The sequence below is a fragment of the Eriocheir sinensis genome, chromosome 15, assembly GCF_024679095.1.
Source record: "Eriocheir sinensis breed Jianghai 21 chromosome 15, ASM2467909v1, whole genome shotgun sequence".
Classification (NCBI taxonomy): domain Eukaryota; kingdom Metazoa; phylum Arthropoda; class Malacostraca; order Decapoda; family Varunidae; genus Eriocheir; species Eriocheir sinensis.
In genome coordinates, this window is record NC_066523.1 from 15,787,183 (window position 1) to 15,859,271 (window position 72,089).

The 72,089-nt window shown below is 42.6% G+C and overlaps 2 protein-coding genes and 1 long non-coding RNA gene across 5 annotated transcripts in view; 1 reads left to right on the forward strand and 2 right to left on the reverse strand.

Moving 5' to 3' along the window:
• Positions 1-33,749: 33,749 nt before the first annotated feature.
• On the reverse strand, positions 33,750-35,304 carry LOC126999071 (trypsin II-P29-like). Its single transcript, XM_050861447.1, has one exon. It carries the CDS (start codon positions 35,045-35,047, stop codon positions 33,776-33,778), a length of 1,272 nt encoding a protein of 423 aa, XP_050717404.1. The 5' UTR covers positions 35,048-35,304; the 3' UTR covers positions 33,750-33,775.
• Positions 35,305-57,467: 22,163 nt separating this feature from the next.
• On the forward strand, positions 57,468-63,398 carry LOC126998953 (uncharacterized). Of its 3 annotated transcripts, none has more exons than XR_007753080.1 (2): positions 57,468-57,983; positions 63,147-63,398. It is a non-coding gene; the product is annotated as an uncharacterized LOC126998953 (long non-coding RNA). The 3 variants fall into 3 exon arrangements; XR_007753081.1 differs by lacking the exon at positions 57,468-57,983 and adding an exon at positions 60,780-62,655; XR_007753082.1 differs by lacking the exon at positions 57,468-57,983 and adding an exon at positions 60,780-62,651.
• Positions 62,855-72,089, reverse strand: part of LOC126998952 (39S ribosomal protein L19, mitochondrial-like) — a 13,198-nt gene continuing 3,963 nt past the window's right edge. Inside the window, exons 3-7 of the mRNA XM_050861244.1 lie at positions 70,408-70,532; positions 69,803-69,937; positions 66,436-66,623; positions 65,265-65,413; positions 62,855-63,333 (exon numbers count right to left, since the gene is read on the reverse strand). Coding sequence (XP_050717201.1) covers positions 63,213-63,333; positions 65,265-65,413; positions 66,436-66,623; positions 69,803-69,937; positions 70,408-70,532 — 718 coding nt within the window. The 3' untranslated portion in view covers positions 62,855-63,212. The remainder of the gene's footprint in view (positions 63,334-65,264; positions 65,414-66,435; positions 66,624-69,802; positions 69,938-70,407; positions 70,533-72,089) is intronic.

The following is a 72,089-nucleotide window of genomic DNA, read 5'->3' on the forward strand; positions in this document are numbered from 1 at the left end:
TAGCACTCGCGTCTCGGTTTAAAATCTCTCTCTCTCTCTCAAAATACAACTTTCACTGCCTGGCTTTTGTGCTGTCTCATTGCCGGATCCAGAAGTTACATAGTTAATCTTCTTGCTCTCTTGTTTTTTGTTGTGAAATAAATTACTGTTTTTATATATATATAGCTTTTGATATCAGTAAAATAGCATACCATCCTTTTGATTACGTTAAAGCGTGAACGAAATCTGTTAGAAGTAAAACTCGCCGTGAAATTGAAATCAGGCCTCAGAAAGCACGATTTTAGCTCAACTTATTTTTTATAGCAGTAACTTCACAATTATTCCCCGCTCATGGCACTAAATTGATGCGTAAATGGAGTCTCATAGAAATAACCTCCCCCCTTCCCCCCGTCCCCCCTCCCAGCCAGCGCGCGGCACCTCACTCAGACAAAAAGGTCGACTGTCTCTGAAGAACCAGTAAATTTTTCCCTCCCTAGATAAAGTGAACTCGCGCCCTCGCCCGCTACGCCGCGACAACACGTCCGTAAGTCAGAGACGCGACTCGAAATGAAGGACGCCGAAACGAGGCCAGCCAGACACGTGAAGAGAGAGAGAGAGAGAGAGAGAGAGAGAGAGAGAGAGAGAGAGAGAGAGAGAGAGAGAGAGAGAGAGAGAGAGAGAGAGAGAGAGACTATAAAAAAAGATCAGATAGACAGGTACACAGACAGACAGACAGAAAGAGAGAAAGGCAAGTAAACAGAGACAAACATACACAATAGACATTTACACAAACAAACTGAAAGGCACACGAACACACACACACACACACACACACACACACACACACACACACACACACACACACACACACACACACACAGAATAAGAGAGACCGAGAGTAGCGTCCAAACAAACATCAAAATAAGACAACACTCGTAAATAAGACAAGAATAAGTTGGTAAAATTTTAAAGAAGTTAGTCACGGGGAAAAAAAAAATATCATATCGACTACTATTGCCAAATCTCTGTGAACATCGGTGGGCAGAGAAGCCAAATGTTGGACGGGGAAAATAATGATGGCTATGAGAAGGGGAAAAGGGAAAGGCGAGGTTGTTGCTTTGTTTAGAAGGATTGGAACGAGCTCTCCCCGTCTCGTCTGAATGCCATCCAGTTTTAACGCCAGCGGATACTTCTCAATTTTTGGCCATCCTGCTCGTCGCCAACCTCTCGCTTCCAATGGGGCTTCACTATAGAGGGAACGTAAGAAGAAGGCTGCGAGGACGGTGAACGAAGGTACGCAGATGTATAACGAGACTGCGCAGACAAAAGGCAAAGTTACAGCGACCGAGAATCAATTTACGAGGATATAGGGAAGAAGAACGGGGTTGCAAAGACGAGAAAAGGAAACCGTAAAGATGAAGAATAAAGACGGGAAGAAGATGAAAAGGAATAAGAGCAAATCAGAAAAAAACAAGAAGAAGAAGAAGAAGAAGAGGAAGAAAAAGAAGAAGATGAAGAAGAAGAAAAATAATAATAACGAAGCTTGAGGAAAGAAACTCAAACACTGCCAAACCAAGCCGAGGAGCGAAGAGTCACGTCGAGGATCAGGAATGTCGCAGTGCCCCCTCCCAAGAACGTCCCCTGCAGTTTGTCTTCATTGCCTTACGCTCCCCATTAGTATCTCGTCGATCTTGTGCTTCCTCCGGTTTTATCCCCGCCCTAACTAACGCTTCTATTTCCATCCGCCTCGCCCTAGATCCCCCCTGCAAGACTATGAGTGAAGGGGAGGCTATGTGAATCGAGGGAAGGGGTGGAGGATGAGGAGGAAGATGTATTTAGAGACGTGAAAAAGGAAAGTTTGAAATATGAAAGAGTTAAGTCATGTGCCTCGTCTTAGACTCGCATTAATTAAAGACTAGAATGAGAGGGAGGTTATGAGGAGTAAGAAAAGGAGGAGAAACAGGGAGAAAAGGAAGAAGCAAAAATTTAGTGAGGTCTTAGAAGGAAAGGTAAAAAGGATCTGATGGCGAGGAGAAAAAGGAGAAAAGAAAGTAAGGAAAAGGAGAAAAAGAAAGATGAAAGTAAAAAAATAGAGAGAGAGGAAGAAAGCAAGGAAAAATAACAGGCATATAATGAGAAAGTGAGCGGGAGAAAAAATACAAAGTAAAATACAAAAACAAATAACGGATAGAAAGCTGAAGAAAAAATGCAGTAAAGGAAACAGAGAAAGGAAGGAAGGTGGTTAGGATACGAGGATAACGAGGAGGTTAAAGAGGAGGAGGAAGAGGGAGGAGAAAGGTAGAGTATGTCGAAGAACAACCAAGTCAGCACAAGATTACTTGACTTGAAACAAAGAAATTTGACCAGCAAGACGACATGAACCACAATCACGTGAAGGAGCTCGACGACAGCACGAACACGGGGGTATCCTCAGTTCCAACGCAGCATGTACGGCCACACTGCACGCGATTTGCTGGGAGGGTAGAAGGTAGTGGGACGCCTAGCGGGTAGAGGCAAGCGATGCCGTGTCCACATCGGAAGAGGGAAAATTGCGCAGGAGTCACAGGAGTCAGTCATTGTTTAGGTGCTGGTCACGTCCACTCGCTACAATGGCACTGTCAAAACTCGCCAGAAAATTCCTTCTAAGTGAGACTGTGTCTCTGAAACTAGATGATCTAGATGCCGGCAGATCTTGCTGGATTCACGAGTTCAACACGCAGCGAGAAAGACTTGGTGAATTCAACTATGTGTATTCTCAAGCTCGCACATACGACGATAAGTTTTTTGAGTATCTACGGATGACTCCTGGAACATTCGACTGTTTGCTGAATTAACTGGAAGTGCGGCTGACCAAAATTATGACCAACTTCAAAAAATCACTTAGTGCTGGAGTGACTGGTCATAACACTGAGGTAAGGAAATGTTTAAAGTAAATCAGAACCACGTATACATAGCGTACTGTACGTCAAATATATTAAAGAAAGTAAACAAACCTATTAGTGCAATGTAACAGTACTGCTGAATAACACCTCAAGGATAAGTAACAAAAAGAAAAATAGCACTTATTATTTCTTCACTACTCATGTCTGAGCTGGTGTAGATGCAGATCGCCTGGCGTCCCACAAGCCACTGAGCGATTTTAACTTAACCGACATGTGGGTTCACGTAGCTGGGAGGGTAGCGGGTAAACTTGGAGGGAACCCGCTACCCGCGTCCGGTATGACCACTCGTATTAGATAGCATGTGTTTGTTCTTGCCTCTAACCCGCTAGGCATCCCTCTACCCTCTACCCTCCCAGCAAATCGCGTGCAGTGTGATTAAAGAGAGGAGATTGGGGGAGAGTGACCTTGGAGATGTGTAAGCCTGACATACGAGAACGAAGAGAAGGGACAACGAGGAAAGTAGAAAGAGGACGGAGAGAGGAAGAGCAGCAGAGGAAACAAAGGAAGAGAGGAAAGGAAGGAAGAGAGGGAAAGAAGCAATAAGAGGGAATTAGGAGAGTGATGAAAGAAAGAAGGTTCGTGACAAGAGAGAGAGAGAGAGAGAGAGAGAGAGACCGATCGACCGACCGACCAACAGGCAGACAGATAAACAGACAGACAGACAGACACAGACAGAGAGAGAGAGAGAGAGAGAGAGAGAGAGAGAGAGAGAGAGAGAGAGAGAGAGAGAGAGAGAGAGAGAGAGAGAGAGAGAGAGAGAGAGAGAGAAGCGTCTGGGAGAGATGAAGGGAGAAGGGAGTAGAGAAGAGGAAAGAGGAAGATGGGGAGAAAGAAGGGAAGAATGAGAGGAGGAAGGAAAGGAGGAACACAGATGACCAGTTGAAAAAGGAGCAAGAACACGAGAACAGAACACCAGGAACAGGAACAGGAAGAAGAGAAGGAATATGATGATGGTGGTGGAAGAGAAGATATAAGAAAAGGGAAATATTACCAATGTATGAATATTTGCATGTATGTTTGTATGTATGTTTATGTAGTAATAGCGCTGTAGCAGTGTTCAGATCGCTTTATGCATTTACGTATGTGCGTGTATGTGGATATGTGCGTGTGTGTAGCTTTTATTGATGTATGTGTATGCATGTGTAAATCTGGTAATGTAGTACAGATTATACAAAAAGAACACTACTCCCATGAATGCCTCCAATAAATATCTAGGTTAGGGTGTACTACATTTAATTTCCGCATTTTATTTCCCAACGTCTGTAATCCATTTTCATGAGATTGTTTTTGTTCTTTCCTTCAACTCTTCCTATACTTTTCTTTTTTTGTTTTTCGTTCTCCCTTTTATTATTTCGTTGTCTTCTCTACTTTACCTACGTACTCTTTTTTCATCTTTTCCCATTTTCTTTTCAATCTAATTTATATTTTGCTTATCTGTTTTCTGTTCTATCTTTATTTAATTCGTTCTCTCTTCCTCTACTTTACCTACGTCCTCTTTTTCAACTTTCCCCATTTTCTTTTCAATCTCGCATTTCATAACTTCCTCCTCTTTACTTCTCGTCTTTCCGCCAAACGACACACACACACACACACACACACACACACAGAGAAAGGATCAACAACACCGGGCCGCCCTGACACTCTTCCCGTCGTAACTCGTGTTTATACAGCATCCCTCCTCGCCGTCTGCTCGTGGTTGTGGGGAGTGATTCATCGTGCTGTAAGTGTGCTCAATCATCCTTGCATAGCGTTTACATGTGTGTGTGTGAGGAGGGTGGGGTGGGGGCAGGGGGTATGTGGCCGGCTGGAGGGGTGAGTGAGTGTGGTATATGTGAAATGACTGGTATTTTCTGGTTGCTGTTAAAAACGTGTCGAGTTACCAAGGATAGGTCATGTATAAATAGCAGATGGAGGGAAGCCAGCCAGCATCCTCACTCTTTTCTCTCTCTCTCTCTCTCTCTCTCTCTCTCTCTCTCTCTCTCTCTCTCTCTCTCTCTCTCTCTCTCTCTCTCTCCCTTCTTCTCTCTCTCTCTCTCCCTTCTTCTCTCTCTCTCTCTCCCTTCCTCTCTCTCTCTCCGTCCTCTTTCTCCTTTCCTCTTTCTCCCTTCTCTTTGTTCTCGTATATCAGTCCCTTCCTCCTCTGCCTTGTCGTTTCGTTTCTTTCTTCCTTACTTCATTCCTTACTTCATTCATTCCTTTCCTTCCGTCCTTCCTTCCTTCTTTTCTTCTTTCCTCCCTTCCTTACCCTCTCTTACGTTCTCCTTTCTCTTTATTCCTTCTTTCCTAGCCAGTCGAAGGGCGAGGAATGAGAGAGAGAGAGAGAGAGAGAGAGAGAGAGAGAGAGAGAGAGAGAGAGAGAGAGAGAGAGAGAGAGAGAGAGAGAGAGAGAGAGAGAGAGAGAGAGAGAGAGAGAGAGAGAGAGAGAGAGAGAGAGAGAGAGCAGGGAAGCCATAGTTGCCCTAGAAATGAGACTCGTTCTGTCAGCCATATATTCACCCATCCCTTCCGCCCACCCAACAAGTCTTCCATCTTTCTACTATTCCTCTTTCTAGCTGGTCTTTCTATCTATCCATCTATTTTTTTTATCACTCTGCAATCTATCTGTTCACACATTCATTCACTCATTTGTCCGTAAGTTTGCCTGTTTTATTTTCAACCAGTTGTTATTTCTTTCATCAGTCTATTTAATCATTTACTTATCCGTATGTCCTTTCTTCTGTACGGTCATATATTCTTCAGCCATTCGCTTCTCACATGTTTCCTCCTTCACTCACTTGTATATATTTTTTATAAGTTTTGTCTATGGCGTCAGTGGTCGGCTCCAGCCCGTGATGGCGCAGGCAAGTGTTGAGTGTGGCGCCCGTCTACCCTCATTCATTCTCCCAGCCGTTCGTTGATCTCTAGCAAATTCATTCTTCTTTCTTATGAGACAACTTTTGCGATCGTTTATGTTGTTGATGATGATGATGATGATACTGTTAATGTCCTGTGCTATGAGTTTATTCCTTTCGGTTCCGAGTTTATAATCTGTTTCATGATAATTTATAAGGATGCATTGCTCCTTTTGTTTCTTTATCATTATGCTAACTTAATGGTTTAAAGTATATTGGTTCTACTCCTTCTCTTGCTGCTTCTTAATGCGATGCTGTTTTTGTTTACACTGTAGCGATATGTTTGTGTCTTATAGCGGTTTTCCATTTTTTTTCTTGGCCTCTTTAAGTTATTTTCTTCTCCATCCAACATCCTTCCCTTCCTTCCTCTCCTTTTTTATCTGTGTCAAGGCTGTGTTGATATATAGCCGCGAGTTCCCTTTTACATGCTGTCGCCTTCTAAGTTTGTTTCATCTTCTATTATCCCATCTGTTGGTCACCACTTTATCTGTTTCTGTTTGTCATATGTGCGTGTTTTTTCCCTTGTCCACGCCCTCGTTTTATTTCTGGTAGTCTCGTAATCTTTCTGTTATTTCTTATTTTTGTCTCGCTTAAACTTTTTATGCTCACTTCGACATTTTTTTCTGAGGAACGGTTTTACAAGTAGTAGTAGTAGTAGTAGTAGTAGTAGTTGTAGTAGTTGTAGTAGTAGTAGTAGCAGCAGAAGTGTCTCCCTCTGTGCCCACGGCTTTAAATATAATTGTCAAGGTAACCGACATTCTTACACTCTGCCACGCCGTCGCCCGTACCATCTATTCCTCCCTTTTCCTTCCCTTCCCTTCCTTTTCCTTTTCTTCCCTTCCCTTTCCTTCCCTGCTCTTTCCTTCCTGTTTCTTGTCTTTCCTTCCCTTTCGTTCAATTCCTCTCCCTTCCTTTTGCTTTTCCTTTTTTTCCTTTCCCCTTCCCTTCCTTTTACTTTTCTTCCCTTCCCTTTCCTTTCTTGCTCTTTCCTTCCTGTTTCTTCCCTTTCCTTCCCTTTCATTTCATTCCTCTCCCTTCATTTTGCTTCTCCATATTTTTCCTTTCCCCTTCCCTTCCCTTCTCTTTAATCTCTTTCACTTTCCTTCTCCTTTCCCTACCCTCTGATTCTTTCCCTCTTCCTTTACTTACCTATCATGCTTTCCTTCTCTTCCCTTTCTCCTCATTTGATCACAGTCGCCTTTTTTTTCATTCCACCATTCCTGATTCCTCCATTCCTCTATTTGCCTATATTATTTTTCATTTTCTATTGTTTTCTTTTTCAATTTCCTCCTACCCCTTTACGTTTTATCTCAGCGGTTTTCATATGTTCGTTTTATATACACTCCCTTCTTCATTTCCTCCATCTTCACTGTTTCCCTTTCGTCTTCCTTTTCTCTCATTTTACTCATTATTCTTCCCCTCACTACAGCCTCACGTCCTCTCTCTCTCTCCCCCCCTTTTCTCCCCTCCTTTCGATCCACTCCCTCATCCCCTCTCAAGGTCTCATCCTCTTTCCCCCACCCACCCCCCTCCAGTCAGTCCCGTCACCTCTGCTTCGTTAAATCAAAATTCTGAAAAAGGAACTTACGTAAAAATAATTCCTCATTTTTTTTGCAGAGGTTTAGAGTTGGATCATCAAAGGGGAGGGTGTGGGAGTGATGGGAAGGAAAAGGAGGAAGAGGAGGTGGAGGAGGGAGTGAAGAGAGAAGGAAGAATGAGGTAATGGTGGGGGTTGAAAGTGGTGGTGATTCTCCTTAGTAATGATGGTGAGGAGGAGGGAGTGAAGAGAAGATGAGGTAGAATGAGGAAATGGTGGGGGAAGAAAGTGGTGGTGAGTCTTCTTAGGGATATGTGGTGATGATGGTGATGATGTGTGATGGAGAGCTGCATTAACGGAGTATTTGTGGTGGTGTTGGTGGTGGCGGTGGTGTCGTGGGTGGAAGTGTGAAGTGACATGCTCATTATGTGTGTGTGTGTGTGTGTGTGTGTGGGTGGGTGGGTGGGTAGAGTGATGTCAAGTGATTCTTTCAGGTGGTGGTGGTGGTGGTGCCGGGGTGGGCCGGGGGGTTGGCAGGCACGTGATGGGTTGTTGGCGACGCTGCACCGTCATTGTGTCAGCCGAGGACGAACAAATAATAAGACGGAGCGTGTGACTTAATGGAGAGTTTGACGTCTGTGTGTGTGTGTGTGTGTGTGTGTGTGTGTGTGTGTGTGTATTAACCCACGGCCTGATCACGATTTGGACTCGCAATCGCAAGCAAGTACCGTCCCGATTAGAGTAAGGCTCACTATTCGATCTCTGTGTACTGCCAGGACCTCACACACCACACACCCCTTGCTCAAGAGGAGACAGTAACCACTCCTAGTCAGCAGGAAAAAACGGCCTGAGTGGACCTCGAACCTCTGCCTGCCACGCCGCGAATCTTGGCATCGCAGGATTTAACCGACTGAGCTATCTTACTGCAAATTATGACGTTAGAAATTTTATGAAAGAAAAAAAATCTGAATAAATATTAGTTTTATATAAGGAGCACGTGTGCGCGCTCGTACACACACACACACACACACACACACACACACACACACACACACACATACAAACACACACACACACACACACACACACACACACACACACACACACACGAGTACTTCGTAATGAAAGATCAAAGAATATGGGGTCAGTTGAAAGCCAAGAGATACGCAGTCCATATGAGATGAAGGGATGTAAAACTTCCGAAACACTCACATATCATACTGCTGGAAGGACTGAAGATGTTGAATAAGATAATATAAAAATAGGATAATACCCACTAGCTTGTGTCAGATAATGTGGTAACCTTAGATAGACACATGCAGAACCACACATACACCCAAAAAAAATCATAAAACTAGTTTTCGATGTACATTTGTGAGGAGTGGGAAAAATGTTGCAACCTTCCACCCGCAAACGTTTTGAACCCTAGCCCCCCCCCCTCCCCCCTCCCTATCCACCACCCCACACACACGCATTGCCTTTCACCGCACGGTTTTGTTGTTTATGCCATTTTGGAGAGTCGTGTTCATCAAAAAACCAGGCTGGTACACATTTCACGAATTTTACCGTCGCACGCGACCTGCCGCCTGCCTGCTGCTGCCGCCCTCCGCCGGTCCAGAGGGGCTGCGGCCTGGGCGTGCCTGGCCGGGCTGGCTGATGCTCGGCCATTCATGACCAGCCAGACGGTGACTCAAAGCGAGGGTTTGTTTGGGCACGTGATGATACACCTCTCGCAATCTGCCCCTACCGGTTGATCATGAGCAGCGTCACTTCCTCCACCATCTTATCCTCACTCACCCTCACTTTCCCCCACCCTCACTTTCTCCCACCCTCACCTTCCCTACCCTCACCTTCCCTCCTCACCCCTACCACACTTGCCCATCACACGCCCACTCATCCCACCACTCAGCACCTCCGCCTCACTGCTTTATCTCCGCCCACACCCTTAACCGCGCCGCAGCCACACCTCTTCCTTGCCTTCCCTCCTCCTCCCATCACCTCTTCCTTACTCCCCCTTCGATCCTCACCGGTATACCACCTTGCATGCGCCTCCAGGTGTCTCTGAACGCATGCACCTTCCATATCCCCTCCACACACACACTCTCTCTCTCTCTCTCTCTCTCTCTCTCTCTCTCTCTCTCTCTCTCTCTCTCTCTCTCTCTCTCTCTCTCTCTCTCTCTCTCTCTCTCTCTCTCTCTCTCTCTCTCTCTCTCTCTCTCTCTCTCTCTCTCTCTCTCTCTCTCTCTCTCTCTCTCTCTCTCTCTCTCTCTCTCTCTCTCTCTCTCTCTCTCTCTCTCTCTCTCTCTCTCTCTCTCTCTCTCTCTCTCTCTCTCTCTCTCTCTCTCTCTCTCTCTCTCTCTCTCTCTCTCTCTCTCTCTCTCTCTCTCTCTCTCTCTCTCTCTCTCTCTCTCTCTCTCTCTCTCTCTCTCTCTCTCTCTCTAAGAAAGGAGACAAAAAAGTAGCAGGTAATTACAGGCCCATTAGTCTAACTTCGGTTGTAGGTAAGCTACTTGAGGGCATAATTAGAGACAAAATTGTGAGTTACCTTGAAAGCCACACATTAATTGGGGACTCACAACATGACTTCGAAACAAAAGATCCTGCCTATCAAATCTATTAACCTTTTATAACGACCTCTTCACTGTTTATGACGTAACCAAATCACTGGACGTAGTCTATCTTGATTTCAGAAAGCGTTTGATAAAGTCCGCATCATAAATTACTTTACAAATTAAAGCAAATAGGTATTGACGGTCAGGTAAACCAATGGATCGCGAATTGGTTGAGCAACAGACAACAAAGAATAGTGATTGACGAATTTAACTCAGAGTGGGCGCCGGTCACTAGTGGCGTCACTCATGGCTCGGTTCTTGGCCCAGTGCTCTTCATTAGTTACATCAAAGACGTGGATGTTGGACTCAATAACCGCATTAGTAAATTTGCAGAAGACACAAAGATTGGTACCTAGGTTCTCACTGACGAACAGGCGAAAAGCCTCAAGAGGATTTGCACAAAATTTCAACTTGGTCGGAGAGATGGGAGATGCCCTTTAACGTAGACAAGTGCCAGGTCCTTCAAGTTGGAACGAGGAATAAGAAGTTTGATTACGAAATGCGCGGCGTCAAACTCAAAAGCGTTCAATGCGTCAGGACTTGGGGTCAAAATAGCGTCAAACCTCAAATTCTCACAGCAATGCATCGATGCAGCAAATAAAAGCGAACAGAATGTTGGGCTTCATTAAAAGAAACTTTTTATTTAAGAATAAAGATGTAATACTCCCGCTCTACAACAGTTTAGTCAGACCCCACTTGGAATATGCGGTACAGTTTTGGTCTCCCCACCATGCAAAGGATATTGCTAAATTAGAAGGTGTTCAGCGTCGGGCAACGAAATTATCCCTTCCTTGCGCAACAAATCCTACGAAGAAGGCTTTCTACCCTTAACATGTTCTCTCTTGAGAAACGTCGCCTCCGAGGAAAACTGATCGAATGTTTTAAAATACTTAATGGTTTCACGAATGTAGACAGATCAACATTGTTTATGATCGATGACACTTTGCGCACGAGACACAATGGCGTAAAACTCAGATGTAGACAAGTAAATTCAGACTGCACCAAATTTTCTTCACCAACGTTGTGGTGCGAGTGGAATAAGCTCCCATCATTAGTGGTCAGTGTAACACGATTGACTCCTTCAAAAATAAGCTCGACCGTCACTTCCTTCAACTTAATATCAACTAGAGTAGAAATGCAACGTTTTGGAGTCTCCTGATTAATGTAAAATCACTTAGGTTTAAGGACAGACCACCTAGTCTGGACCATGGGGTCTGTGTGGTCTGATTTTCAATGTAAATCTATCTATGTAAATCTCTCTCTCTCTCTCTCTCTCTCTCTCTCTCTCTCTCTCTCTCTCTCTCTCTCTCTCTCTCTCTCTCTCTCTCTCTCTCACTCTCTCTCTCTCTCTCTCTCTCTCTCTCTCTCTCTCTCTCTCTCTATCTCTCTCTCTCTCTCTCTCTCTCTCTCTCTCTCTCTCTCTCTCTCTCTCTCTCTCTCTCTCTCTCTCTCTCTCTCTCTCTCTCTCTCTCTCTCTCTCTCACACACACACACACACACACACACACACACAACACACAAACACACACACACACACACACACACACACACACACACACACACACGCACACACACTATTGTCTCGGCACCTCCGCGAACCTGACGGGAGAGAGAATAAGAATAAGCAGATTTGTAAATACGGCACCGCGGGATCTTGCTCGGGCGGAGGAGAATAAGGGAAGGGTCTGTCTCCTCCATGCAAAGGAAAATAATATGTAAAAAACCTCATGGTTGCTTGCTTGCTTGTCGCGCCCTGCATACCCTTCATCTTCTCTTCCTTCTCTCTTTAAACCTCCTCCTTTTCATCCCCCTTTTCCTAGTCATCCTCTTCTATGTTCTTTCCTCATCCTTTCCTTCCTCCTCTTCGATTCTTTTCTCAATCTCCACCATGATCCTATCTCATCCCTTTCTTCCTTTTCATCACCATTTTTATCGCCATCCCTTTCCGTGCTCCTACTTCCTCCTTTTCTTCCTCCTTCTCTTTGCCCTATTTTCCAACTTCCATGCTCCTTTCTCATCCCTTTCAGCCTTCTCCTTCTCTTCCTCCTCATCTCCCCATTTCCCTTTACTCAACTTCCTCCAACTCCTTCTCCTTCCCTTCCTTTGCCTCACACTTCACTCTCACTCTCTCTAACTGGTAACACTGGTCACGTCAGTTCACACGGCGGAGTCAGATTCTCGCGCTTGCAGTATTATTACAGCGTCCCCTTCCGTCAGTCATTCAATACCTTTTCACCTTTAATTCCTGCATATACATTCGCGCGCCGCCGCCGCCGCCTCCTCCACTTCCCAGTTACTATATTTAGCAGGAAAGAGCTTTTTAAAGGCGTTTTTCTCCTGGTGTGTGAGAGGACTTATTTGATGGTGTTAAGGTTAAAACAGAAACAGGCCGTGCAGGAAATGCGAAATTCTTGTCAAATCAAAGGAAAAGCACAAAAGTTTATACACAGTGTGTGTGTGGAGAGAGAGAGAGAGAGAGAGAGAGAGAGACAGAGAGACAGACAGACAGACGGACAGAGAAACATACTGAAAAGAAAATGAAGAGAGAATAGATTAATGAAAAGAGAAAGAAAGAAAGAAAGAAAATGGATAAAAGGAGGGAAAGAAAAGTAAAAGGAAAAGAAAAATGAGAAAGAGTGAATTAAAAAAAATCAGTAAAACGAAAGTTATTAAAGAAAATATAAGAAAAGAAAAAAGAAAAAATGGAAGAGACTACAAATGCTTTAAAATGCTTGGTAAACCTTATTACGCGTTTCGGCTTCATTCAGCGCTCTCCTCTGCCTAACGCATTTCGGCGCCGGGGTCAGGTAGCAGGGAGAGAAACAGAAGAAGCAGCAGAAGCGTCTCACGGAACGGAGGAGGAAGTTGTTAAGAAGATAGACAGTAGTAGAGGAAAGAAAAGACGAAAATAATAATGGCTCATTTTTTTTTTTTTCGTCGCTGCAAAACGTAAAAAAGGAGGTCAAATGTTGGCTTTCAGGCGGAGGAGAGAACGAGGTGGTCACGTTAGTTGTGTGTTATCTATTTTGTTGTTGTTGTTGTCGTTTTCTTCCTTCCATGGCAGCAGAAGGAAAGAAAGTAATGAAGTAGAAGTGGGGAGGGAGAAGAGAAAGAAGGAAGATTGTAAGAAGAAAAAGAAAGGAAGAAAGACAAACACAGAGAGAGACCGAAGAATGGAGTGAGTGAGAAAAAGAAAGACAAAAGAGTGAAGAAAAAAGAAAGTAAGGAATAAAAAAAATATAAAGAAAGGGAAGAAAGGAAGGAAGGAAAGAAAGGAGAAAAGAATGGAAAGAAAAGGTTAATCATCATTGACTCAGAGATAAGAATAAACTGTTCGTCTGCATGTCACAGTTTCAGAAATTCTAACGTTAAGCGATATGTGAACTATTTGTTTCGCCTGACAGAACTTTAGTAATGGAGAGGGCACAATTAGTAAAGTTTTGACACGAACTATTCAAACATTTACTCCTTCTCACTGTCGTCATCATCTTCGTCATCATCATCATCATCATCTTGTCGAATCACAATAAATAGTCTTTTGAGATGAAGTCTTTAAACATTTACTCCATCTCACTGTTGTCATCATTACCATCATCAACAACCGCAGCAATAACAACAACAGTATCATCAGGAATAACAACCCCTTCCAAATGTTTAAACTTTCATCTGCACGCCATACATAAAGGTCAATGCTGCTCTCGACAATTTGCTTCTTTTATTATTTTCTTTGCCAAATCGAAGAGGGTTTTTTCGTCTTCTTGTCATCTCCAGCGTCTACAAAATCCTTCCGACACTCTCCCTTCATCCCCTTCTTGTCATCCCTTGCTTATAATTCCTTCCAAGTTATTATCTAAAAATACAAATATCCAGATTATGTATCTCTGCGTTAATTCAGCTGTCAAGGACGTAAGCAACAGGAAAGGAGGAATCATACGTATTTTTCCTTTACTTTTCTTCTATAGTTATGCAAGAAAACAATACAAGAGGAAACATTCATAGCTTTGTTTTTCTCTTGTTACTAAAAACGCTGCATGCACGAAAATAAACATCACAGATCACCATGAGCTACTTTTTCCCCTCCACCAGAAACAAGAAGCATTTGTCCTCCTCCCTAAACTTCTTTGTGAGACGAAACACGGCTGTCATTTGCTGCCTTTTACTATCAAGTCCGCTTATGATTACAGCTGCCGGGGTTGCTATGTATGGCCAGCTTTGTACTGCCAACCAAAACACGTTAATGTTCCGTTCTGGAGAAGAGAAAACATCAATCATCTACTATCTTTACAGTCGTCTAGATTTCAGCCACCACATGGAAGCCTTAACCTCGCCATGGCTCTGTATGTACGTGTGTCTATGTCTGTGTCAACATGCAGATACTCTTGTTAGTGTCTCCATAATATTCTTGTTTGTCATTCTGTGTCTACGCCGCGAACACACACACACACACACACACACACACACACACACACACACACACACACACACACACACACACACACACACACGAAAAAGTCATTCAAAACCTGCAATGCTCTCGTCCTGCAGCCACTCCACCGCGGACAAGTTCTCGCTACCTATAAATAGTGACCCGCCGCGTGCTGCCCCGCCGGAAGACCGAATCGAGGGAGACTAGGGGCGTAGCAACAGCAATTCATAATATCTATAGCGTTGCAGTGCGGTGTGTGGTTAAGCTAACTCGACAGCGATATACAGGAATACAAGAGATAGCGGCGTTGTATATCGTAGCTTTCGCAGTCACCCACTCTCCCATAGAAACTCCATCTCATCAACCGAGTTTTAAATATGGCCAGTCAGTCTGTTGTAGCTATTAGACTGATTTTCGTTCCCCCTTCTGCTTTGCTTTTATTATTATTTTTCTTTTTTCTTTTTCAGACGGGAACGTGAGAGGAGGTCAGGAGAGAGTTGAGAAGGCGCAGAGGAACAGGTGAAGAAAGAAAGGTGTGAGAGAAATGTGAGGAGGAAAGGTGAGGCGAGATGTGACTAGATGTAGAGAGAGAGAGAGAGAGCAAGGACGGTGCAGGATGGCATTAATTACACGAGTCAGGTGGAGTAAGACGCGTGTGTGTGTGTGTGTGTGTGTGTGTGTGTGTGTGTGTGTCCGGAGTGATTAATTGGCCAGACTGATCGTGGTGAAATTTATGTGAGGTTCAGTATGACAAGCTGACGTGTGCACCAGGTTGAGGCCCACGAAGCAGTTTCCTCCTCCTCTTCCTCCTCCTTCTCCTCCTTCTTCTTCCTCTTCTTCTTCTTCTTCTTCTTCTTTTTCTTCTTCTTCTTCTTCTTCTTCTTCTTCTTCTTCTTCTTCTTCTTCTTCTCCTCCTTTTCCTCCTCCTCCTCCTCCTTCTCCTCCTCCTACTTCTACTGCTTCTCTTCCTCTTCTACGAAACCGACTTCTCCTCCTCCTCCTTCTCCTTCTTCTTCTTCTTCTTCTTCTTCTTCTTCTTCTTCTTCTTCTTCTTCTTCTTCTTCTTCTTCTTCTTCTTCTTCTTCTTCTTCTTCTTCTTCTTCTTCTTCTTCTTCTTCTTCTTCTTCTTCTTCTTCTTCTTCTTCTTCTTCTTCTTCTTCTTCTTCTTCTTCTTCTTCTTCTTCTTCTTCTTCTTCTTCTCCTTTTCCTCCTCCTCCTTCTCCTCCTCCTACTTCTACTGCTTCTCTTCCTCTTCTACGAAACCGACTTCTCCTCCTCCTCCTTCTCCTCCTCCTTTAGTACTTCCTCTACTTTTTTTCTTCTTCTTCTTCTTCTTCTTCTTCTTTTTCTTCTTTTTCCTATTATTATTATTATTATTATTATTATTATTATTATTATTATTATTATTATTATTATTATTATTATTATTATTATTATTATTATTATTATTATTATTATTATTATTATTATTATTATTATTATTATTATTATTATTTGATCCTCCTCCTACTTCTCCTCCCTCTTCTCTTCCTCCATCTTCTCATTCTCTCTCTTCTCCTCCTCCATCTTCTCCTTCTCTCTCTTCTCCTCCTCCATCTTCTTCTCCCTCTTCTCCTCCTCCATCTTCTCATTCTCTCTCTTCTCCTCCTCCATCTTCTTCTCCCTCTTCTCCTCCTCCATCTTCTCCTCCCTCTTCTCCTTCATCTTCTTCGCTTCCTCATTTCTTGGTCCTGCCTCTTGACACGAAGATCCTCATTAAGGTTTACTTCACTATTTAATAATTATGATGATGATGGAAGGAGGAGGAGGAGGAGGAGGAGAAGGGGATGGAGAAAGAGGAGCTGGAGCAGGAGCAAGAGGTTGTTTTGATTAATACATTATTGCGTAGTTTACCAGTTGCGACTATTAATAATTTTCAGTCGTTCCAGCATGTGACTTCAAATTTACTTCATTTTATTTACGACTCGGCTGATACTCTCGAGATTTTCAAGTTATAAGGTAGCGTGCGTTCCCCTCCTAGATGTTGTTGTCGTCGTTGCGTGGTAGGCATTGAACGCGTGAAGTATTGCGTTATGGCTGAGTTATTTCCTCTTCTCTATATTTGCTTCTCGTTTTTCTCGGAAGTCTGTCTGTCAATCCTTCCCTCCATTCGCCCACAAGGAGTGTGTTGTGATTGACAGCAAAGCCTTCTTCCTCTCAGCGTTTCTCTCTCGCTCTCTCTCCCTCTCTCTAGCGATCTCTCTCTCTCTCTCTCTCTCTCTCTCTCTCTCTCTCTCTCTCTCTCTCTCTCTCTCTCTCTCTCTCTCTCTCTCTCTCTCTCTCTCTCTCTCTCTCTCTCTCTCTCTCTCTCTCTCTCTCTCTCTCTCTCTCTCTCTCTCTCTCTCTCTCTCTCTCTCTCTCTCTCTCTCTCTCTCTCTCTCTCTCTCTCTCTCTCTCTCTCTCTCTCTCTCTCTCTCTCTCTCTCTCTCTCTCTCTCTCTCTCTCTCTCTCTCTCTCTCTCTCTCTCTCTCTCTCTCTCTCTCTCTCTCTCTCTCTCTCTCTCTCTCTCTCTCTCTCTCTCTCTCTCTCTCTCTCTCTCTTTGTCCCTTGCTGACTATATCCTTTTCTCTCTTCCTCCCTTTCCCTCTACCTCACCTTTCCTATCTTCCTATACCTTCCCCTTTTTCTCTCCCTTTACCTCCACCTCTCCCTCTTTCTCTCCCTTCCCCTCTTACTTCAACTCCCAGCCCCTTTCTCTCTCTCTCTTCTCTCCTTTCGACCTCCCATCAACTCCCCTTTCTCCTTTCTCCGTCCCCTTTTTTTATCTCCTCTCCCCTCCTCTTTCGAGCTCCTCTTCCTTCTCCTTTCTCTCCACTCCACGTCCCCAACCCCTTTCACTCTTCTCTCCCCTCCCCCTCTTCCTTCTTTCCCCTCCCCTTTCTCTCTCCCTTCTGGCTAGTGCAAATGACGTGGAGTTAAAACTTGGGAACAGCCGATGGTATGGAGAAAAAAGAGAGGAAAAAGGGAGTGCTTGAGTGAGAGGAAGATGAGGAGTGACGCGAGTGGGTGTTACGTAGAGCGGGAGGAAGAAAAAGAGAGGGAAGAGAGGAAGAAGTGGTGGAGAGAAAGTGGATTGTTGGTTGTGAGGCAGAGAGGGAGGAAGAAAAGGGAGGGTAGAGAGGGAGAGGTGGAGAGAAAGTGGACGGTTGGGTGTGAGATTGATAGAAAAGGAGATGAAGGAAGAGAGAGAGAGAGAGAGAGAGAGATGGAAAAGAAGAGCGAAATTGTGATAATGTGGATTCTGAGTTAGAAAGAAAAAGAGGAAGAGAACCGAAGAGAAAGAGAAGGGAAAAAGAGAAGAGAAAGAGGAATTGAGACGGTGAAGAGAAAGAGAGACATAAAGGAAGAGAGAAGAGGTGTATGTTGATTCTGAGTTAAAGAGAGAAAAGGAAGAGGAAGAGAGAGGAAGAAAAAGGAGGAAGAGAAAGACAAAAGGAAAGAGCACATTGGGTGGTAGGTGACGATTCTCAGTCTATCTATCTATCTTTCTATCTATCTTCCTTTCAATACCTCCTCCCACCCTCCTCTCCCACTCTCCCTCCTTTCCCCCCTCTCCCTCCCTCCCGTTCCCTCGGTACGCAAACAGCCGGTCTCTTTTGCATCTTGACAGGTAGCCAGGTAAAAAAGGTGGAAGGCATTATTCAGGTGATTGACAGGTGGAGAGCAAGGAGAGACGCTGCCTGACTCCTGGGTGTATCGTGCAGGGGAAGACTTTAAAGAGGAGGAGGAGGAGGAGGAGAAGAAGGATAGAGAAAGTAATAAGCAGTAGAAGATCATGAGGAAGAAGATACGAAAGTTTTATGAAGTTAATGAAAAAAGGATGAGATGAAGTAGTAGGACAAGGAGGAAGCGAAAGTGAAGGATAAGGAAGTGGAAGAAAACGACAAAGGTGGGAGAGAAGGAGAAGAAGGTGAAGGACAAAGTAAAATATATAAAAAATCAATAAACAAAAGCGAAAAGACAAAGTAGAAGAAAATTTTGAAGAAGGAGGAAGAGAGTAGGAAGAAAGGAAGGAAGGAAGGAAGGAAGATAGGAGGGAGAAAAGAAAGTAAGAGATAGAAATAGAAAGTAGAAATTTATTAAGATAACGAGACAGAAGACAATATATAGGGGAGTTAAATTAGAAAGGAGGAGGAGGAGGAAGAGGAAGAGGAGGAGGAGGAGTAGGAGGAGATACATGAAGACGAAAGACAAAAATATAACGAGAAGAAAAATTGATCAGAAAAATAGAAGGAGAAGGAAGAGGAAGATGACAGATAACACATAGAAGGAGACGTGGAAAAGAAGAAGAGAACCTGAAAAAGAGGTGAACACAAGAGACTTTAAGTGAGAAAGCTTGCCAGCATCCGTCTTCCTCTTACTTTCTTCTTCTTACCCTCCTCTTTTTCCTCTCTTCCTCCTCTGCAGTATTCTCATTCATCTTCCCTTCCTCTTTTACTTTCTTCACGTTTTCCTCATCTCCTCCTTAATCCAATTTTCTTAAACATTTGAAGATAGATTTATACTTCCTTCCTACTAACTCTTTTCCCACTTTTAACACCTCTTCCTCTTCCTCCTCTTCCTCTTTGTCCTTTTTTACTCCTTTTCCACTTTCTGCATCTCCTCCTCCTCCTCTTTAAACTCTTTCTACTCCTTTTGCTGATTCAAGCGAGACGATACAATTTAGCCATTAGGTGAATCGAGTCATCCGTCACTGCAATGAACATCCGGCAAAAAAAGTTAGTGCATAATCAATCAACTCACTTAGAAAAGAAACTTATAATGCTTCCTCCTCCCCTTCTCCTCCTCCCCCTCATCATCATCATCATTCTCCTCTTCTCCCCTAGTCGCCAGGTGCCCATTCCTCCTTTCTTCTCCCCTCTCTCGCCTCCCATTCACTCCCCTTAACTATTTCCTCTCCCCTTCTCCCCTCTCTCAGCTCTCCCGTCATTGCCTTACATAAACTAGCATCCTTACACTCTCCTCCTCTTCCTCAATAAACATTCCCCTTCCCTCTCCCCTCTTCTCTTCCCCTCCTTTCTCTCTCTCTCTCTCTCTCTCTCTCTCTCTCTCTCTCTCTCTCTCTCTCTCTCTCTCTCTCTCTCTCTCTCTCTCTCTCTCTCTCTCTCTCTCTCTCTCTCTCTCTCTCTCTCTCTCTCTCTCTCTCTCTCTCTCTTATCTCCCCTTTCCTTATCTCCCCAACTCTCTATCTCTCCCTCTTTCATTCGTACTTTTACCATTTCTTCTTCTCTTTCTCCTCTTCCTTCCCTTCCATTCCCTCTCTTCTCCCTCCTCCCCATCCTCCTCCATCTCTCTCCCTCCCCCTCCCCCCGCGCTCTCTCTCCCTCTCTCTGCCTTCACTTAGCGTCCTATCCAAACAGAAACATGTGGTCAGTTATCGTCTTGTTCTATACTATATTCTTTTTTCGTCAATGACCTCTCTCTCTCTCCCTCTTGCTCTCTCTTTCTCCCCCCTCGATATCTCGCCCCCTCCCTCTTCCCCCTCCCCTCCCTCCACCCCTACCCCCCCACACCGTTAGTGCCAGAGAGAGGAATCCTGAGACGGTTCGCGAGTGCCAGCATTGTCTCGCCAGGGTGCCACGCTGCTGCTGCTGCTACTATTTCTGGCACTGCCCCCCCCCACCCTCCCCCTTGGCACTCCCCGGCACCCCCTATCACCCCCTGGGGCTCTCTACTGGCACCCCGCGAACACCTTACCACTACCTCCCCTTCTCCCGTCCCTTGCGCCGCCTCCTCCTCCTCCTCTTCCTACTCCTTCTCCTTTTCCTTCAGCTCCCCGTTCTTCTTCTCCTCCTCTTCCTCTTTCTGCCCCTCCTCCTCCTCCTCTTCCACTTCTTCCTCCTCCTGGCACCCTGCAAACACCCCACCCTCCCCCCGGTTCTTCCCCTCTTCTTTTCCCTCCCTCCCTCACTCGCCTCCTCCTCCTCCTCCTCCTCCTCACTTGCTTTGCCACTTTCCTCTCTCAACTTTTATTCGAGGACTCAAGTTCCACCACCACCATCACCACCACCATCACCACAGCTATCATCACCACGACCACCACCACCGCTACTACCACTGTCACCACCACCACCACCACCATCACCACAGCTATCATCACCACGACCACCACCGCTACTACCACTGTCACCACCACCACCACCACCATCACCACAGCTATCATCACCACGACCACCACCACCGCTACTACCACTGTCACCACCATCACCACCACCATCACCACAGCTATCATCACCACGACCACCACCACCGCTACTACCACTGTCACCACCACCACCACCACCACCGCTATCACCACCACCACCACTACTACCACTGTCACCGCCACCACCACCACCACAACCACCACCACCACCACCACCACCACCACCACCACCACCACTTTGTAGGGCCACACGGTGAGTCCAAACGTGTGGTGGGTTTATTTTTGTTCTTGATGAGTCTAAGGTCCTGTAGAGATCATCATTTACTCTCTCTCTCTCTCTCTCTCTCTCTCTCTCTCTCTCTCTCTCTCTCTCTCTCTCTCTCTCTCTCTCTCTCTCTCTCTCTCTCTCTCTCTCTCTCTCTCTCTCTCTCTCTCTCTCTCTCTCTCTCTCTCTCTCTCTCTCTCTCTCTCTCTCTCTCTCTCTCTCTCTCTCTCTCATTTTTCTTCTATTTCTTTATTATTTTCTATCCTCCTCATCCTCATCTTTATTCTCCTCTTCCTCTTTTCACTTTTTTTCAATATTTAGCTTCTATTTCAGCATCATTACCATTTTTTTTTCTCCTTTTTTCTTATCGTATATATTGTTTACCCATTCTTCCAATATCTTCCACCACCACCACTACAAACACATCGTCACCCTCCTCCTCCTCCTCCTCCTCCTCCTCCTCCTCCTCCTCCTCCATCTTCCTTTCACACCCACGTCTTCCTCCGCTCATCTCTCGCCTCTCACTCACAATTTTTTTACCTCCCAATATACTCCTTGTCTCCCATCCTGTCTCCTTTCCTCCTCCTCACCTCCTCCTCCTCCTCCTCTCTCTTCCTTCATCTCCTTCTTTCTTCATTCTTTATTTCCCTTCTTATTATTTCCTCTTTCTTTCCCTATTTCCTTATCTTCATCCTTATCTTCATTATCTTTTAACTCATGCTTTTTATTTCTCTATTTTCACGGTTATCGATCCTTCTAATGTCATTCTCTCTCTCTCTCTCTCTCTCTCTCTCTCTCTCTCTCTCTCTCTCTCTCTCTCTCTCTCTCTCTCTCTCTCTCTCTCTCTCTCTCTCTCTCTCTCTCTCTCTCTCTCTCTCTCTCTCTCTCTCTCTCTCTCTCTCTCTCTCTCTCTCTCTCTCTCTCTCTCTCTCTCTCTCTCTCTCTCTCTCTCTCTCTCTCTCTCTCTCTCTCTCTCTCTCTCTCTCTCTCTATTCTTATCTACCGCCCTAAATAGACTTCCACAGCCAAAATCCATATTTCTTATCCCCTACCATCCCTCCCACTCCCTCTCTCCTCTCCCTCTCTTCTCTCTCCCTTTCCCTCTCCCTCTCCCCAAGTACCTGATCCTTTGCTTGTTCTCACTGCCACCTGCAAGTAATACCTCCCCTCTCTTCCTCCTCCCCTCTTCTCTCTCACCTCTCCCTCCTCCTCTCTCCCTGTCTTCCACTCCCTTTCTCATTCTCCCTCTCTTTCTCTTCCTTCTTCACACCTACCTCCACTTTTCTTCACACTCCTCTTGCTCCTCCTCCTCCTCCTCCTCCTCTTCTTCATCTCTTCCTTTTCCCTTACCTCAAACTTTCACTGTCTCCCTCTTTTCTTCCCCTCTTTCGACCTGTACCTCCTCCTCTCCCTTCCTCTCTTTCTCTCTTCTTCTCTCCATCTAACCTTCCTCCACCTAATATCTTTCCTCACCTCTCCCTCCTCATTTCTTACTCCATATCTCTTTCTCTCTTTTCTTCCCCCTCCTCCTCCTCCTCCTCCTCTACTTCCACTCCTCTTCCCCCCCTCCCCTTTTCCCACGTCCCCTCCATCATCCAATCTAGCTCCCCCATCTCTCTCTCCTCCCCCTCCTCCATCTCCTCTTCTCCCTCCTCCTCTTCCTCCAGTTTTCAGGCTTAAGCACTTCTATGGGAGAGGTTCAAGGTGATGGAAGGGGAAGAGGTACTAAGTGGAATGGGCGTAAGAGAGGAAGAAAGAATGAGGAGATATGGGAAAGGAAATAATGAAAAATAGAGTAAGTAGAGAGTTTGTATTGATGATTGGAAGGTAAATGGAGAAGGAAGAGAAGATTATGAATGGAAGATAATGTTGAATGAAAGAAATAGGAGAATGGCGAAGAGGAGGAGGAGGAGAAGAAGAAGACGTAGTAATAGAAGGAAGAAAATCGAAGAGAAATAAATAACAACTAAACAAAGAAAGACTCAGAATAAGAAAGAAAAAGGAGAAGAAGAAGAAGAAGAAGAAGAAGAAGAAGAAGAAGAAGAAGAAAACGATAAAAAGAAGAAGCAGGAAAGAGATAATAAAAAAGAAAGACTCAGAATAAGAAAGAGAAAGGAGGAGAATAAAAAAAGAAGAAGAAGAAGAAGAAGAAGAAGACAACGCTAAAAAGAAGAAGCAGGAAAAAGATGAATAAGAAAAACAAGAAGAAAAAAGTTATTAAGAAGGAGAGGGTTAAAAATAGAATACGAGGGAGTGAGTAAAGATCTCGTGGTGATGATGGGAAGGTAAATGGAGAAGGGAGAGAAAATTATGAATAGAAGATAATGGGAAATCGAAAATGATAAGGAGGATGAAGAGGAGGGAGGGGAGGAGACTCAGTAAACGAGAGAAAAAAAGAAAGGAAAAAACTCAGAATATGATAATAGAGAGAGAAGAAGAAGAAGAAGATTAAGATGATGAAGATGATGATGAAAAGAATATGAAAAAGGAAAGGAAGAAGAACAAGAAAGAGAAAGAAGAAGAAGATGAAGAAGAAGAAGAAGAAAAAGAAGAAGAAGAAGAAGAAAAAGAGGTCTCCGGTCGGGCGGTTTCAGGTCGTCTTTTTAACCGAATCAGAGAGAAGATAAAAGTATGGCTGTGACGGGAACTAACAATCTCTCTCTCTCTCTCTCTCTCTCTCTCTCTCTCTCTCTCTCTCTCTCTCTCTCTCTCTCTCTCTCTCTCTCTCTCTCTCTCTCTCTCTCTCTCTCTCTCTCTCTCTCTCTCTCTCTCTCTCTCTCTCTCTCTCTCTCTCTCTCTCTCTCTCTCTCTCTCTCTCTCTCTCTCTCTCTCTCTCTCTCTCTCTCTCTCTCTCTCTCTCTCTCTCTCTCTCTCTCTCTCTCTCTCTCTCTCTCTCTCTCTCTCTCTCTCTCTCTCTCTCTCTCTCTCTCTCTCTCTCTCTCTCTCTATCTCTCTCTCTCTCTCTCTCTCTCTCTCTCTCTCTCTCTCTCTCTCTCTCTCTCTCTCTCTCTCTCTCTCTCTTCATCCCATTATAGGGTAATTTCTCTCCACGCCTCACAGTCTATCTTTCTAATTTGCCGTCTTTCCACGCTCTCGGGAAGCGACCGCGATGCTTTTTATTTATGCCAGCTTTCCTGCCCCCTTTTCTTTCTTTTCTTTCTTCTTTACTCCCTTCCTCCCTGCCTTCCTTCTTTGCGTTCTTCAGTTCTTACTGTTTTTATGTATCTCCTGCTTCCCTTCCTTTCTCTGTATTTTTTTTCCTCTCTTCCTTTATTCCCACGTTGCTTTCTTTTGTTCTTTCCAATTTTTTTACTCCTTTAATTCCTTTTTTCTATTTTTTCCTTCTTTCTCTCTTTCCGTTTTTCCTTTATTCCAAGCTCGTCTTCCTCTCCCTCCCTTTCTACTAACATATTTTTATCTCTCTTTCCGACTGTTAATAAGTTCTCTCTGATTCCGGCCTGCAGTTCTCCAGCATGACTGACGGTTGATTCGTGCGTAAATGGGGCGATCGTCAGTTTTAGTGTCAGTAATTTGGCGAACACCCGCCGTCCAGCATGGGAGTATATTCGATTTTTTTTTCATCAAGGCAAACCTGCACAGCCTATGGTGATGCCCTTCCCCTCGGAAAGTTTGCTGCTAATGCCGAGGCAATGCGAATAAAATAAAAGTGTTTCGGCGAGTGCACCACTACTATCACTACTACTACTATTACTACTATTACTACTACTATTACTACTACTACTACTATTACTACTACTACTATTACTACTACTACTACTACTACTGTTACTACTACTACTACTACTACTACTACTACTATTACTACTATTACTACTACTACTACTAATAATAATAATAATAATAATAATAATAATAATAATAATAATAATAATAATAATAATAATAATAATAATAATAATAATAATAATAATAATAATAATAATAATACCACCGACACTATCTGAAGAAGACGAAGACGAAGACAAAGCAAAAACGAACGAAGGTAGAGATACTTGGCGCCAGAAGAGAGAGAGGTATTGACAAGAAAGTGGATGAGAAAAGAGGAAATCCCCCCCCTCTCTCTCTCTCTCTCTCTCTCTCTCTCTCTCTCTCTCTCTCTCTCTCTCTCTCTCTCTCTCTCTCTCTCTCTCTCTCTCTCTCTCTCTCTCTCTCTCTCTCTCTCTCTCTATCTCTCTCTCTCTCTCTCTCTCTCTCTCTCTCTCTCTCTCCTCCTTTCTCCCTTTCTTTCTCCATCTCTACTCTATCCCCTTCCTCACCACCACCACCAGCTCAACACACCTGCCTCTCACCTGCCCTACACACTCACGCTATACTCGGTCAAGGTTCCTCCCCCACCGCCTCTCCGTGCACTTACTCTCTGTTACCTTCCGCCTCTTGTTTCCGACGTTCGCCTCCCTCAATATCTCCCGCCCGCCTGCCTCATCTCCGCTTGTAGGTCTTCCTCCCCCTCGTTACATCTGTGTTAGTTGTGGTAGCTAAATATAGATGGAGAAGAAAGAGGAGGAGGGGGAGGAGGAAGTGAAACAAGAGAGGCAGGTGCAGGATATCAGGTGCAGGATGGCTAGAAGGAGAAGTAAGAGCAAGAGAAGGATATCAAGAACAAGAGGAAGATATCAAGAGCAAGAGGAAGATATCATGTGCAGGAGAGATAAGATGAAAAGTAAAAGCAACCTATAGGAGAAGGATGCGAGGATATCAGAAGCAGGATAGATAGAAAAATGATTTGGAGGAGGAAAATAAGAAAAGCATCAAAGGTATAATATTGAGAGGAAAATCTTACTAAATGAAACAGCGTATATCAAAGAACACGTATGACCCGGTGAATTGGCCAAAGACTAAGTATCGGGCTAACTCATACCTATTTGGGGAACCACCGGAACCACTCGTGATATTTATGGGCCGAGCCACATATTCTTGAACTGTAGCCGTGTTCAGCATCCGGCCCGGTTGACATTTGGATAGTTAAGACTAGGTTAGGTTGGGCAAGGTTAGGTTAGGATGAGAAAGGCCCACATTTTTTTTTTTTTTACAGCATAGGAGACAGCACAAGGGCACACACAAAAAAGGAAACAATAAAAAAAAAGCCCACTACGCGCTGCTCCTATAAAGAATCCGAAGAGGTGGCCGAAAGAGCAGTCAATTAGGTGAGAAGAAATGTACTTTTTTTACCGGGAAATACAGAGAGAATAATTAGAAAAGGATTCCGTGGTTAGTTTGCCTATATCGTATGCCACCAACTTTACCTTTGTGAGCTCTAACCCGCACATTACCCACGGCTTATCGCCTTATCGCCACTGTTAAGGAAGATGAGCAGCCCCGTTTTACACCACTTCATTTTTCCTCCTCTTCCCCCTCTTCCTTCTCCTCCTCCTCCTCCTCCTCCACCACTCTCGCACACCGTTAAGAAGTATGCTGCTAGAGCCACCTCCCAACGCCTTCCGGTACCCACTAGTCTGCCCCCAAAGCACAGATGGGTGTTCCTTATGAGCGTCCTAAGTCATTCAGTCATGCAGTATAATTCATTGATTCACCATTAAGTCTGCTGTTATCGAAAATATTCCCCCTAAAAAAAACTCCGATAAAAGAAAGGGAAAAGAAGAACAGAAGCGAAGAGTAAAAGAGAGAGAAAAGAAATTATTTGAGTAAAACATAAAAAAAAAACGACAGTAGTAATAGGAGGTGAATGAGGGAGAAGAGTAAGAAGAGGAGGAGGAAGGGAAGGAGGAGGTATTGACACGGGTAATGATTTTATTTATCACCTTCGCAAGCTCTGAGCCATTGACCTGGGCCACCCTATTCCCCCAACACCCTCCCCTCAATTCCCCTCACCCCCCATCTCTAACTCTCCCCTCCTCTCCTCTATCATCTCCCACCTCCAGCCAACCCCCCACTCATCTCTCCTACCCCCCCCACACCCTCCCCTCAACTCCCCTCACCCCCCATCTCTAACTCTCCCCTCCTCTCCTTTATCATCTCCCACCTGCAACCAACCCCACACTCATCTCTACTATCCCCCCCACACCCTCCCCTCAACTCCCCTCACCCCCCACCTCTAACTCTCCCCTCCTCTCCTTTATCATCTCCCACCTCCAGCCAACTCCTCACTCATCTCTCCTCCCTACTTCACCCCATCAACTCCCCTCATCTCCCTCCCACGACCATTTCCTCCTCATCTCCTTTCTCCCCTTACTTTTATGCTCCCTCCCTCATTTCCTCTTTCCTCCACACCTATCTCCCCTCCCCTTTATCCTCTCCACAGATATTTTTTACCCCTCTCCACACAACTCATCATCTCCTCCTCCTCGTCTCCACACCCTCCTCCATTCTCACACATTTCTCTCTCCCCTCTACCAGTTCTATCTCCTCCCCAACTGCAAGCCAATTCAGTCCTATTCCTCCTCTTTTCTCCTTCTCCATTTTCCTCCTCCTCCTCCTCCTCCTCCTCCTTTCCCCTTTCCTTCACACCCTTCTGCTCCTCCACTCTTCATTCCTCTCCCCATGCAGCTTTTTTTTTTCCATTGTTTTTTTTCTCTCTCTCTCTCTCTCTCTCTCTCTCTCTCTCTCTCTCTCTCTCTCTCTCTCTCTCTCTCTCTCTCTCTCTCTCTCTCTCTCTCTCTCTCTCTCTCTCTCTCTCTCTCTCTCTCTCTCTCTCTCTCTCTCTCTCTCTCTCTCTCTCTCTCTCTCTCTCTCTCTCTCTCTCTCTCTCTCTCTCTCTCTCTCTCTCTCTCTCTCTCTCTCTCTCTCTCTCTCTCTCTCTCTCTCTCTCTCTCTCTCTCTCTCTCTCTCTCTCTCTCTCTCTCTCTCTCTCTCTCTCTCTCTCTCTCTCTCTCTCTCTCTCTCTCTCTCTCTCTCTCTCTCAGCGCCATCGTCATCATTATCGCCACTGTTAAGGAAGATGAGCAGCCCCGTTCTACATCACTTCATTTTTCCTCCTCTTCCCCCTCTTCCTCATCTTCTTCCGCCTCCGTCACCTCCTCCTCCACCTCTCCCCTCTCCCCCCCTGCCGTTTCTCACCTCCATATGCTTTTCAGGTCGCCAGCACACACACACACACACACACACACACACACACACACACACCCTATCTCATGGCACCCCCCACTTTCCCAGTTCCAATCACGACAGCATTCTCTCTCTCTCTCTCTCTCTCTCTCTCTCTCTCTCTCTCTCTCTCTCTCTCTCTCTCTCTCTCTCTCTCTCTCTCTCTCTCTCTCTCTCTCTCTCTCTCTCTCTCTCTCTCTCTCTCTCTCTCTCTCTCTCTCTCTCTCTCTCTCTCTCTCTCTCTCTCTCTCTCTCTCTCTCTCTCTCTCTCTCTCTCTCTCTCTCTCTCTCTCTCTCTCTCTCTCTCTCTCTCTCTCTCTCTCTCTCTCTCTCTCTCTCTCTCTCTCTCTCTCTCTCTCTCTCTCTCTCTCTCTCTCTCTCTCTCTCTCTCTCTCTCCCAGGACTTTGTTGGTGTCGCATAAATATTATATTGTGAGAGTAAACTTAACCTCCCCTTCCTCCTCTTCCTCTTCCTCCTCCTCTCCCTCTCCCTCATTTTCCTCCTCTTCTTCACCTCCTCCTTCACTTTCATACCTCCCTCTCTATAGTCTTTAATCTTCCATATTCTCTTATCCTCTCCTCTTTCTTCTCCTTCCTTTTCTTCCTTTATTACAGCATCCTTTAGTTTTTCACTCCTCCTCTCTCTTTCTCTCTCCTCGCTTCTCCTTCCCGCGGACTCTCACACCAGTTGTTGCACAGACCTGTTGAATAATGGAGAATACTAAAGCAGATAATATCATTTTAAGCCCCCTGGACTCCAATCGCCTTCTACTTCTTTGCACGTTCGAAATTTCTCCTTTTCTCATTCCTCTTCCCTTTCTGCTCATCCTCCTTATCCCCTGCCGTTCTATATACCTCTAAGCTCTTTCTTTAGTTCCTCTCTCTCGTCCTGTTCCTCCTTCTCGTAGTGTTCTTCCTTTTCCGCTTACTGCTCTGCACGTTCGTATTTTTATTTTCCATTCCTCTTCCCTTTCTGTTCATCCTCCTCCTTCATCCCCTCCCCTTCTATATACCTCTTTAAACTTTCTTTAGTTTCTCTCTCTCGTCTTGATCCTCCTCCGCCTACTTCTCTGCACGGTCGTATTTTCTTTGTTTTCATTCCTCTTCCCTTTCTGCTCATCCTCTTACAGTACTTCATCCCCTGCCCTTCTATATACTTCTTTAAGCTCTTTCTCTAGTTCCTCTCTCTCGTCTTTTTCCTCCTTCAACTCTTGTTCCTTCCTCCTCCTCGTCGTCCTCGTCCTCTTCCTCCTCCTCCTCTCCCGCTACTCCACATCACTCTTCCGCCCTTATCTAATATTAGCAGTAAAGATTCGTGGAACAGACTGCTTGGGCCACTAAAGCAGACACCCTCATTATAAACCATCCTTACTTTCTTTTCCTGCATCTTTTATGTAGCATGTTATTATCCGCCTCTTCTTCCTCCTTCTCCCACTCCCCCTCTTTCTTTTCCTCCTCCTATTCTTCCTATTCCCCCCAGCATCCCTTCGCCTTATCTCACCGTCTTCCGATATGCAATCCCGTAAATATGAAGGAGAATAAACATACGTGACAGAAGGGGATCAGATGCTTCTTTCGTCCCTTGCTGCACACCTGGCGACTCTTTGTACCTTACGTCTGGTGGTATACGCATAGGAGAGAGAGAGAGAGAGAGAGAGAGAGAGAGAGAGAGAGAGAGAGAGAGAGAGAGAGAGATTATTATTATTAGTAGTAGTAGTAGTAGTTGTTATAGTAGTAGTAGCAGTAGTAGTAGTAGTAGTAGTAGTAGTAGTAGAGAAAAAGGTGTTTGGGGAATGATTAAAGAAGAAAGTGTTGCTGCTTTGAGTGAAGGGATGGAGGTAAGGATAGGAAAGGTGGAGGGATTAGCTTTATTTTTTTTTCTTCTTCCTCTTCTTCTTCTTCTTCTTCTTCCTCTTCTTCTTCTTCTTCTTCTTCTTCTTCTTCTTCTTCTTCTTCCTCTTCGTCTTTTACTTTTTTTGATCAGGCTGCCAGATATCGTCACACACACACACACACACACACACACACACACACACACACACACACACACACACACACACACACACACACACACACACACAAAGATACCTCGTCTGCCTGTCTGTCTGTCTGTTTCTTTATCTGTCTTCCTTTGTTTTCGCTAAAGAGACGTAGTAAGAGTCTTTAGCAAGGTGTCCGCAGTGAGTTGATACAATAGTCCATTACTTCTAGCATGTTTTCGTTGCAGCATGATGGGAGTTATTTACATCACTGAAATGCTTACTGTTACTTTTTTTCCTTTATTTGCCTGTCTATTGATATTTGTTTTTTGTGTAGCTATTTGTTTATTTTTACCAGGTTGTGCATCCAGCCGGAACATTTACCCGTGCCAATCAGGCGAATTCAACCTCCTGACAGGTGAAGGAAGCGACGAGGCGGTAAGTGATGTAGTACTCTTAAGATCATACACTTACCTTTAGACTCACCTATAAGCGTTAAGAGTATGTGTGAGACTCATTAAAATACACCAATAATTACGCTGCCTCTCACACTAACGTAAACTGAGAAACTGAGGAGTAGTATTAGTATGCATAATGAATATTCATCAACGTCACTTCTCCTTCAGGCGACGAACAGACCTCTGCATTGTTAAGTATTTCAGGAGAGTGAACATGATGACTCGCCGACGGATGTTCGCCAAGGATAGGAAAGGCTTGTTGCTGATGCGGTGTTGGTGGCGTTAGCTTATCAGTGTTACATTTTATCATGTAGTAAATCTGCAAAGAGTATCAGATTTACTTATGACTATCTGTCGGTGTTAGCCTAGCTGTCAATATTTTTTCTTGTACTAACTCTGCCATGACTGGAAGCTCACATCCACTTACGGGTCTGTAGCGGGCGTATTCCAAACTCTCCCTTGCTAAGAAATGTGAGTTATTCCCAGATAAACCAACGGCAGCTCCTACATTATTTTTCGTCTTCGATGACTACAACATTAATCACATTTACCTTTTTACAATTATTATAACATACAATCACATTTACTTTTTACTGGGCCCCTTAGCGCCATACTTTTGCCAAGAGAGAAAATTATAGTATGTTGGATGAAGCCGCCAACTCAAAAGTTGTTCATAGGAAGCTCGTAGGGAGCGGGGTCTGCCACACTGATATTGTTAGAACAGATCTCAGGGAAATAGCTGAGAAGGAAGAGCTTGTATTATGGGCGCTGGAGTTTTATTTTAAGATTGCAATCTTTTAACTCTAATTTATTCAAGAGATAAAGAGAAGGGAAGCAAGCTTTTCATCGGCTTCCTCAGCCGTGTTTATCTCCTGATTTGCTTAAATGAACTATGCAAACAGTGACAGTGGAGTTTATAAATGGACTACTTTGCAAACCTTCATTTGTCTCCATTTACATGAGAAAAAAAAATAAAGAAAAATCGCAGCGTCAGTTTAGTTTTAAAAATGAGATACTACACTGTTTAGTTTGCAATCCTTCGTTCATCTTCATATGTGTATGAGAGCAGCGACGGAGGGAGCGGCGAGGCGGGCTGTGTGCGGGGCGGCAGCGGTCAGGCCGGCTGGGTGGGGTTGTGGGGATTTTGGAGCGGACGGACGGACGGTAACAGATACCCGGCTTTATACAGACCCACTACCACCATCACCGCCGCCGCCACCGCCTCAGCCAGTAGTGCACATTTTTCTGTATATTTAGCTTCGCCGCGGCCGCTTCTGACCCACTTCTCGTCCAAGGTGTCCGTGGAAATGTACAGAAAGCTCCAATGGCTGCGACCCTCCTTGCCTCGCTGCACCTGTCACCCTCCTCCTCCTCCCCCTCCTCCTCCTCCTCCTCCAGTCTTTCTCTTTGCAAGCTTCGCCCCTCTCCTCCTACCCCCTCACAGTCAGGTATACCGACGACTAATTACCCTTCTCACCTGCCCAACACGCGCACAGAAGAAAATCTCGATAAGGAAAGGTAGAGGTGAGGTGAGATGTGTGCAAGAGGGGGGGGGACTCTCTAAAAGGCATCACGCTCTATTTCATATGATTTTGTAATGTCTGTTTATCTCATTTCAATGTTATAAGCTCAATTAATACCCTCGGAAAAGAAAAGAAGGAAAGGTAGAAATGCTGTGACCGTCGTTTTTCCTACTATATTGCTCTTTTTTTTATATTCAATGTGGCAAATATAAAACGGCAAAACAAAATGGCATAAAAACGGCTGCTCTGACGGCCCATCACACACACTCTCTCGTCCGCTAAAGAAAAACTCAGTAAGGAAAAGTGGAAAGTATTGCCGTGGAGTTTTGTTTTATCCTGTTTCGAGGCGTTAAATTCTATTGCAAACCTCGTAATAGGTTTTCTTTTCTCTTCCTCAGTTCTATTCAAAGTTCTATCACACAGACTCATCAAAAAAAGAGCATTAGAAAAAGATAGAAATGCTGGGAATGTTTCTTCACTATCTCTTTCAAGACGTGAAGCTCTAGGGCACAAGTTTAGTAAAAGTAAAAGAAAAGGAAAAAAAAAGAAAAAGTCCTACAAGACATTATAGCAAGCGATTAAAAGGCGTTCAGAAGATATGATTCCCGTGCTCTTCTGAAGTAGCCAATGTTTTCTGTACATTTCATGGGTTCCTGCTAAAAAGTCCTCACGAGAATACATACTACTAACGCGTGTGACAAAAGTTTCGGAAAATACTAATAGTTTCTTTGAGTCAGGAGAATATATTAAAAGACCTGTCTTATTAAATGCTAAAATACTCGTACAATTTCAGGGGAGACGCTTTACAATGGCTACAACTTCAAAAGCATATATATAATCACTAAATAATTTACCGAACCTTCTTGCTACGCATTTCAAAGGGCGGGGAAGGGAGGGGATGCAGGAGGAGAACGAGGAGGAGGAGGAGGAGGAGGAGGACGAGGGGGAAGGGGAGAGAGGGAGGGAAAAGGCGCAAGAGGAAGGAACGTTTTATAATGGTTTTCATTGTGAAGGTATTTATACTTTCAGCTCATTGTAGTACTTGGTCGCGAGCAGGGAAAGAGGATTAACTCTGCATCATGACCAGGGAAAGTGATGCGACTCAACCAAGGCGAGGGTAATGTGGTGGTGGTGGTGGTGTTGGTAGTGGTGGTAGTGGTGGTTGTGGTGGTGGTAGGTAGTACTGGTGGTGTAGCGAAAAATAGCGATGAGCAAACTGTTGAATATCTGCAGTAACCTTGTTTTGTGTGTGTGTGTGTGTGTGTGTGTGTGTGTGTGTGTGTGTGTGTGTGTGTGTGTGTCAGGGATGGTATGCTTATTTTTATTAGTGTTTCAGATACACACACACACACACACACACACACACACACACGATTTCACTCCCCGTATCATTTCTATCACGTCCACTATATCGTCGCTTCTACTTTTACCTTGGTTAAATGTGGCGCCAAAGTGTGAGGGGGAGGGGGGGAGTCAGTATGCCGACCCGCCTGAAATTTTACACTAGTACAACGTATACGAAAGAAAATATTGTGTGTAAATAAAAAATAATGAAGCAAAATGCACACACACACACACACACACACACACACACACACACACACACACACACACACACAGTGGCACTGTGCCAGGCACTGCGTCGCGGGTCCCCGCATGTCGTCTCCTCGCCAGCCACTCCGTCTCAACCTTATGCAAAAATTGTTACTAATTTTGCTTTATTCTTATGTCTACAGGATTCTCCAAATGCATACAGCCAGGTTTTTTATTATAGTTAAAATACATTGAACTATTGGCTATTGTCTTCGTATAAATAGGAAATGTTAATATTGTCCTTGTCAAAAAATTCTTTCTTCCGATAGGAGTATCTTTGGCGCTTGCATAGAAGAACGGGGGTCGTGCAGCGACTGCCGAGCCTCAGCGGCCCCCGCCACAGAAGTTGATGGAGGTTTCTTTCTGTATCCAGTCCAGGTATTTCGTCACCTTTGTGTAAACCCCCGGCGAGTTAGCGTCAGCACATCCGTAGCCCCACGACACCACGCCCGCCAGGTAGTGGAGATTCGCAGCGTCTTTCCAGGCCAGTGGTCCCCCGGAGTCCCCCTGGCAAGCGTCCTTGCCCTCCTGGTACGTGCACAACATGTTGGTGGTGACGCTATTGCCGTGGTAGATTCGGCACTCCTTGGTGGTCAGCAACGGCAGTTGTGCCTCCAGCAGCACCTGGCTGACGTTGCCATTCGAGGCTGTGGTGCCCCAGCCGGTCACCGTCCCCGTTCCTTTCTGAAAATTCGTCTCTGACATGCCACACGGAAGGCAGATTGGCGCCACGGCCAGTGTGTACTCCAGGGCCTTGCTCAGCCGCAGCAACGCGATATCATTATCAACCGTGAGGGTGTCATACTGCGGGTGTGACACCACTGTCTCCACACCAACAGCCACTCTCAGCCGGTTGTTAGTGGATATCTCCCTTTCGTAGTCTCCTACGGTCACGTACATATCAGTCTTTAAGATGTACTGCATGCAGTGAGCCGCCGTGACCACCCACTCGGGCGACACCAGCGAGCCTCCGCAGAAAATGAAGTCGTCGCTTATCTTCCGCAGAGCGACTTGCCACGGCCACTCGTGTAAGACTGTCACATATCCGCCTACCACCCGCGAATCTCCTTTCACACCGCACTGGCTGACGGGGGCTGTGCTCAGTGGCTGAGATGGCGGGGTGCTTTTGGAGTTTGTCACGGGGAGAATGTCTGCCTTAATCACGTGCACCTCGCAAAAAACTTGTCCAGCGTTCAGGTGGTACCGCCGGAAGGAGTACAGGCTGGCGTGGAGGCTGTTGGAGAAGGTGGTAAGGGGAGCAACGTTGGTACCACAGAACACTATACCACCGTTCCCGACGCCCCAGTGTAAACCCTCGCGCAGACAACGATCGCTCACCGGCACATTGAAGACAGGGCACCACATCCTGAGCAGCGTTCCTGGCTCGGAGCTGCCTCGCCAGGTGCACTGCAGTGGGACAGGGTAGGGATTAGGGAAGCCCGGGGACACGATGTAGAATACTTCCCCGAGATTCAAATAAAAGTCCCAGCCGCAGGAGGAAAACTGGCGAGTGCCGGCAGGCCCGCCACGAGCCACCCCCACCAGGAGCAGGACCGCCGCCGCCACCCACAGACTCGCGCGTCCGTTCTGCGTCATGACTGAGCGTGGACGCGTCGACCGGCCACCAAGACCTTTGAGGCAGTGCTGAGGCAACACCTGTGTCCTCACCCGCCACACCTGCGCCTTTCATTTCATGTATGTTCGTACGTTGATTCGATGAGGCTCGAATGGCAGTGCTCAGCCGCTCATCCATGTCATTAGTGACTATTTCCTGGCATTAAAGTGCTACTACACACGCGCACGCAGGAATGCTGAAATGCAATTCTACTTACATACGTATTATGTTCATATACTTTTACACTCATGCATACATATACATAAACATTCCATTGCAATAAGTATATTAGTTGACGTAAACTTGCCAGAGATGCAAATGCAAATAATGATCTAAGAAGAGGCGGTGGCTGAGTGGTTAGAGTGCGGGCGCGACGTTCTGGAAAACCAGGGTTCGATTCCCGCCCGCCGGTATTAGCTAACAAATTTCAGTTATCGCCGGGTGGCCTGTGACTCTCCTCGTGCTGTCCTGAAGACCAACTGTAAACCCGGACCCTAGATTATCTCTAGAAGAAAATTAAAGATAAGTTCCGGGAAGGCAGCATGAACCAAGCAATATGGCTCCACTATAAAACACGCCCGCGCCATAACGGGCTGGGGTAAACCACCAAGTCCCACCAAGAAAGTCAACCGGTGACATAGGAGGAACGTAAAACAACTTAAAAAAAAAAATATATATATATACAGATATATATATATATATATATATATATATATATATATATATATATATATATATAGATATATATATATATATATATATATATATATATATATATATATTTTTTTTTTTTTTTTCCAACCCCGTAATAGTGTGTCACTTCAGCGATAAGTGAGTTATCCAACGATATTCCGAGAAAGAGACGTCACACACCCTCTCCTTGCGATCCGCCCCAACACGGAGTTCTTGGAGCCATTGACGTGCATGATTAAGGCCTGACACCTGTGTACACTTACGTGGCACACATTTACCGATCACACACACACACACACACACACACACACACACACACACACACACACAGGGAAAGAGAGAGGGAAAGGGAGAGGGAGAGGGAGAGAGAGGGAGAGAGAGGGAGAGAGAGGGAGAGTGAGAGTGAGAGGGAGAGGGAGAGGGAGAGGGAGAGGGAGAGGGAGAGAGAGAGAGAGAGATTTACATAAATTTTTTATAGATTAACATTGAAATTCAGATCACAGAGACCCTTTGGTTCAGACTTGGTGGCCCGTCCCTTAGCCTAAGTGATTCTACTTTAAATTGGTAACCCAAAAACTGCGCATCTGCTTTAGTAAATATTAAGTTGAAGGAAGTGTCGGTCCAGCTTGTTTTTAAAGGAGTCAATCGTGTTGCACTGGACCACTGAAGATGGGAGCTTATCCCATTCTCGCACTACAACGTTGGTGAAGAAAATTTGGTGCAGTCTGAATTTACTTGCTTACATTTATAAGTTTTATACCATTATTTCAAGCTCGCAAAGTGTCATCGATCATAAACAATTTTGATTTGTCCACATTCGTAAAGCCATTAAGTATTTTTAAACATTCGATCAGTTTTCCTCGGAGTCCACATTTCTCATGAGAGAACATGTTAAGGGTGGAAAGCCTCTCGTCGTAGGGTTTGTTGCGCAAGGAAGGGATCATTTTTGTTGCCCGACGTTGAATACCTAGTTTAGCAATGTCCTTTGCATGGTGGGGAGACCAAAACTGTACCGCATATTCCAAGTGGGGTAAAGCGGAAGTATTTCTTCTTTATTTTTAATTAAAAAGTTTCTTTTAATGTAGCCCAGCATCTTTTATTTCTTGTTTCAATTTGAAGGACCTGGCACTTATCTACATTAAAGGGCATCTCCCATCTATCAGATCAAGCTGAAATTTTATGGAAATCTTCTTGGAAGCTTTGTCTGTCTTCGCAAGAGGTCTGAGGAGTTATCAAGACATCTCTCAAGTCGGTATCCAAAAGCTGCCCTTCCTGGGGAAATTTGTTGTCACCCCCCCCCCCCCAAGGCGCGGACTCCGAGGCCTTATGAACGCCATTTTGAATTTATAAAATTTTGGGAAATGGTGTGTATGTTGTGTGTATGTAGTGTGGTGTGGAAAGAGAGACGATCTGTCTTTAGAGAGCATGCTGAACTACTCTCTGGTGTTGATGAGACAATAGGGAAACGGAAAGTGAGGACACGGGGAGGGTCTTTGGAGGGCTTCTTCACCTTCCTCGCTTCCCATATATACCTCACCGGGAGTAAAGTATAGGATATACATTGTCGGGAAGTATAAGATATACATTGTCGGGTCCTGGACTTTTATTAGTTTTAAGGGATTGGAGAGCATTTAGGACTTCATCGGTAGTTATTACAAAGTTAGGCAATGCATGAATGCGGTTTACATTTGTACTGGTGTCGTCGCTAGTGTTGATGATATTGGTGGGAAGACTTAGTATAAGTACCGAGGAAAAATATTTGTTTAACAGGTTCGCAACGTAATTGCTGTCAGTCACTAATTCACCGTCGCTGTTAGTTAGGGGTCCAATTCCACTTCTGATCGCCTTCCTGTTGTTTCTATAACTGAAGAAGGATTTCAGATTATTTTTACAGTTGGCTGCAATGTTTTCTTCATATCTACGCTTTGCCTGACATACTTATCTTTTTACTCGCCGCCTGGCTTCATGATAAAGTCTAATGTTTTCGGGCGTATTTTGCTCTTTCTTTAACCTGGAAGACAAGTTTATCTTCTTAACAGAATGTTTAATTTCGCTATTAAACCAAGGTGGACCTTTATTAGTGTTACTTCGCTTCTCGCAAAACGGGACAAATGTGTTCTGCTGAGTGAATAAATGATTTTAAAATGTAGCCAAGCTTGCTTTACGTTGCAATCATCTGATAATTGTATTTCTGTTAGTTTTTGTCGGATTTCTAGGAAATTTGCTCTTTTGAAATTGGATACCTTTACTTTATTTTCAGTCACTGTTGTTGAGCTCTAATGTCGACGCGCACTAATTTATGACCGCAAGAACCGAGATGTTCTCCTACGTGACATTACTGATTAGATTATCTTGGGTTGCTATAACAAGGTCTAGTATGTTATTTTGTCTAATTGGCTCATTAATCATTTGTCTTAAATAAATAACCTCTAAAAATTAAATCATTCCATGTGACTCGTCTTCTGTACCTGACAGTGTCGCCCACTCAATTGAAGGAGATTAAAGTCCCCTAACATTAGTGAGTCGCTGTTATTAAGTGATTGCTGTAAAACGCTGTACATTTCAACATCACCACCAAGTGATTGCCCCGGAAGCCTCTAGGTGACAGATATATTTAGATTAATTTTTACAATGTTTATACTCGCACGCACAAATAATCAACGTTACTGTCTCTTGGTGTTCTCTCGATAGGTTGCAAATATCTTTTGACATAAAGGGCAACACCACCACCTCTACCATTGACACGGTCTTTGTTGAAGAATCTGCAGCCATCTATGTTGTATTCTGAACATAAATCAGTACTTGTGGTATCAATGTTTCGGTTATAGCAATTACGTCAAAACTTTATGTTGAAGCAAGACATCTCAGTTCTTCAAATTTGTTTTTTAGGCTACGTGCACTGAAACTTAGGACTTTTAGATTGTCTTGAGATACAGTAATGGAGGCGGTGTTAATTGCAGCTCCATGGTTTGGCGTTGGTTGTGTTGCATGACATCTATTAACACGGTGAGACGCGCGCGGCCGAGAGCAGTTTTTGTCCGAGGAAGAGAGATTGATTGATTGATTGATTGATTGATTGATTGATTTAAATTAGGCGCCGCAACAGCCAGGGTCATATGGCGCCGGAGAGAGAGAGAGAGAGAATTGTAATAGAACTGATATCAAAGAAGAAGGGAAAGAATAACAAAAACAAGAACAAGAAGACGAAGAAAAAAAACAAGAAGATGAAAAAGAGAAGAAGAAGAAATAGAAGAAGAAGAAGAAGAAAGCCAAAGAGGTGTAGGAGCGAAGCAGTAGTAGGATTTGTGAGAAGGAGGAGGAGGAGGAGGAGGAGGAGGAGGAGGAAGAGGAAGAAAGGTGGAAGCTGGCTCCATTTAAGATCTGAAATGTTCCCGACAGAGGTCAAGGCTTATATTTCCGATCTTTTTCTTTCCCTTTCTTCCTCATTTCTTCCCTCCCTTCCTCTTTTTCCTCTATCATTTTCTTCCATTCTACTTTTGTTCCTTTCCCTGGCCCCTCACTCTTCTCTATTCCATTTCCTATTTTCTCATATTTTACTCCTCTGGCTCCTTCCTTTTCTTTTCCTACATTTTCTTCTATTTTCCTTTCTTTTTTTCTAGACTTCATCCTTTACTTTCCTCAATTCCTCCTCTTTTCCTTTTCTCACATATTCTTCGGCTTCACTTTTTTCCTGGCTCCTTTTTTCCTTACTCCTTTGTTTTCCTCTCTTACTCAGTTCCTCTTTTCTTTCCGTTATTCTCTTTATATCCCTTCCTCTGTCGCTTCCATTTCTTCCTTTCTTTCTTTTTGTCTTTTTTCTTTATCTCCACACTTCTTTTTTTCTTCTCGTCATTCCTGTTTTCCCATTATCTTTTGTTTCTTTTTCTTCTCACTCTCGCTCTTTACCTTAATTTCCTTACATCCTCTTTTTCTACCCTTCATTCCCTACATACTTGTCCCCCGGTCTCATTCTGTCCTCTTCTCTCTATCTGTCTTTCTCTCCCCTCCGTTTTCCATTCTTACCTCGTGAACACACACTTTCCTCAGCTTTGGAGTCTCATTCATTCAATCTACATTTTTTTCTCTACATTTTCCATTTGGTTATCGAACACACACACCTCCGTCATTTCTGGAGCGATACGGAGCACATGGAGCAAAAGAAAACACACACACACACACACACACGAGGTCGACCTAACGAGAGGTATGAAGTCTTGCCAGCGCCCGACTCTGTTTACAACGCAGGATAATTATTGTTTGACCACCACCACCACCACCACTACTACCACTACCGCCACCGCCACCACCACGCCATATGAAAGAGGGCGCTTCGGGCATTCACCTCGAGTCTACTGCGATGTTCAGGCGAATTTGAGTGCACGTATACTACCGCTACCATCACTACCTCCACCTCCACTACCACCACTACCCCCACCTCCACCACCACCACCACACACGGGGCCTCCTTTTAATAAGTAGGCTATTTACAGAAGGTAGACTGCAGGTGGAGTTCGTTCAGGTGTGTGAGAAAAAAAAAAGAATATAAACTAAAAGTACACAAAGCGAGGCGTGTTTCAGCTATTTTCTTTGGCCGGTATTTTTTCTCGTACTTTCTATTTATTTATTTTTATTTTATTTTTGCAGGAGAGGTGACTGACCCAAACTCTGATGCAAATATAAATAAACGCTCGTCCAAAAATAAGTATTACGCTTTTGGAACCTATGCCGACCTATTCGTGTTGCTGGCTCATAGCTGTTATACTGGCCTTAAGGGAAGAAAAGGGTAGAGTATTAAAGCATATCGAAACCTAACGAGTCATACCTTCTTTTGTTTTGACCTAGAAGAAAAGAGATCAGAGTATAAAAAGCACAGTAAAACATAACATATCATACCGTCTTTTGTTTTGACCTAGAAGAAAAGAGATCAGAATATAAAAAGGACAGTAAAACATAACATATCATACCTTCTTTTGTTTTGACCTCAAAGAAAAGAGATCAGAGTATAAAAAGCACAGTAAAACATAACATATCATACCTTCTTTTGTTTTGGCCTAGAAGAAAAGAGATCAGAGTATAAAAAGCACAGTAAAACATAACATATCATACCTTCTTTTGTTTTGACCTAGAAGAAAAGAGATCAGAGTATAAAAAGCACAGTAAAGCAAAACATATCATACCTTCTTTTGTTTTGACCTCGAAGAAAAGAGATCAGAGTATAAAAAGCACAGTAAAACATAACATATCATACCGTCTTTTGTTTTGACCTAGAAGAAAAGAGATCAGAGTATAAAAAGCACAGTAAAACATATCATACCGTCTTTTGTTTTGACCTAGAAGAAAAGAGATCAGAGTATAAAAAGCACAGTAAAACATATCATACCGTCTTTTGTTTTGACCTAGAAGAAAAGAGATCAGAGTATAAAAAGCACAGTAAAACATAACATATCATACCGTCTTTTGTTTTGACCTAGAAGAAAAGAGATCAGAGTATAAAAAGCACAGTAAAACATAACATATCATACCGTCTTTTGTTTTGACCTAGAAGAAAAGAGATCAGAATATAAAAAGGACAGTAAAACATAACATATCATACCTTCTTTTGTTTTGACCTAGAAGAAAAGAGATCAGAATATAAAAAGGACAGTAAAACATAACATATCATACCTTCTTTTGTTTTGACCTAGAAGAAAAGAAATCAGAGTTTATTATAAAAGCACAGTAAAACATATCATACTTGATGTTGTTTCGCCATAGAATATAAAGGGCAAAGTATAAAAACAGCAAAACATTACGATTCATACCTTCTTTTGTTTTTGCCATAGAAAAAAATAAGAGTAAAAAACAACAAGAGTAACAAGTTATACCTGCTTTTATTTTTGCCATAGAGAAAATAACAGTACAAAACAACAAAACGTAGCAAATCATACCTTCTTTTGTTATCCCTAGAAAAAAGAAGAAGAGTATAAAAGCATAACAAAACATAAATCATACCTGCTTTTGTTTTGACCATAGAAAAAAGTAAAGAGTATAAAATAACAAAACGTAGCAAATCGTATCTTATTTTGTTTTGCCCTAGAAAAGAAAAAAGAATAAAGTCTAAATCCACATCACAACACAACAAATCATACCTTTTGTTTTGACCATTGAAAAAAATAGAGTATAAAATAACCAAACGTAGCAAGTCATATCGTATTTTGTTTTGCCCTAGAAAAAAAAGGAATAAAGTCTAAATCCACATCACAACATACCAAATCATACCTTCTGTTGTTTTGATCACTGAAAAAAAAAATACAGTATAAAATGACAAAACGTAGGAAATCATATCTTATTTTGTTTTGCCCTAGAAAAAAAAGGAATAAAGTCTAAATCCACATCACAACATACCAAATCATACCTTCTGTTGTTTTGATCACTGAAAAAAAAAATACAGTATAAAATGACAAAACGTAGGAAATCATATCTTATTTTGTTTTGCCCTAGAAAAAAAAGGAATAAAGTCTAAATCCACATCACAACATACCAAATCATACTTTCTGTTGTTTTGATCACTGAAAAAAAAAATACAGTATAAAATGACAAAACGTAGGAAATCATATCTTATTTTGTTTTGCCCTAGAAATAAAAGGAATAAAGTCTAAATCCACATCACAACATACCAAATCATGGCATCATTTGTTTAGGCCTAATAAAGGAGTAGAGTCTAAAGGCACATCAGAGCATAACAAATCATATCTCCTTTTGTTTTGCCATAGATAAAAGAATAGCATAAAAGCATAGCAAAGTAACAAATCAGACCTTCTCTTGTTTGACCCTAGAAAAAAAAGTAGAAAATAAAACCATAACCAAAAAATAACAAATCACAACTGGTCGTATTATAAAACATTTCGTCCCCCAAGAACACCTATTTGACAAGGCTTTCGTAGGAGTTGTGGGCATTTCCAGAAGTAGTTTTATGGCCCTGGTTGTAGTTTGACCCTTCTTCTGTACCCTGAACCTGAAGAAGCACTCATTAGAACCCGACTGACCCCCTCTTTGACCTTTAGAAATAGCTGATATGAGAACCGAAAGTGTCTTATTATACCAACCTTAGTGTACACATTTCATCCTTTGACACACATTTCCAGTCCCCAAAACGCCGCTCATCATGGTAATCGCCGCCTCAGTATGCGCGGGGTTGAGTAAGAGTTAAGGGTGACGATGATTTGCGGGCTTCGTTTCATAAGTCCAGCTTACGTAACGCCGCCCCGCCTCTTGAATATGCAACAGTTACGTCATCGACCCCGCTGAGTGAGTTATTGCTTCCCTTCGCCTGAGTACTGAGGAATGAGGAAGAGGAGAAACAGTGGGAGGAAGAAGATAGAAGACTGAAAGAAAAAGAACATCAGCAAGAGTGGAAGAAAAGTACTGAAAGAGGAAGGGGGCAGAGGAAGAAAGAAGAATATTGGAAGAACAGAAATAGCAGCAGGAAGAAGGGTGCTGAAAGAGGAAGATGAACAGAGGAGGATAGAAGAGTAGTGAAGAGAAAGAAAAAGCAGGAGGAGAGAAGGAAAGAAGTACTGAAGAAAGAACAGAAGCAGGAGGAGTGGGTTGAGGAGGAATATTGAAAGATAAAAAGGAAGAAGAGGAAGAAAAGTACTGGAAGGAAACGAAGAAGAACAAGAGGAAGAAGACGAAGAGGAGTACTGAGAGATCAACAGAAATACACGAAAGAATAGCAAAATATATATACTGGAAGAAGAAGAAAAACACGAACAGGAGGAAGAAAAGGAGGAGGACTGAAAGAGAAAAAAAAAAGAAGAGCAGGAGACAGAGGTTGAAATGGGGTACTTAACGAGGAAGAATAACAATGGAGAGAAGTTATTTTTTAAGAGGAAGAGTAGGAACAAAAGCTGAAGAAGAGGAGGAGAATGAAGAGCAATGAGGGAAGAATTCAAGTAGGAGGAAGAAGTAGAAAGGAAGAAGGAGGCAGATTAAGAAAAAGGAAAAAGTGAAGATGTAAGTAAAAACGGTGAGAGAAAAGAAAGAGAAATTGGAGAAAACAAACGGTGAGGAATAAAATAAAATACGAAGATGAAGATACGAATAAGAAAGAAGGAAGAAAAAGAAATGGAGGAGGTAGAGGAAAAGAGGTTTAAGAAAAAAAGATAGTAGAATGAAAATTAAGGAGAATAATACATGGAGGAAGCGGATGTAGGGAATACGAAGAAAAAAGATGGAGAAGAAGAACAAGAAGAAAGGTAGAAAAAAGAAGAAATTTGAGGATAAGTGAAAAGAAAAAAGTAGTAGAAAAGATAAGGAACAAAAACAAGAAAGAAAAACAAGAAAACGAGAAGTAGACACAGTGAAAAAAAAGGGAAAAAAAGGAACAATTATGGAAAATCAAAGTAAGGAAACGAAAAATAAAAAGGAGAGAGAAACAAAAACAAGAAAAAATAAAACAAAAGAAGATTAAAACAAGCAAAATAGTGAATAGAGGAAAAAAAGAAAAATGTGAAAACTGAAACTAAGGAAACGAAATGTAAAAATGAAAAATGAACAAGAGCAAGAAAAGCGAAAGACGAAATAAAATAAAAAGAAAAACACACCAACGTGACGTCACAGGAAAGAGGAAAAACTCCATAACGAGCACATTCTATTTTCGCTCTTCTCTCCTTCCGCCTCCACCTTTTACCTCCATCTTCCAGTTCCATTCCTCTCCCTCGGCTCTCCTCCTCCTCCTCCTCTTCCTCTTCCTCCCTCTCCCCTTCTCCCACCAGGATTATGTATGCACCGCCAAGTGTTGCTCTCACGCGCCTGAAATTGCTCTCTGACACTAGGAAGGAGGAGGAGGAAGAAAGGAAGGAGGAGGAGGTAATGGTGGTGGAGGTGGACTTAGGACGAAAAAGGTTGAAGAATAGTTTTAAGGACCGAGAGAGAGAGAGAGAGAGAGTATCTGTCGTATTGTCGCTCACCACATACGTAAACCTTCACCTGTTACATGTTACACACGTCCCCGCCTCTTACAGCGTCACGGAGGAAGCCCCAGAAGAATAATACAATCACTCGAGCCTCCCACACCAACCCCCTCCTCTCCTTCCCTCTCCTCTCTCACCCTTCCCTCCCGCCACTCCCCAGCTCTTTCCAGTTGCCTGATCACCAGCCCAAACCAGTCTAGTCTTGTTTTACCTGTCCTGACTTCCTCCACACCCACGGCATGCCTTCCCAAGTAATAGTTGTGCGTATTGGAGGAGTTTTGAAATTATCCGTGCAGCCTAGCCTCCTCGAGCAGCTAATACCGTATGCTCCCAATTTTATCTTTGCCTGTCATTACCATTTCATTATGTATGCACCGCCAAGTGTTGCCCTCACGCACCTGAAATTGCCCTCTGACACTTGGAAGGAGGAGGAGGAAGAAGAGAAGGAGGAGGAGGTAATGGTGGTGGTGACGGCGGTGGAGGTCTTAGTTCACAGTCTTCGTCTATTTTGCTTTTTTGGAGTCTTTATGTCGCCTAATTTAGTCTCGGTGAGAGTAGCTATAGAAGGTCGTGCATGTAGATACTCTCGGGTTGTATGACTGATTTTACATACTTACAACGTCTTTGTTCCTTTATCTTTATGGACCAAATACCATCTTGTAGTCACTATGGTGCTGTTGCAAACGTAGTCTTTGTAACCAAATCATTGTGTGTGCCGAGCCAGTCTCAAGAAATGCTCAGGAAAAGTTACCAAGGTTCAGGAATGTTGATGAAATAGGTTGTGCTGAAATTTAGTACTGTATCATGCTGGATGTCTGAGCCGCGTCGTCCTGGGCTGCGGTAATGATGAAATTTGGGATGTCTGCATTCGTACCGGGCTGTGTAGCTATAGTAAGACTTAAAAAATTCTTGTATTATATTGAACTGTCTGTTTGAGTCACGTTTTGACCAATAGAAGTGATACAAGTTCAGTGTCTCTTCTGGTCTCTGCCTGTCGAGTCGAACCATGTTAGAGTATTGGTTTGTCTCTCGGATCCGTGTTTTGTATTGCATCGAACACCCTGGCTGAGTGAGTGAGAGGTGGCCGAGGTAGTAGTAGTGATGGGAGTCAGATTGTCTGCTTTAGTTTTGGCGTGAGTAGCAGTAATAGGTTGTGCCAACGTCTTGCATCGTAGACCGTAATCCCAAGACACCTTTGTTAGTATTTCATTCCCATGATTTCATGCCCAAGACCATTCCTAAGTCTCAGTTCTCAGTCCCCATTCCCAATATCTCATACTTCCCAAAATACAATTCAGGTAGCCAGTTCTTAGGACTAAGACATTACCATCGTCAACATCATTATCATCATCATAATCGGCCATAATTATTTCACTACAGTACAAAGGCCTTTCTGAATGTTTTTTATCTCTGCCTAAATTTAGTGTACTTCCTCTAGCTCCGGCAAAGGTTATCATTTAATCTCTCCTGGTTGTCTGTCATCCATGCCTTCCACAGCTCCTGGGCTGCCTCTCACCACTCCCAATACCTCGTACTCGGGACCTTAGTGTGGGAAAGGCCGCCTTTCCCACATGTGGCCCGGGTCTGGAATGCCTTACGTGTGGAAGTGAGGCGAGGTAAGGCGAGGCCCTGCTTGTGACACCTGCCGACCACGCTTTACTTAATACCCCGCCGCGCGATGAAAGAAAGGAAAGACAGGGAAGGGAACGGAGAAGGAAAAGAGTTGGGACAGGACAACAAAGAAAGCAAGAGGTGAAGGAACTGTCTTAATAAGAGTGACACCCACAATAAAGTAATGGGAAGGGAAAAAATTAAATGGGAATAGAGGAAAACTAGAAAAAAAACTGAGAATAAAATGTGAATAAATAAAACAGTTAAGAATGTGATGACCATTATATACTTACACACACACACACACACACACACACACACACACACACACACACACACACACCTAAGCATAATCGTAATTTAAGATGATGAACACTAACTGAGACTGTCTGCCTAGTCCAAAGATGAGTGTCCTTTTAAGTTAAATGTCGTGTGTATGTGTGTGTGTCTGTGTGTGTGTGTGTGTGTGTGTGCGAGTCGTGATTGTGGAGTTGGCTGCCTTAATGGAGTATTCCCTTTATGACGCTCAGGTGGCGGTGCTCGATCACTCGTGCTATATGGCGGTGCTGTCTCACGCTTATCTAGGGCCACGTGATGGTGTAGGGCCGAGGCGTACGTACATACATACACACACCAGGTGGCGCCTCCCCGCAACGCCATCACCGTCTCGTTTTGACTGTTGCTCTTTGATTTCTTTCTTGTAGCATCGAAGCTTATAGGAATTCCTTATTTTTTTGGACACTTTTATTATGAGTTTAGCGAAGCATTTATAAATTTTTCCGTGTTATTTGATTCTGTCGTGTTGCATTAAAGACTATACGAGTTCATTATCTTATCTTGGTAGCTGTATTCTTGTTTGATATGTCCGTCGAGAGGATATTCGTCTCTCCCGTTTCTCTCATTTTCTCCCCCCATTCCCATGCTACTTTTTTTTTTTTTTACAACAAAGGAGGCAGCTCAAGGGCACACAAAAAAAGAAAACAATAATAAAAAAAAAAGCCCGCTACTCGCTGCTCCTAAAAAAGATACAAAAGAGGACTTGGACTCTCTCGTAGCATCGGAAGCAGTATTAACGCCTTCTTGTTTCGTTTGTGAGAGAAGACATTTGTTTAAAAAAGTAGGTTATCTCTCACGCTCCCGGGTATGCCATTAGATCAAGGTGATAGTCTTCTTCTGGCGTCTTCTAATCTTTGCAAAGGCAGCATTTCGTCTGACTTCACAATGTTACTTTTTTGTTCGGCTCTCGTCTACCTCCTTTACCCTGCCCTTCTCTCCCTCCGTCCCTTCATTCTTTCAGTCCTCTCTGTTTCCCCCTTCTATTCTACCCTTCCTCCCTCCCTTCATTCTTTCAGTCCTCTCTGTTCTATCTATTCTTCCTCCCTCCTTCATTCTTTCAGTCCTCTCTGTTTCCCCCTTCTATTCTACCCTTCCTCCCTCCCTTCATTCTTTCAGTCCTCTCTGTTTCCCCCTTCTATTCTACCCTTCCTCCCTCCCTTCATTCTTTCAGTCCTCTCTGTTTCCCCCTTCTATTCTACCCTTCCTCCCTCCCTTCATTCTTTCAGTCCTCTCTGTTTCCCCCTTCTATTCTCCCCTCCCTTATTTCCTCATCTTCAATCTCTCTAACACAAGGTATCTTATCACAGGCAGTTATTCTCTCACTGAGTAACACAAATAATTAAAGAGAAGACACAGAACCAGTTGGCAGCCTTGTTCGAGTGCGCGTTCGAAGGATGATGAATGGGTTAGTGACGCCGCGGTGAGTCATTGTTCCTCTCCTCTATACAAGGTGCTGACTCAGGCTCATTAACGTCGTGTGGGAGCTGACGGAGCGTGGCCTGAGTGTTCCTCGGGGGGCGTCGCTTGAATGGTCTGCCTACTACAAGAGGTGAGGAGGAGAGGAAGGGTATCTTGAGGAGGGTTGGGGTTATGTATAATCGGTGTGGGGATAAAAGGATGTTGTTTTAACGAGTCCATCAGTTATCTACCAACTCCGGGAGCCTTCGAGTGGTTCAAGCATATGTAGAGGAACGCATGGAATATGGCATGCGGTCTGGGGTACATATTCTTAAACATTTCACACACACTTCACAAGGCTTTGATATGTGTTCTGAGTATTTTTATGGGTACTCGTATGGCCCTGGTGGTAGTTTGACCCTTCTTCTGTACCATGAACCTAAAAAACGCTTAAGAAACTTGATTAATCGCTTTCTCGGCGTTTGGAGATAGTTGAGTCTCTCTTCGAATGTCTGGTTAAAGGTATGTTCTCTTGTTCCCCGCACCTGTCCAATTAGAATTCTGTAATGTGAAAAAAATGGAAAACTGAGTGACGTACGGAGATTAAATGCTGTCTAATTTGAGTATGATAATCCATTCTCATTTTGCGATGGTTGAATTTTGGAGGGTGCTTGGGCTGGGTGCCTGTCGGGTGCATATTTTCCTCAAGCTGCTTGGGGGGCATTCACCTTGGGGCTAATTGTGCCTCGACGCACCTGCCGCGTAGAGCCTCGACAAAAACAGAGCGACTCACTCACTGCCGCCCTCACGATAATTTTGGAGAGCGAGGACAACCCGGGAGCCACGCGGACATTACTGAAAGGGACGAAAAAATAGCTCAGAGGAAGGGCTTTAAGAGATGGGAGAGAATGACGAAGTAAAAACAGAGGAAAGGAGAAAGAACCAAAACGGTGAGAATAGAGAAATACATGAAAGGAAAGGAAAAAATAAAGAGGATAATAGAAACAAAAAAGGGAGAGGATGGCTATGAAATAAAAAAGTGAATAAAAGAAAACATAAAGAATTGAAGAAGTTAAAAAAAAGGACAAAAGGAAAAGCAAGAAGAACACAGAAGGAACAGCACGAGGAGGAAAGAGAGGAAGAAGCGAAAAAGAAAAAGGAAACTAATGGTAAGAAAAAGAATAGAAGATGAACACGAGATGAAGAAAAGAAAAGAAGAGAAAAACAAGATGAAGAGAGGAAGAACAAAAGAAGAGGAATAAGAAGGGAGCATACGGAGGAAGATAAAGCGAAGAGACAAACAAACAGTGGACGAGAATAAAGGAAAGAGGTACAAAAGATGCCTCAAGATCCTCGGCTGAATTATCGCCAACCTGCTGACGTGTTTGTGCTTCAGAGGGAGAGGGGAGGGAGAGGGACGAAGAGGAGAGACGAGAAAGGTGGGAGACATCGAGGAGGAAAAGAATAAGGGAGACATTCATAAGGTTTTGTTGGTAAGAGAACCGGGTAGGACACGAAGTAACGGGTTTAAACTGGATAAATTCAGATTCAACAGGGACATAGGCAAAAATTGGTTTACTAATAGGGTGGTGGATGAGTGGAATAGGCTTAGCAGTCATGTGGTGAGTGCCAATACAATTGTCACATTCAAAAATAGACTAGATAAATTCATGGACAGCGATATTAGGTGGGGTTAGATACACAGGAGCTTAGGGTCAAAGGAGCTGCCTCGTACAGGCCTACCGGCCTCTTGCAGACTCCTGCGTTCTTATGTTCTTATGTTCTTAAGGGAAAGGAAGGAGAGAGAGAGAGAGAGAGAGAGAGATAGAGAGCGGCATGAGAGGAGAATGGGAGAATGATTCTGAATGAGTTTAAATTCACTTCATTGTTTGAGATACAGAATAAGGTGGTGAAGGAAAAGGAGGAGGAGGAGGAGGAGGAGGAAGAAGAGGAGGAGGAGGAGAAAGGTGAATTTAGGCTTTATCCTGCTCTCACAATTATCACACAGAGAGAGAGAGAGAGAGAGTGTGAGTTTAATATGTCCTATTTTGTTCGCTGATGATCATATCTTCAACACTTGACTTCTGAAACCCTCTTATTTTCTTTTTCATCTCTCTCTCTCTCTCTCTCTCTCTCTCTCTCTCTCTCTCTCTCTCTCTCTCTCTCTCTCTCTCTCTCTCTCTCTCTCTCTCTCTCTCTCTCTCTCTCTCTCTCTCTCTCTCTCTCTCTCTCGCACACACACACACACACACACACACACACACACACATCATATAGGCGTGCATAGCCTTGAGTAACTCTTTTCAAGGTTCACCGCCACCACACCAGAAATAGAAGAGTTTGCTGTCACGGCTCAGGGCGGCAAGGCAGTCTGAGCCCCTCCAGAAGCTTAAAGAAATTGCGGAGTGGTCAGATAAATGGGAAATGCCATTTAACGTGAACGGGGTGGCAAGTCCTTCCTCCACTTCATTCCACTTCACTTCACTTCGCGTCGCGTCTATGAAAAAAGATGAAAAAATGTGGAAAACGGCGAACGATACCGAACCGAATCAGTTCATCAATGGATTTTTTTTCCCTTTCGACAGGCCTTGTGCAAGAATGAGAAAAAAATGAGATGTCGTTATTATTTTTTTTCTTTTTATTTACAGCAAGGGAGGCAGCTCAAGGGCAATAAAAGAAATAAAAGCCCTCTAGACGCTGTTCCAACGAAAGAAAATAGAACGAGAGACCAAAAGAGATATCAATTTCACGTGGAGTGGTGTCTTGATACTTTCCTCTTGAAAGAGTTCAAGTCGTAGGCAGGAGGAAATAAAGACGAAGGAAGGCTGTTCCAGAGTTTACCAACGGAAGGGATAAAAGAATGAAGATGCTTGTTAACTCTTGCATAAAGAGTTTGGATAGCACAGGGATGAGCAAGAGTAGAAAGTCGTGTGCAGCGAGGCCGCGGGAGAGAGGGAGACATTCAGTTAGCAAGTTCAGAAGAGCAGTCAGTATGAAAATATCGATACAAAACAGAAAGGAAGCAACATTGCGGCGGAATTTAAGAGGTAAAAAGCTGCTAGTAAAAGGAGAGTTGATGAGACGAAAAACCTTCGACTCGATTCTCTCTAGTAGCCCCCACCCCCCACCCCCCCACACACACACACATGAGATGCATACTCCATACGAGGGCGGAAAAGGCCCCAATATATGGTCAGCATCTGGGAGGGGGAAAAGAACTTACGGTCAACCTCTTGGAAACTGATTTAGCGAGTGGGTAGATATGAAGTTTCCAGTTAGGATTTAGAGATAAGGACAGACCAAGAATGTTTATTGCAGAAGAATGGGACGGTTGTTATTTTATTAGGAGTGTGTGAATTTCTTACATTTAATTCTTGCATATTTAATTCATGTAGGGGAAGAGTTTTATGTGCATTTTCAATTTGTGTGTGTGCATGTGTGTGTGAGAGTGTGTGTGTGTGTGTGTGTGTGTGTGGCGGAATGAGAAGTGGTGTCTCCCAGAAGTTATCCTCATTAATCATTCCACGTCCCCTCAACCCCCATAACCCTATTCCCCACCGTCCCCTAAACCTCATCCTCAGCCCCATCTCCCCAGCCCCAGCCCCCCCTCCCAAGCCCCTTCCCACCCTCCCAAGCCCCATCCCCATCTCCCAAGCCCCCTACCCCCCTCCCAAGCCCCATCCCCATCTCCCCAGCCCCATCTCCTAAGCCCCCCCTCCCCCAAGCCCCATCCCCATCTCCCCAGCCCCCCCTCCCAAGCACCAGCCCCCCTATAGCCTCAGATTTCAAGAAGGAGAAAAAGGAACAGAAGAAGGAAACTAAGAAAAAAAAGAAAAATAGAAAAGAAAAAGTAGATAAAGAATAAAATAAAACGAGAAAGATCAGATATTCAAAGTAGCACCGTGACATTGCCCTTTTAAAAGTCTGCCTAAACCTCACCTGAATATATTAATGCATTTTCCGTTCACATTTGCAGGTGTCTTCCTTTCCCCACTTCACCCCTTATAAGACATTTCACCGCCCAAGAACACATATTTAACAAGGCTTTCGTAGGAGTTGTGGGCATTTCCGGGAGTAGTTTTATGACCCTGGTGGTAGTTTGACCCTTCTTCTGTAGCGGGCTTTTTTTTTTATTAATGTTTACTTTTTTTTTGTGCCCTTGCTGTAAAAAAAAAAAAAAAAAAAAAAAAAAGAACCTAAAGAAACACTCATTAGAACCCGACTGACCCCCTCTTTGACCTTTAGAAATAGCTGATGTGAGAAGCGAAAGTGACTTATAATGCCGACCTAAGTATTGCCCGTCTCTCCTTCCTTTACCCCTTATTCTCCTTCTTCCCCTCGTGACCTGAAATCGTGGAACCCGAGCTTAGTCAAGAAAAGTAATCGTTCATTTTAATTAAGAAGTCTTACGCGAAAAATTTAGTCTGCCAACTCCCGGAAGAGCGTGGAGTGTTGATTAGCCAGAAAGGGTGCCCTCGAAGAAAGGCAATTAAGTTTTTTTTCAGAATGGCATGAGTTTCCCGAGGGCCTCAACAACCTCATCTGAATAAACTCTTAACGAAATGCTCACAGTAGAGCCAACACCTTTGTCACATCGTTTTAAGGCACTACTTACGACCCGCTCTTTTTGATAGATTTTCGTCCACCAGAAGAAAAAAAATGGCAATCATCTATATACTTTTTTATCACCAACACGACATAATTAATTGGTAAATGCCGAAAGACTAATGACGTAGCTTCTCTCTTGCCATACGTGCCGTTTCGTTAATGAGGGCACAGATAAAGCAACTAGGCTGGAACCGAATAGTGTATAATTGCAATTGAAGGGTAGTTGACTTAATCTTCTTTGGTCCGTGAAGATTTACGAAAGAGGAAATCAATACCGAAACCTCTAACGAGAAACTGACGGACCTCATTCAACGTGGAAGTAATAAGTTCTTGTCTTCCTCTTCGAACGATTTATTAATTAAGAGAATGCAAATCAACGTAATGAACTGAGCATCGCATATTACCACTGAAGCGAAAGGTGTATTCCAGCATTACTTAACATTACAACATCGTCACCATTATCACCACCACCACCGACACCATCACCACCACCCGAGTCTTCCTCCCCTTCATTCTCTTCCTCTCATCCCTCACTTCTTGTCCCCTGAACGTGATCTTCCTATGATTGGTCCGTAAACCTTCATCCAAACGTGAGACAGCGAAATTGAAAGTGTGTGTGTGAAAGAGAGAGAGAGAGAGAGAGAATCGTTGATCTGCGGTAATTAAAAAAAAAAAAATCCGCAAAGAGAAAGATGAAACAGAGAGAAAAAGGTAATTAAAGACATTGGGGAACTACAAGTGTTTGGTTAATAATAATGGTGGTGGTGGTAGAAAATGAAGAACAAGGAGAAGAAGAAGACGAAAAAAAAGGTAGTAGTTGTAGTAGTCGTCGTCGTCGTCATCGTAGTTGTAGCAATTTCCATGTGTTTAATTCCCCTCGGTGGAGTAAGGCTCTCGGGGACAGACTCAGGGCCAGTTTCATAGTTCCCCATGATGGGTTAGTAAGCTCCGAAACCAATACCAGAGCCTTCGAAACTTCCTTGTATAGTGTCTGGTGTTTGTATTTAAGTTCACAAATTTGACGAAACTATACAGGAAAAGTCTTGTGTATTTAGTGTGCCATCGAAGACCTCACCATTTTGGATTGTATGGGATTCTATAGTTTGGTTCGGGCTGTTACGAAGACACTGTGTTGGACTGTGAAATCGGCTCTCAATGTTGTCGACCGTGACCACAGACGCGAAGTTTTTGTTCAGGATTTCGACCTCGTGTCTACTGTCCTGTGTTACCACGCCACTTTTATCTGTAATGGGACCAATTGTGCTTTTAACCTTCCTCTTAGTTCTTATATATGTGAAGAGCTTTTGGAGGTTAGATTTGGCTTCAGATTTGGCTTACTTTGGCGGATAAGGGCTCTGCAAACTCTGAGGTTGTGATGGTATAGTCCACGTCCTTCAACAGTGTTTTTGTCGTTGTTATTGTTGTTGTTGTTAAAATTCATGAAAAGGCTTCAGGGGAAAATAGAAAAAATATGTAGACCCAAACAGGCCCCTCGAGCAGACATGGATATGGAAAATAAAGAGGATAAAAAATAGATTAGAAGAGGAGGAGGAAGAGGAGGAGAAGGAGGAGACTTTGTGGTTGTGATCGGTTCGTGGGAGAGGAAGAAGACACTTCGATTCTCTCCCTTTACAGAGTCTTTTGTTCGGGCAGACCACGAGTGCTTGGAGAGGAGGAGGAGGAGGAGGAACACGAGTAAAAAGAGGAATAGATGCGGTCAAAAGAAAAAGGAGTGGACAAGATGTAAGGAATTGGAGGTTGCATCTGAAAAGAGCTTAAAGAAGAGGAGGAGAACGAAAAGGAGGAGCAGGAGGAGGAGGAGGAGGAGGAGGAGGAGGAAATAGATGGAACAGAAAAAAGACGAAATGTGAAAGGAAGAAAAGAGAGACCGAGAGAAGCAGGAATTGTAAACGGCAACTGAAAACAGGGAAAAGAAGAGGTTGAGGAAGAAGAGAATGATGAGTGTGACGCTGAGTAGTAGAAGGAGGAGGAAGAGGAGGACGAGGCCACTGACGATGAAAGAAGAGGAATGAGGAAGAAATTTGAAAAGAAGAGAAAGAACTTGGTAAATGGAAAGAAAAGAGATGCAACACAATTAAACCTAACGAGGAGGAAGAAGAAGAAGAAGAAGAAGAAGAAGAAGAAGAAGAAGAAGAAGAAGAAGAAGAAGAAGAAAGTAAAAGCAAAATCAGAAGTAGTAAAAGCAGAACAAGAAGAAGAAAAAGAAGAAAGAAAGAAAGAAAGAAAGAAAGAAAGAAAGTAAAGAAAAAGATAAATAAATGAGAGAGAGAGAGAGAGAGAGAGAGAGAGAGAGAGAGAGAGAGAGAGAGAGAGAGAGAGAGAGAGAGAGAGAGAGAGAGAGAGAGAGAGAGAGATGACCCAGTAGGTAACATAGGCGATGAGAGGAGATGAAAGGAGGAAGAATGGAGGAGGGGGGGAAGGAGAAGTGGAGTGGTTGAGGGAAGACCGACGAAGAGAAGAGGACGAAGGGAAGGAAAGTGGAGGAAGAGGAGGCGCTCGAACTGTATTCTTCATCCGAGGATCTAATAAATATTCAAGCATCCTCCATAAAACGATGAAAATTATTTAATGGAGGAGATGACAAAGGAGGAGGAGGAGGAAGAGGAGGAGGAGGAGGAGGAGGAGGAGGAGGAGGAGCCTGAAAGGAAATCCAGAAAAATAAAAAGGTAGAAAATATATGTAAGCAAAACTAGAAGTAATGACACTGAAACCGAAACACTAAGGGCGGTGTCACACTGGGCCTTTTTATTAACTATTGGGAATGGTAGTCCCACTCATATCCAAGCAAGACACCAGAATGAGGGAAGAGCAACAGCAATCATGAGCTATTCGCATCTTTTTAAATTCTTTTTAGCGAATTTTTCATGTGTGTGGTCCCACAGCACGGGGTGTTCTCTTGTAGACAAAGCAGCTCTGCCAATCCACTTTACGATTCACTTGGTAGAACATCTTTCACTCCTCTTCTACTCCTCAGCCACTACCAAGGAGACTATGATAATTATTATAGTCTCCTTGCTCACTATTGTTGTCTGTTTGTTTACATACAGCCGCGCGGTTGCTCGATTCCCCAATGTGTTCCACCCGCACGGACAACCGTCAACTCGCTCTCGGTTGGGCGTACAGCCAACCGAGGTTGTCAGTAGCCCCAACGGTTGGAGGAAAACGGCCAGTGTGACGCCGCCTTAAATATGTCAAAGGAATTGTTGAGAGAAATTGTAGCAGTAGTAGTAGTAGTAGTAGTAGTAGTAGTAGTAGTAGTAAAAATACCCAAATGAAAATACGAAAATACAGTGCCCTATATATACATGTGTTCTGCTGAGAGAGAGAGAGAGAGAGAGAGGATGGCTTACGTGAGACCAAATTAACTGATTCAGGAGTTATCTCAAAATGTGTCGAGACTGTTCAGAGAGAGAGAGAGAGAGAGAGAGAGAGAGAGAGAGAGAGAGAGCCACGGGTGGATAAAGAAACCTCTCCGCTGCAACTGTCTCCCCCCCTCCCCCCACCCCCTCTCCTCTTCTTTTTCACCTGTGGGGTTTCTGAGGCACGTAACATTAAGTTTTCTGTTGGTGGTCAGAGCGGGTCGCCGGAGATGTGAGGCTGGCCGGATTAGATGTTGATGGATAGGCTACCTGATGATGAACCTGGTACCAGCGACGGGCCAGATTTGTGGCTTTACCATATACCAGCGACGGTCCAAATTTGTGCCATGATATAACCCCCCCAAAATAGATGATGTATAAACTGATCACAAATTCGTTGATATATATTATGAAATGGTTTGCGTGAATGATGTTTTTTCTCATTATTCTCGCTTAGAGGGGCCTTTAAGAAACATGATCCCCGCAACTACCGGGTTAAGGGCCACGAGGAAAAGAAAAGACAGAGGCAGACAGACAGAGACGGTCATGCGGTCAGACAAAGATGTACAGAATGAAAGAAACGAACGAACAAACAAACAAACGAAGAGAAAGAAAGAAAGCGAGAAGGAAATAAGAAAAGAAAAGGGTCAGTACAGATAAGTATATACTCGTAGAAGATACATACCTACATAGATCGTTCCACATCCAGATTGACAAGAGACGAGCAGAAAGGCAGACAGATAGACAAATAGATAGACAGACAGACATAAATAGAAAGGCGGACAGAAGAACAGACAGTGACACACACACACACACACACACACACACACACACACACACACACACACACACACACACACACAGGTATACTTAAACGATATTTTTTTTGTATTAATAGTTTTATGATTACATTTGAAATTATTTAAGCAACCTCTCTCTCTCTCTCTCTCTCTCTCTCTCTCTCTCTCTCTCTCTCTCTCTCCTCCCCACCCCCACCTAGCGAGCAGGCATGTGTTATGGCTCCTCCGCTAGTGCCTGTCCCTTTATTACCCCCGCTATAAGCCAAGGGTCTGGTGATTCATCAAGATGGACACGATAATTCTGAAAACGCGGCTGACTTCCCAGGATCAAGGGCACATTAGAAGTATTGACGAAACCAGTGAATGATATCCTAAAATAGCTACAGTCAATCATCAACGAGGTAACAACCAGTTTTTAGTTCACTCAAGGAAATTCAAAAAAAAGATAAGCAAAAAGTAAACAAATTACATCTGCGTAACATCCACTTGGAACGAGCTCACCAGTCGACGGCGCAACGACCACCAATCGTTTTCCCTTGTTTAGATCCTGTAAGGTCGTAATGAGGAACGTCACGTAGCTTAGCGGTACAAGGATTTTCATTAACGAAGACCTATGTCCTGCCTCACAGAAAATCAGAAAGGTCCAACTACGTATGCTTAGCCAAGCTAGAAATAAAAGCTTACTGGTATTTGTGCGCCTGGTAAGATCTCCTTGAAAAGCGATCCAATATAGATGAATCATTTGTTTGAGCGTTGGTTCATGGTTGATTCATCGGTGGCGGTGCTGCAGCTGGTGTTGGACCTGATAGTATCAACGTTACTGTGTGAGTCGGAGGTAATGGGCCGACATAGGACAAGGGGCTATAGCACCTTTGCGCGCGGGACAATCTCGGTGAGTGCGGGTCGTGGAGCACCTGCCACTGAAGCTATTGTTGGCACTCTGGCTGCTACTGCAATGGGTGGACTTCTTGTTGCTGAGGGCACTAGTGATGATAGTTCTCTTGGGGCGGATCAGTCGGCTGGTAATGACTGGCCTGAAGATTGCATCGTCGTGACCCAGGCGGCGTAGCAAGCATCGCCGTGACATAGCGTCTGACAAGAACGAACATTCTTGCGACAAAATAACGCAAGCAATTGGTAAGGAGTAGATAAGTGTTTGATAGTTTAATTAGTTGATCTATAACTGTTTTTTCTCCCTAATTAACACCTTTAATTCAAATAACTTCACTTGTTTTCATCTGAATGTTAATAATGTGTAATTCATAACCCTTTTTATTCATCCACCCCAAGTTTGCTCCCTTCTTCGTCATTCCTCCCTTACACTGCTCATATTTCACTCCTCACTCTTCTTCCTTTCCTGCCCTTTTCTTCCTCCTCTCCCTCGTCCTTCACCCCATAACCCCAGCCATACATCCCTTCGCCTCCGTTTCCTCTTTTCATTTCATCATCCCTTAAATTTGTCTCCTTCCTCCTTACCCATGTCTTTCCTAATTCCACTCCTCTCCCGCTTCATTTTCCCTATCCTTTCCTTTCCTTATTGTTCCTCTCTTCCTCTCATTTTCTTCTTCCTCATCCTCTTTTCCTAACCTCGCTCATCCTCCCCATCTTTTAATCCTCTTCCTCTTCTGCCGCTTTGAGAGGTGAAGAGGTACAGATGTCGGTAGAAGTAAATTTTATCGATTAGAGTAATCCGCCATAGAAACACTCTTCTAATAGAACTGGCGAGTGCAAAGTGATCAATTCTATTAAAAATCGCACTGACCACTCTTTCGTTGCGACATGTGGGAATAACTTTGAACTTCGCTCCAGCTTATTATAAACCAAAAAAAAGTGTTGTTTGCTCTTCCATGTTTCTCGTTGCAAATTTCACTCATACTCATTCCTTTTTTTTTTTTTTTTTTCCACTCCACTCCACCTATACTTCCTCCGCCTCCTCCTCAGCCTGAGTCAAGCACTAAAGAATAATTTATGCCCCAACACCCAGTCGGGACACCGCCAGCTCCTCCTCCATGACAGCTCCTGTCACACAAATTCCCTCAGACTTGAATATAGTCTCGAGAATGCTGCTTCTCTTGGAACTGCTGCCTCCTCGCCTTCCTCTTTCTCGTCCTTGTTTTCTTAGTTTTTTTCTTGTTTGTTCTTATTTTCTTCTTTTTTTTTTTCTTTCTGGTTCCCGGTTTTTCTACCATACACTACTACTAAAATCACTAGTACAATAACCACTACTACTACTATTACTACAAATACAATCACTACCACAATGCCTAGGGGTTGGGATGGCATGCTCCTCCCTTCTCCTTTGTTGTTTTACTTACAACAATAAACTATAAATAATAATGATTACTACTACTACTACTACTACGACAACGACAATACTCACTAGTCACTACTACAAAAATCACGACTTACAATCACTGCTGCTACTACTGATGCTTCTTCTGTCTTTTACTCGTGATCCCTCCACCACATTGTACCTCAAAGGCTATCAACTGCGCACGTGTGTGTGTGTGTGTGTGTGTGTGTGAGATAACTTTTTTGAAGCCCATTCTTTCAATCATATTAGTGTCGTTTGATTAGGTTGGTGGTTTCCCTTTTGAATATCTTGGTTGTGGTAACTGAATGACTGATTGACCGACTGACTGACTGGTGGCTAGTTGGCTGTTTCACTCAATGGCTTATTGACTGCCTTACTAGTTGATTGATGTATTAATATATTGATTTATTGACTGATTAATATATAAAATACCACATTGATTGTTATGAGAGTTTAAACGGAGTCACAATCAAATTTAATGTCTTACGGCGACAGACATAGAGGGGAGGAGGAAGCATAGGTACTGGCGGGTGGGAAAACAAAACATGCAATTAGAGTTTGGACACAACACAGCAGAAACACTCCATCTCCACTGACACGCGGGGCGGAGAAAATAGAATGTGAAGGAAGACACTGAGAGAAAAGTGAAGAGGTCTAACATGCAAACGAGGAACAAACATGGGTGCAAGCAAAGAGGCCACCATGTAACACACACACACACATTTTATTTTTTGTGTGTGTGCCAGGAGAATAATGTTTTTTTTATCATCGCTTAGTTGAACAGGATACACGTTACAGGGAAAGAAAAAATAGTAACAAGAGGGGCTGAGGGGAGGTCTACCAGTATGGGTTGCCAGCACACCTACTACTGAGCAGATTGGCAAGCGTAGGATGCTTGATAGCCTCGTCCCTTACCTGTTGAGGAAGACTTGTACGGACTCGCGTGTATCTGTAGTAGTAGTGGTATAGTATTCCCATTTGAAACTGGCCAGTGGGGTGTAGGCCGATGCGGTTCAGCCCCGCCGCTCTGCCACACACTCAAGACCTCTCGCTTGCTCTCATATGTCAGCTATTTATTTACTACCTTTAAGTGATTTTAATCATATAATTAGATAATATAGTAAGGTCATATAGTGTTGAGATTGTTTCGTTTTTAGGATGATAACAAAGATTTTGTATAAATACCACGCACGACACCTGACAATGTTGTATTCCAACCTTGTCAAGTGTCGTGGTATTTATACAAAATCTTTGTTATTATCCTAAAAACGAAACAATCTTAACACTATATGACCTTAGTGGATTACCCAATTATTTAATTAAATTCATTTAAAGGGAGTGTGTGGCAGAGTGGCGGGGCGGGGCTGACCCGCATAGGCCTACACCCCACCGGCAGTTTCAAATGGGAACACTATAGTGGTAGTAGTAATGGTGCAACCAAAAACAAATTAAATATCTCCAAGGTGTTCTGTATTAAGGGTCCGTTTAGCAATACATCCAATGGCATCGCGAGAGCTGTCTATGGGTTATGTGTAGGGGTTTTCCGGAGTGCTGAATTCTTTGCGACCAACCAAACTCGGTGCAATACTTATAGAATACACATCTGGTCCAAGAATATCTCAAGATGCAACCCTCCGGGATTCCATCTTGAGAAACTGGTGAGGAACCAGGAGTATGCTGTGGCAGCCTCAATTGGTTTGGAGTGTTTGGTACTTTGAAGGATACTGGAATGTTGTGGGATACCTTTAAGCGTGAAATTCAAAGCTGCTGAGGAGAGCGTCCAAGGTATATCTCCAACGAAATACAAAACAAAAAGTATTTTTAATTAATTTTACTGCAAGATTTTTTCAGCAGCAAAATTAGTGCAATAAACATTTCATACAATAAAACTGCAGTATGTACAGAAAGTTCACACATCATTCTCTCTCTCTCTCTCTCTCTCTCTCTCTCTCTCTCTCTCTCTCTCTCTCTCTCTCTCTCACAAATGCATAAAATTTCAGCTTGGTCTGATAGATGGGAGATGCCCTCTAATATAGATAAGTGCCAGGTTCTTCAAGATGGAACAAAAAATAAGAGGTTAGATTACGATACGCATGGCGTTAAATTCAAAAGGGTTCAGTGCGTCAAGGACCTGGGTGTCAAAATCGCGACAAACTTCAAATTCTCACAGCAATGCACTGATGCAGCAAATAAAGCGAACAGAATGCTGGGCTTCATTTAGAAACTTTTTATTAAAAAACAAAGATTTAATACTCCTGCTACACAATAGTTTATTCAGACTGCACTTGGAATACGCAGTACAGTTTTGGTCTCCCCAACATGCAAAGGACATTGCTAAATTAGGTGTTCAGCGTTGGGCAAAAAAAATTTATCTTCCTTGCGTAACAAACCTTACGATGAAAGGCTCTCAACTCTTAGCATGTTTTCTCTTGAGAAATGTCGCCTCCGAGAAAAATTGATAGAATATATTTTAAAATATTTAATGGCTTTACGAATGTGGACAAATCAAAATTGTTTACGATCGATGACACTTTGCGAACGAGAAATAATGGCACAAAACTTAAATGTAAACAAGTATATTCAGACTGCACCAAATTTTTCTTTGTTGTAGTGCGAGAATGGAATAAGCTCCCACCTTCAGTGGTCTGGTGGAACACAATTGACTCCTTTAAAAACAAGCTCAACCAACACTTCCTTCAACTTAATATTTACCAAAGTAGAAATGCAAAGATTTTGGCATCATTTGATTAACAGAATTTCACTTAGGTTTAAGGAGACAACCTAGTCTGGACCATAGGGTCTGTGTGGTCTGAATATATATGTAAATCACCCTAACATTGCACTCAACACTGCTAACATCCCCCCCTTCTCTCTCTCTCTCTCTCATAATTTATATTTTGTTGCATCATGGTTATAATGGCTGTGTCAAGATGCAAAGTGAGTTCGTGGAAGCAATCGGCTCGTGTCAGCTTGGGTCAGTTGGAGTGTTGCCGCTCTTGAGGGATTTAACATTTATTTTGGTCAAGAAAATATCATATTTTTACTTATATTTCTTCAAACTATCTTATAAATATAGCTGTTACATTCCTTACCCACCTTAGAACTGCAGTGAAAGTCAATGAAAGTAATAACATTTTCTTCGCACCAATGAAAAATATGTATGCCACGTTTCTTTATGCTGTATTAATACCTTATGTATGTGTTTAATTTTCTTTGATATATCATAATATTTAAGTTAAAATTGTATTGGTATGTGTTTTATCTTATTAGTGATGCCTTTTACATATATCACAGAAGTTACACATTGCAGGCTTGGAAGACATGGCATGATGGACATTGTGTTGCCCCGCCTTGACCCCTTCCCAGCCCTCATTTAGGAACAGTGCTTCTATAGAAACGTATCCCCCTACAGACTTGCATCCTACTAGAAGGGACTTGGGATGGATAGGGCAGCTGCGTGGGAGCTTGCACAGGGGACTGTTGAGAGTGGAGTGAGTGAGTGAAGCGACACGCCCCCTGGCGTATACTCCCAATTAGTTAGTTAGTTAGAGCACCTGCTTGTACACTCAACCACCTATGTCTTCATTACAAATGTACTTATGTGCATCCCATAATTATGACTGTGATCCATTTTCCAAAAGTAGAATTATTAAACATTCTGTATGAAAATTTCAGGACACATTAAAAAATTCAATTTATATTCTTTTCTATTTACAAAATTAACAAGTCAGTACAGTTCAGTGATAAATAACATAGAAAATTCTCCAACTATACAACTGCTTACTCTAATGGGTGTAGTGATTTTGTGTAATGATGCTTTCAGTGCTCACAAAATCAAGAGATTTCTTAATTTTGTCCCTTTAAGAGCTAATAATAATTGAAACTACGGTACTTTTATTTATCAATGCAATTTCTAAAATACTTTTTTCTTTTCAGCACAAGCACTTCACTTGCTGCTTCACTAATGATAGTGTTCTTTGTCCCAGCATATTACACATCTGAGTGCCACGACCAAGAGTCATTGGATTCAAACAAGGGGTTCCCTGCTAGCATTAGGACTGAGATGGCACAACACGCTTTCTCTTGGTCCGACGCCGTGTGGTCTCCATCATTGGGTATTGTGGGGAGATCTCACGGAATATGTCTGCTTGCTCCTCCTCAGGAATTGTAGCTCTGTTGATGAAGCACAGAGAAAAAATATTATACAAAAATTCAAGATATTCAAATTCAAAATAGCACCTCTCTTTTATAACCCAAGTTGCCACCTTTTACATGAATAATGCAACACTACTTTCACCTAGCATTATTTTTGTTACAAGACATATGACTCTTGCAATCACACTGTGCTCTGACAGCAGAACTAAAGAGTACTGTTGCAATCATACTGTGCTGCTAACAGCAAAATTAAAGATACTGAAATGTTCTACAAATAATGTAATACAAATGCAGCCAGCCTTTTTTCCCAGCATCACACAGTGCACAACACTCTCCTACTTAGTTGCATTGTGTATTATAGAGACTCTACTGTTACCCTTCTTGTACAAGCCAAGTTATTTTTTTCTGGAGGCATACCAATACCCCTCACATTAAGGAACAGGTGGATTCACGTTATTCTTTGCTAAACACTTGCTATTATGGCAAAGGATGATATGAGGCTACCTGTTCCTAAGTGTAAGAGGAAGTTAATAAGCTTTAAGAAAAAGATGTGTTATCAGTAAATTCAACCGTGAACTGGTATAAAGACGCCACTATAAAGTCGCAGAAAAAAAGTAAATGGCTGTATTTCATAAGTTATTAATTACAGTAATTTCCAGAGCCATGGATAACATAGTCCAACTCTTCCACTTTACATTCATACCTTATTAACTATAATTAACTATAAACACTATAAATTTTATAAAGCCAGCATACCTTAAAACACTAGGCTAAATTAGTAATTTTTCCTCTCACATGAAACCTCTCCTTTGAGACAAGTATTTATTGCTCTGCCCAGACCAATAGTAGGTATGACTCCTACTACTGCTCTCTCCTTTGCCTGGTCTCCTCGTCTCAGAGTGCCCCACAGTGTCCAATCTCAACCTCCTGAGTTCTGCTGACAGATGGGGTAGTTGATGATATTCTTAGAGGCTCAGGATGTTCCAGGCACCCACACAAGGAGCCCACCAGAGGTTAACCCGTCCTGGACCGTCAGGAGTGGAGGTGGTAGGTGAGTGAAGCAATGTGCCCCTGGGCATATGCTCCCCATTAGTTAGTTAGTGCACCACTAACAACCTGGGGCCATCCAAGAGGCTTCTCAAGAGAGCCTACCAGTGCCAGAGAGTTAGTGGCCAAGTGGTTTGAGTGCAAGCATGATGAACCCGAGGACCTAGGTTTGAGTCCCACCGAAGCTTGCTGACAATTTTCAACCATTGCCGAGTGTCGGATGATTACCCACATGCTGCCCAGATCTTCAATCAACCCTAACTTTGGTGACTTTGTTCAAGTGGAGCACCGATGGGCAGCATGGGGGACAAGCAAGTCATATATCATGGCAGCCAATATATAACAAAATTACAAGTGCCCACTAAAAACTGGGGTCGTCCAAGAGGCCCTCAAGAGAATCTCCTAACCCTACAGGCAGCACCAAAAAAATAATAAAAAAAAAAATAATGAAATTTTAAAAATCTACTTATTTTTTTCCCATGCATACAGCATTTTGCTGTGGTCAGTACGATAATCGTGGCTTTAACTTTTGAACTGTGACTAAACTGCATAAAATTGCTGTTCCTGTAAAGTATGATGTTAAAAATAAATGTAAAACTCCATCTCCCTGTCTTTCATCTGCCATTTTATTTGGCATACAAACCAGAATAATCCATATCCCTTTAAAGACCCCACATTACACACATCACATAGCATAACTATTGTGTGCTCCTTAGAAATATTGCACTACTTATGGGGTGAAAAATTTAGGTTAAGAATGATAACCATAAACAATAACGTTTTCTTTAAATTCAGCAAGTGTAAAATGCAGACTTTACCTTTCTGAGGCAGGTGTCTTGCCGACTTGTGCTATTTTAAACATAAGTTAGTGAGGTTTCTCAACTATTGGTTAAGAATCTTACCTGTACTCCTTCATTAGGTCAAACTTCTCCCATGGTTTCTCTAAAAGCTTTGCCTTCTGATAAAATCTTTCTGGGAGCCCTAAGTCTTGAACACCCTGAAGGTTTTTCCTTTCCCATCGCTCATGCCATGGTCTCGGCTTCAATTGAACCTGTTATGGAGAAAAAGCTATGATTACAGCATTAATGAAGGGCATTTTTACAAAAAGAAAAGTAATACAACTCACATAATCACTGAGAGATGGTGAGAGTCATCAATGCAGAACACAGCTATCAGTGGTATGATATGCTTATAAAACAGGCTTTACTTTCTTTGTGATTATTCACAACAAATGACAAATAATTGGAATTAATCAGATTCTTCTCTTCTTTTTGTTCAACATCCATATTTTCCCTTATGGAGTTGGATGTGGAAAAAAAAGTCAGATCTATGCAGAACTATTATTGCCTATCAATTAAAAGGCATATAAAAGTTTGTGATGCAGTAGTTGATCTGTGCCAGCATAGGGATTCTTAGTTATGTAATCATCATTCTTTGCATACCTAAATCAGGCCAAATGTTTCCATCAGTTAGTTACCACATTTGTATATCAATGTAATCTCTATAGAAATGATTTTATGATGATCAGCTTGCCTGATATAAATATACAAAGAATAATGAATGAGGAACTAAACAGAAACGATGTGCATCATCCTCTGCAGCTACCCGACCACTACATCACCCAGGGACTTTTTATACCTTCATGGGGGTGGGGGAGCACCAGCAGTCTCCATTTGGTCCTATCCATATACTCCAACTTTGCATACTCCATTCGTTTCCTTCTGTCTTTGTTTCTCAAATATTCACCTAGGAACTTTTTTATGCCAGAAGTTTCATACTACACCATCACACCTAACAACTATTCATATTACTATTTCCAAGTATACAGCCCCTTTCCTACCCTGTATTACAAGCATCCAGTAAAAACACAAAGATCTGCACTCCTTCATATAGCAGCAGCTTGTTTAATAAACAATGCAAAATCCTCACTCTGGACATTCCTTATTTACAATTTTGTAGTAATGCTGGTATCTAATTTTCTCTTAAATACACAACCAATCCCCCAACTTTTCCAGCTTCTCAGTGCTTCCACATTTGAATGCTATCATTTCTAATGCAGCCTCTTTACAGCACCTTGATGGGGTTAACAGGTACTGGTGCTCCTTCCTGTAAAACCTCTGGCTCCATCTCCAGAGGGAAGGTGGAGTAGATGGGGAGTGCATCCCTCAGATATAACAACTCTTCATCCAGCCGCTTTTCCAGCCTCAACACCTCGATGCTCTGTATCAGCGGTGCATACATCTCATACTTGATCTCTAAACCTGTACCAGATCAGATGAAATCAATAAAGGTAGTATTATAATAGTTTCAATTATGAGTTTATTTTTCTTTATTTTTAAGAGAGAAAAAGGCAGTTCAATGGCACAAAAAAAACAAAAAAAAAAAAACTGTAATGGCACTGGTCCCATAAAGCTTAAATGTTTGAAACAGAAAAGTAAGTCATTTGGAGAGGTGTCTTGATACTCCCCCTCTTGAAAAAGTTAAATTTGTAGACAGGAGGAAATACAGACTAAGGAAGACTTCCAGAGTTTACCAGCAAAAGGTATGAAATAGTGAAGATGCTGGTTCCCTCTTGCATAAGGGATTTGGATAGAATAGGGATGAGGAATAGTAGGAAGTCTTGTGCAGCAGGACCACAAGAGGGTTCGAGAATTTGTGAGCCAGCCCGGATCTGGTCTTGGCGGGGCAGGGTGCTGTTTTCACCCAGTCATAGTGAAGGGGTTAACAAGAGGGTAACCTACTAATTTCAAGACACTGACTGCTTATTTCTGGACAAAATAGGATGTTGTTTATTATGGAGATAGCATTTTTTACCAGAAATCACTAAATGATTGACACCACCGCCACTTGCTGCCACGTTACCACCGTGTTGTAGGAATCAGCTACAGAGAGGTTCAACTTGCTTTCTGTTTCTACATTTAAAGGGGTATTTTTTGACAAATATTTTTTAAACTGACTAAATTAGTTTTTCTCGCTCAGCATATTGGGGATGTTATGTACTACCAGGTAATGAAGCATATTTTTTTAGAATATTAAAAACGGGTTCCCTTTAACCCTTAGAGTATGGGTGGCGATATATATCTCTGGATGCTGTGCACGGGGAAAATTTAGGCATTTAAAAGAGGTGGAAATGGTGTCTTTCCTCTTTCCAATAATTGTATATTCATCTAGTATATATGGTGGTGTAATAAAACCTCTCTCCTAATAATAATAAAAAAGTTATGACAGCCGAAAATATTGTGCATTTTCTAAATGGCCGTGGCGCATTCTTGGAAGCACCCACTCTCTCTCTCTCTCTCTCTCTCTCTCTCTACCTCTTGCCCCTCCCTCCTCTGTCAATGTCATACCATAGCAGTCATCAAAGTCACTGTCACTTTAATTCACCCGCACTCTACTTCTGCCCGGAGCAGAGGAACTGTTTGACACGTCATGAGACATGACATGTATTCCGAACAAAAGTGGAAAATGATCTGTGGCCTTCGGTAGGCTGCGCGCTGGAGACGAATGTGAGTGTGTACGGATGCCAGATGCCTCCACCATTCTTCTGAGTCAAGAACTGACGGTATATCTGAAACGTAAAGAGCGTGAGTGTGATGATTATATATATGATCCCGTGCGAATTGGGCGTGGTAGTGCATTTATATATACGATCGCTGTAAGCTAAGGGTTAAGAGATTTAAATGCCCCGCGCTGTTACGTCAAAGCGCGCCAACACACAAGGTATTTCTCAGGGCTTGTACGCACGTAAAATTCACATTAGAAATAGTCTTTTTCTCTCTAAATTTTGTCATCCATCATCCCTTTATCCACTCGTGACAGCTGCCAAATGTGAAATGCGCACTCTGCTGCTCAGTTTTCACCCATACGCTGACCGAGGAGGACGTTGAAATTTTTCGTTGCGCTACAACCCAAAAACGTCTTTACAATGACGTACAAGCGCAAAGCAACCATGAGCAGATTCACGAACATGAAGAAGGCTTCTAGAATAAAATGGAGACCCAGGAAACATGCAAGAAAGCAATGCTGGAAGCAAGAGTCATGACTGTCTTCACACCAACCTCACCACCACCACCACATTTGAGTGATAATACTTTTTATTATAAAGGGGGACTAGATGCCTTATCCTTCTCCAGTAAGTGAACAAGGTATAAACAATCATATGTGAAGATTTCATGCCGATCAAATGAATACAAATGGCAAAACATATGATATGGAAAAAAAAATCTTTAGGAGCCCAAATCTCAAAATTTGTTTTCACAAAATGGACAAAAAGTCTGACAGTCATTTGTTAGGTATTAATATAAACTACAACTAAATGGCAATTTTTCTCATTTTGTACATTTTAAAAAATGTAAAAAGAAAACGGGAGAAAAAGTGGAGAAAATTATTAGTGAAATTTTTTTTTTCAAAGCCAAAACAAAAAATCAAAAATTTTAAAAATGAGAAATGTAGATATATATGCAAAGCTTCAATGGTATTTTTTTCAAAGCAATTAACTAAAAAATAAAGTCTGTGAAACAAAAAGAAGATTTTATGCTTTGTTTGAGTTTCCCCTACACATTCACCCAAATTTCACAAAATTTCTAGAATGTCATAGATTTACACCAACAAACAACATACTAAGATTTCAAAGCCATAGGATGCACTGTGTACCCAGGAAGGACCCCCCTCTGGCAGCCTCCTTAACTCACTGCTCACAAAGATCACAAGTGGACAAGCTTAAATAAAACCAGGCAAATTAATGATTTTTCAGCTGTGTATTCCCCCAGTGCTCATGCGCGGTGGACAACAGAGCAACTTATTTCTGCGAGGAGGTATTTCTCGCAACACCATCAAGTGTAGTGGACCACCATGTCCCATCCCATGCTGCGTATTTCTGCCAGCCCACACCGCATGCCAAATAAATTTAAACTAACCAAACCTAACAACCTACCTAACGAGGGGGCTTTGCCCACCTTGACCATCCTAACGGGGGGAGTTCGCCCCCCTCAACCACCCTTCTTTTGAAAGTTCTTCAGGAGTATGTGACGTGCAAGATGTAGGCAATGATATCTTGTCCCAAGTAGAACACAGTCTTTCTGTATATTTTGTTTTCTTTCACAGGAGCTGCCAATACAAAGGCCTGTCTTGAGAGAAATCTCAAGCCACCTGTGACAGCAAGATCAAGATCAGATCAGATCCGTGCCGCTGTTTTGCATGCCGGATAAACGAGGTTCTATTGTAGTTGGGCCTAAGAAGTGTTTATCTGAAATCAAAGCATGTCATCCCTTACAATATCCAACCAATTCATAGTTATTGTTCTGTGAACCCAATTATTTTTCACAAGTCTCTCTTACCCATGATCACAGAGACAAGTGTAACTCTCGGGTTTCTCTGATAATCAATCAGCCCTCATAGGAGGGTACATCACTAAAGTATGTTTTTTGATCATTTTTCCTACCTTGGTGATCAATCACATTGCGAAGAATGAACCATGCCCGAAGTCCCGCACCACCACGCTGGATGCAGATACCCACAAATCTGTTGGTTTTGCCAGATGCATTGGGGTCTGCCACAGTCACAGCCATGATGGACCCTGACAGAGAATGTGGATTTAATGATTGCAAAATTTTACAAATTGCTTCAAAGTTATCAGTAGCATTGCCACCATGATTTAAGAGTGAATGCTGAGGTTATTTTTAATATACTGCTTCCATGATGTAACAAACTCTGGCCACCTAAAGCACATACGCAAGATTAGACTGGGTTATAAATAAAAAATCTTGAAAATGCATTTCTACTTCCACCAGCCCTAGCTATCCATTTGACCCCATCTTTTCAACAAACGCACAACTTTGTTTCTTGTGTGCAACCAACAGTGCTCTAACACATTACATAACCTTGAACAGGATATAGTACAAACAAAACGTGTACATAATTATAAAATGTAAAGTGGATATAGGTCATACATCTCATAAAAATAAATGTAGACATGACAAACAAACATAAGCTCTGACCCTATATGCTACAATTAGTTAAGTGCACAGTCCAATAAGAAAGTCTCACCAACATAAAACTCCGGGATGGGCATAACAGCCCTCCGACTCAACATGTCTTGCCGCTCCAGCCTCTCCCGCATGCGATTCCTATACATTGGTGAAGGGTCTGGCAGGAACTCTGGGTACACAAATCTGTAAGACAGAGCAGCATTGTGAGCCATGTACAGCATCATTACAAATAAACAATAGCAATATTCTGAAAGTTGATTTACTCAAAACAAAAAAAGGGTTACCAAAGAAAAGCATATTTCTAGCTATGTGAATTACTGTTGAATATATATATATATATATATATATATATATATATATATATATATATATATATATATATATATATATATATATATATATATATATATATATATATATATATATATATATATATATATATATATATATATATATATATATATATATATATATATATATATATATATATATATATATATATATATATATATATATATATATATATATATATATATATATATATATATATATATATATATATATATATATATATATATATATATATATATATATATATATATATATATATATATATATATATATATATATATATATATATATATATATATATATATATATATATATATATATATATATATATATATATATATATATATATATATATATATATATATATATATATATATATATATATATATATATATATATATATATACATGACTCTGTCCCCTTAAAGGAATTTCTCCCAAGGGGGAGGACACAGCAAAAGTGTCTCCAACATTCCCTGTTCTGGCACTCCCACTCAGCATCCTCAATCCCTCTCCTGCCAATTGTCTCTCCAATACCGATCTATTCTATTGATCCATTCCACTGGTGGTCTCCCACTGACACTCTCTCTCTCTCAATACTATTCTTACACTCTCTTCAGAAAGCAGGGTTGGAAAAAATCATGATTTTTTAATGAAAAAAAAGGTTTATTTGATTTAAATTGGATTTTTTTATTTATTTAAATCAATGTTTTTTACTTAAATTATTTTTTTTACTTTAAGCATTGTTTGGTTTAAGTTGATTATTTGTTTCACTTTTATGAGGACATTTACTTGTAAGAAACTTTACCAATGTCAAATGAAATCATAGTTTAGTGTTGTTACATAACTCAAGATGAGTTTTCACTTGAAAATCATAAGTTGAAAAATACTGGTAGTTTAATCAGATCTAACAAGTTAAAATAACCAGCACATAAATAAAGAGAAACAGAAGAGGGACTTCAATCAGTATGTAGTCACATTTGGATCATATTAATAAGAAATTAGATTAAATCATGTTGCTGTGTATTCAAAACAGAATTATGCTCATTAAACTTCATAATTACATTTATTGTTGTTATTAATAAAAAGACATTGCTTTCCTTTTATGCTTTTGAATATTTGTTTTGTAAGAGACGGCAACCATTCACTGGTGTCTGATTTACTACAGGACCTGTCCTGTACAAATGGATCACATTTTATATATATATATATATATATATATATATATATATATATATATATATATATATATATATATATATATATATATATATATATATATATATATATATATATAATTTCAAATACAGTATATTTTATTTTGATTCAAATCAATATTTTTTTTACTCTGATTTAAATCCATTTAAATCACATGATTTAAATCAAAACA

Excerpts from the sequence above, each read along its gene's own strand:
- LOC126999071 (XM_050861447.1), bottom strand. The coding sequence starts at position 35,047 with ATGACGCAGAACGGACGCGCGAGTCTGTGGGTGGCGGCGGCGGTCCTG.